At 42.2% G+C, this 71,720-nt stretch overlaps 2 protein-coding genes, 1 long non-coding RNA gene and 1 other non-coding gene across 5 annotated transcripts; 3 read left to right on the top strand and 1 right to left on the bottom strand.

Annotated features, from left to right (window-relative positions):
• Positions 1–11,752: 11,752 nt before the first annotated feature.
• On the top strand, positions 11,753–36,094 carry LOC129397510 (neurogenic locus notch homolog protein 2-like). Its single transcript, XM_063604754.1, is given in 5 exon segments — positions 11,753–11,898; positions 15,722–15,896; positions 15,898–16,385; positions 27,392–27,651; positions 35,571–36,094. Coding segments are annotated over 5 exon segments (1,593 nt in total).
• Positions 36,095–39,417: 3,323 nt separating this feature from the next.
• Positions 39,418–61,510, top strand: LOC117981372 (neuroblastoma breakpoint family member 15-like). 2 transcript variants are annotated; one of them, XM_063605973.1, is made up of 13 exons: positions 39,418–45,150; positions 46,318–47,908; positions 48,011–48,220; positions 50,006–50,111; positions 50,947–51,161; positions 52,212–52,284; positions 52,748–52,953; positions 54,243–54,294; positions 56,582–56,754; positions 57,464–57,515; positions 58,148–58,320; positions 59,035–59,143; positions 59,754–61,510. In XM_063605973.1, the coding sequence occupies exons 3-13, from the start codon at positions 48,088–48,090 to the stop codon at positions 59,995–59,997; spliced, it is 1,536 nt and encodes a 511-aa protein (XP_063462043.1). In that variant the 5' UTR covers positions 39,418–45,150; positions 46,318–47,908; positions 48,011–48,087; the 3' UTR covers positions 59,998–61,510. The 2 variants fall into 2 exon arrangements, with proteins under 2 accessions (XP_063462043.1, XP_054958123.2); XM_055102148.2 differs by lacking the exon at positions 46,318–47,908.
• A 1,642-nt stretch (positions 61,511–63,152) lies between these two features.
• On the top strand, positions 63,153–64,896 carry LOC134730755 (uncharacterized). The gene is made up of 2 exons (XR_010112704.1): positions 63,153–63,870; positions 64,636–64,896. It is a non-coding gene; the product is annotated as an uncharacterized LOC134730755 (long non-coding RNA).
• TRNAN-GUU (transfer RNA asparagine (anticodon GUU)) lies at positions 63,667–63,740 on the bottom strand. Its single transcript has one exon. It is a non-coding gene; the product is annotated as a tRNA-Asn (tRNA).
• Positions 64,897–71,720: the final 6,824 nt, after the last annotated feature.

Raw genomic sequence — 71,720 nt, 5'->3', positions numbered from 1 at the left:
GGAATAAAGGGAAATGAGGAGTCAAAAATGATCCCAAGTGTTTATCTTGAATGTTTAAGCAGATGGCGTTGTCCTGATATGGAATGCAGAAAAATAACATCGAGTTGAGTTTGTGATGCTTTCCAGATACTTAAATGAAAATGTTGAGAAAGCAGTTGAAATTACGTGTCTCATACTCAGGAAAGAGTTGAGGGCATGAGTCTCTCTAGGTAATAACTGATTCCATAGGAGAGGATGAGAGCATCTGAGAGCATGTGAGGGCGAGAGAAGGTCTAGAATGAGGCCCTCGGTTAAGGAGGAGAGAGAGGAGAATGAGACAACAAAGAAATCCAATGTGGAGTCATGAGAGCCATAGAAAAAGAGTTTATTCACAGGGAAGAAAGAGTTTGTAGTGTTAAAAATCAAAGAAAGGATATAGATTGAAAAAAAGGTCCTGAAAGAACTGTAATATAAGGCTACAAACATACTCATTGGGGGCTGGAGGAAGTCCAACATAAGCCAGCCCCAGAGTTGAGCCAGTGAATCGGAGACAAAAGGCTCCTTCTCTTTTTCAGTCCCAGCCAGTTCATAAGCCTGAGGTTGAATTGCAACTATGATTTATGCTAAATAGCTTTATCTAATTAGGGCTGGTAAAATTGAAGTGGTTGGAATACCTCTGGCAAGAACTTGATAAAAATTTGAGAGTCTTTCACGTTAATTTTAATCTTCGTTTGCATGAAATGGGATGGTTAAGGAGAAGTAAAAGAAAAACATGAAAAGGAAGGCACAATAAGAAGCATTCATTCTTTAAAGGAAAATGGTGTACCAAAGAGTAGTCCCAGAGCTCTTCCTTCTCCTGCCTCCACATAGTCTAAGGTCTGTTTACAGGAAAAACATAAGCTAGCATGGCCAATATAGGTTTTAATGGGTGAGCCAAAAAAAAAAAAATGCTTTCATGGCAAAAATACCAAAAGCAATTTCAATAAAAGCAAAAATTGACAAATGGGATCTAATTAAACTAATGAGCTTCCGCACAGCAAATGAAACTATCATCAGAGTGAACAGACAATTTACAGAATGGAAGAATATTTTTGCAATCTATTCATCTGACAAAGGTCTAATATCCAGAGTTTACAAGGAACTTAAACAAATTTACAAGAAAAAAAAACCCATTAAAAGATGGGCAAAGGACATGAACAGACACTTCTCAAAAGAAGTCATACATGTGGCCAAAAACATATGATAAAAAGCTCAAAATCACTGATCATTAGAGAAATGCAAATCAAAACCACAATGAGATACCATCTCATGCCAGTCAGAATGGCTATTACTAAAAAGTCAAAAAACAACAGATGCTGGCGAGGTTGTGGAGAAAAAGGAATGCTTTTATGCTGTTGGTTGGAGTGTAAATTAGTTCAACCATTGTGGAAGACAGTGTGGCAATTCCTCAAAGAGCTAGAGGCTGAAATAACATTTGACCTAGTAATCCAACTATTGAGTATATACCCAAAGGAATATAAATCATTATATTATAAAGATACATGCATGTTTATGTTCATTGCAGCACATTCACGATAGCAAAGACATGGAATCAACCTAAATTTCCATCAATGACAGATTGGATAAAGAAAATGTACATACATACCATGGAATACCACGCAGCCATAAAAAGGAATAAGATCATATCTTTTGCAGGGACATGGATGGAGCTGGAGGCCATTATCCTCAGCAAACTAACGCAGGGAGAGAGAACCAAACACTGCATGTTCTCACTTATAAGTGGGAGATGAATGATGAGAACACATGGACACATAGGGGGAACAACACATGATGGGGTCAGTCAGAGGGGGGTGTGAGGGGAAGGAGTGTTGGGAAGAATAGCTAATGGATACTGGGCTTAATAAGCAGGTGATGGGATGAATTGTACAGCAAATCACCATGGCACACATTTACCTATGTAAGAAACCCCCACATCCTGCACATATACCCCTGAACTTAAAAGTTGAAGGAGAAAAAAAAAGTAAAAAAATGCCATCATGATACAATTAGGCACTTACAAAAAATGTGTTCCAAATCCCTCAAAAGTGTTTTAGTAAGGGGCTTACTAAGTATGGAGATTTCAAATGTGGTATGTGGATGGTGCTAAAATTGAGAGTAAGCATTTAGAAATTTTTAGAGCAAATCGAGAATGCTGTAACATACAAGCACATTGTCAGTGGACTCATGTCAATGAGCAGGGTATGGACTGGTCTGGGTGTTGTGGAATTCTCATAGTGAGTCACAGGTGGCATGACCTGTGCACTAGTCATACGCAGGAAGACACTTAGACCACAAGCTTGGAAATTAAAAAAAAATTAACCACACAGATAGTTTGAAAATCACTGCTTTAGATCACAACCCATTTGTAAGTTAAGAGGCCCTACAGCTCGTTTGGTGCACGGAAGTTGACAGAGAGCTTGAGCATACACCAAAAAATTTAGATATAAAGTGACGGGAAATTTGAAGCCATTGTAGAAGATACGAATTGGAGATGGAACCACCCAAAATTACCTTCTATAAGGATCTTCTAGATTAAATGCAAGCTAACTTATTCTTAAAATTGTTTAGTTCATTATGGTATGAACAGAGTCTATATCAGAACCTGGAACATGGCAGGCACTAAATAAATATTTTATGAATATTGAATTAGTTGTTCTAACAACATCGTGGAGAATAGCTTGAGAAGGGTAAAGGCTAGAATCAGAAAAAGTGGCTAGGAAGACTTTAAAGACTGTCTAGACATAGGTTGATGGGTGGATTAGCCTAGTGGATACAGAGATTCAGAAAATATGAATCTAAGAAATATTGGGAGGAACTTCCAGTTTTTCCCATGTCAGTAAGCACATGGACATTCATCAAAGTCCAAATCAGAAATGTGGGGTCATCCTTGACTCTTCTCTTTCTCCTTGCTCCTCATATTTGGTCTCTCTGAATCCTAAATATCGCTACCCTGCCTTCTCCTGCTGTTCACACTGCTTTAGTTCAAGCCCCACCACGTCCCTCCAGGACTTTGTTATAGCTTCCTTAAATGGTCTCCCTGCCCTGGGTTCTTCCCCATTAAGCTTTTCTTCCAAAATTGAAAATTCAGTGTTTTTCCTTTTTTGTGTGAAACCATGACATGGCTCCTGATTTACCTTCTAAGCTTCAGCATACCTAAGCTCCATGGTAGGGCTGCTCCTTACCAGGCCTTGTGTCATCTGGCACTTGCTTTGCATGCCAGTGCATTCTTCTGCTCCTTGCTTGGTGGTTCTTAAACCAGACCAACACTAAACAACTGGTAACCCCTGCCCCAAGGGTTTGCCATGCTATTTCATGCCTCTGTGCCTTTGCTTATGCTATTCCTTCTGCCTGAAATGCTCTCACTCCCAACACCCTGGCTGCTTTTCCATCTGTATTCATTTCCTGTTGCTGCTGTAACAAACTATCACAAACTTACTCTTTTTGAGGTCAGAAGTCTGAAATGAGGCTATTTCATGAGGCTAAAATTAAAGCATTGGCAGACCTTCATACCTCCTGGAGCTGGAGGAGAGACACTGTTCTTTGCCTCTTCCAGCTTCTAACCACAGTTTTTGGTTTTTTTGTTTGTTTTTGGTTTTGGCTGATGGTCCCTCATTGTCACATCTCTTTCTCTGACACTCCTGCCTCCTTTTTCTATAAGGACCCCTGTGATTACATCAGGTTCGTCTGAATAATCTAATCTTCCCATCTTCCTTAAACGTAGTCATATCTGCAAAGTCCTCATTGACATGTACGGTAACATTTACAAGTTTGGGATGTGGATATCTCTGAGAAGCCATTATTCTGCTTACTGCACCACCCAACCCCAGTTAATCTCTTAAAGCTCTGCTATCACTTTTTCTCTGAAACATGTTCTGCTCAGAGCTAATCACTCTCTATTTTGTGTCATATACATACTACCTTCACTGCATGGGTTGGCTTGTATTGCACATAATAACTTTTAAAATACATCTACCTCTCTATTATATTTTGATTTCTTGAGGGGACAGCTTATTTATCTTTGTATTACCAGCAGTAAGCATGTTACATGGTATATAGCAAGTAGTAGGAGCTAAATTATACTTTTAAAAAATGAATGTCCCAGGCAGTGCAATGATCCATTTGAATGTTAACTAGACATGTAGGTTTAAATGGTGACTACAGTTGCGGTGCATTCCTAACTTTGCAGGGTCGTTGCCTACCACTCTCCCTGCCCACGCTTGTCTGCTTCCCCTCCAGTCACATGGCCTTTCTAATCTTCCTTGGTCATGCTGTTCCTGTCCCATCCTCATCTCTCTGTCTGTAATGCCCTTCCTCCAACTTTTCTTTTCATAAATCCCTAATTCATTCTCAAAGCACAAATCAAAACTTTTTCCTTCTGCAATGCCTTTTATTTTTCTCAAGACAGAATTCATCACTTCCTCTTTTGAGTTGCTAAGACATTTTGTACAGATCTGTATTACATATTTCACATTGTGTTTTGCTTGGTTTTATATATATATCTGTTCCATCACAAGAATGCACAAAAGCCATATCTTGTTTATATCAGTACTAGGCATATAGCAAGCACTCAATAATGTTTATGACCTTAAAGCAAACATATAAGCAGATGAGAATGGAGGGGCAACAGAAAGGAACCAAAAGATTAAAAGAGTGCCTTTGATAAAAGATAAAGAGGAAGGAAGAGACTGAGAAGACCCTCAAAGACAGCATTCAGAAGACCCTAGAGGCAGAGTGTGATGAAGGCTGGAGTTAGAGTTGCTGACCTCTAATTAAAGAGGAGAATGTGAGAGGCAGCACCACATGCAGTGAGCTGCAGGCCTGAGAAAGAGAAAGGCTGTTGGATGTGACCACGAAGAGATCCTAATGGTTTTAGGAAGCATAATGAGAATGCCCAGTCAGGACCCTGGGTCTGCTCCTGTTTTTAGGTTAGGAGAGATTAGGTTAGGTTAGGATCTCCAGAGGATAAATGACTTGAGGAAAAGGAATATCACACCTCATATCCGATCAACCTGCTTGAATGCTTGAGGCCATGAACACCTCAGCACAGCTCCAAGTCAGTTTGGAAGGCTTGGTTCTTTCATCTGATACCACGACTTCAAAGTACTAGGAGATGTAGATGGTTCTCAGGGAATACAGAAGCCAACATAATGTATTCCCCTATAATAATCAGAGATTTTCATCAATAGGGCACAGTTGGCTGGGTGGTCCAGGCTCCTGAGGAACAAAGGCAAAATGTCTAAATCTGGCTTCAGAACTGAGAATAATTTCTTTCACGGAACTTTTCTGGATGATGAGATTTCTCTATATAAAGCATTCTCTGACCCAGTGGACAAATATTTCTCACATCTCTGCCTGCCTTGAACCTTGCCCTCCTATCTTCCATCAACACTGCTGTCAGCTGTATTCTCCAACCTGTGTCTTGTTTGGCTAACCTGTATGGCCAACTGTCTGTCTTTACCTTTACAAAGCCTGATCTAGACAAACTTCTATGCCGGACATCTGCACTGATTTTTGCCCAAATCAATTGTCTAGCATCTATTTCTGTGATCTGCTTCTGCTGTGTCCTGAATCAGTCTGCTGTGGTCTGATAGGTTGCACATTCTCAATGGGAGTGAGAATTGATCTTGGGGGATAAAAAACAACTTAATTTTTTAAATGTACAAAGTGCAGATATACATACAATGCATAAACTGATATCACAATATATCTGCGTGTATTAGGGCTCTCCAGAGAAACAGAACTGATAGCATATATTATATATAGATACACAGAAATAGATTTATTACGAGAGATTGGCTCATGCAATTATGGAACCTGTGAAGTCCCATGATCAGCTGTCTGCAAATTGGAAGCCCAGGAAAGTCAGTGGTGTATTATAACTCCAGTCCAAGCCAGAAGGCCTGAGAACCAGGAGAGCCAGTCCTGTAAGTCCCAGTCCAAGTCCAAAGGCCCCAAAACCAGAAACACTACTGATATCCAAGGGCAGGAGGAGATGGATGTCCCAGCTCCAGAAGAGAGAGTGAACTTGTGCTTCCTCCACCTCTCTGTTTTATTCAGGCCTTCAAGGGATTGCATGATGGTCACTCACACTGCCAAGGGTGATCTTTTACTTACTCTACCAATTCAAATGCTAACCTTTTCCAAGAACACCCTCCCAGACACACCCACAAATAATGTTTTACCAGTGATCTCAGCAATCCGTAGCCCGCTAAAGTTGACACACAAAATTAACCATCACACTATGGTACCAAAATTTGATAGAGGAGAGCAATTTTTAAAAACATCTGAAAAGCCTCCTTAGGAAGGCAATAATGAAAAGAAAAGGGTTGAGAAATATTGTGATAGGTGATGAGGCTGCAATTCCTGTAACAGAAGGAACATAAGGAGACTGGATTGTGAGGAAATGGAGGTAGTCACAGTTGATTATTTGACTGAGAAGTAGACTACAGAGAGAATTCCGATGAAGCAAACAAATTATGAGCACTTATTATGTGCCATGAACTGTGTGAAACCCTTTCACATTTGTTAGCAAAGAGCTTCTCCTTTAGTAGTAATGTACATATTCCTTGCAGAAAAAACAGCGACATTTTCCATTGAGACAGTAGCGCACCTATCTCTCCTCTGCTTCAGCAGCCTTTATGCTAATTACTGTTTTGGAAGTAACTCCTCATTCACTTTTTGCAACATAAGATAATGAGAAACACAGCCCAGATTTTGTTTGTAGAAGCTCCTTTCATGGCAGCCTTTCAACAGTTTGGGTAATTTAAAAGATGCAGCTGTAATCGTGACTAACTCATTAAGATGCTTGATGAGCATCTTAATGAGTTAAAAAACCTGGACATTTTTAACGCACTTTTGGAAAGAGGCAAGAAAAATATAAGAGTGGGAATAATCCAAGGAAAACATTTCAAGTCTTTGAACAATAGACCCTAGAATTTCCTTAGCTTGAGATAGGTTAGGACAAGAAAACAGAATGTTGCTTAAAAGAAGCCCAGTGATCATTTGTGTCTACTTGCACTTCTGGAATATGACTTTTGTTTGTTAGTTGGTTCATTTTGACTTAAAAAGTGTTTTTCGGCCAGGTGCGGTGGCTCACACCTGTAATACCAGCACTTTGGGAGGCCGAGGTGGGCAGATCACAAGGTCAGGAGATCGAGACTATCCTGGCTAAAATGGTGAAACCCCGCCTCTACTAAAAATACAAAAAATTAGCCAGGTGTGTTGACGGGTGCCTGTAGTCCCAGCTACTCGGGAGGCTGAGGCAGGAGAATGGCATGAACCTGGGAGGCGGAGCTTGCAGTGAGCCGAGATCGCTCCACTGCACTCCAACCTGGGCGACAGGGGGAGACTCTGTCTCAAAAAACAACAACAACAACAACAACAAAACCCACATTTTTCTTTGTTCTCTCTCAGTACTCATTAAGAATTTACTACTGCGTCTTTAAATTTTATCTCAGGCAGATCAATGCTATGTATTTGTCCCCTGTACTTGATCCCTGTGCTTTCCTTCTCTCCTACTTTCCTACTCTTGTCATGAGTGCTGAGGCAGGGATGATGTTGGGGTGGAAAGCTGAAGGGCGAAGATGAATGAGCCACAGTGTCCACTTAGAATCTACAGCCAACTCTTGGCAGCTTATCCGTGGTAATTCTTGTTTCAGCTTCTTGTTGACTTTATCACCCACTCAATGTGCTTAACTCTATGATGGATGTTATCACCAGCTCTGTTTATTCACAATGCCAAGAACACCAGTGGAACAGGGAAATATTCAGGAAAACCCACTTTATGGTGTCAACTTGACCAGAAAACAAAACACAACTCCATCATTGCTTTATTGAATTTGGCATCGTTCTAGAAATAAACTATCATTTATATTTTGTCAAACAAAAAGAAGAGGAGAAGAGATTTCAAAAGCACTGCTTCTGGGGAGGGTCTGGATCAAAGGTAAATGTGTGACTTTAGGTGACAGAAAAGCATCTCCACTCAGATGCATCCTACTTTGAGGGGGCACTGACTACAGGACAGTAGAGACAAGGGACACTCATGAACAAGCAGCTTTTCCAATTCTGGGTCCTTTTCAAACTGTAGTATCAACATATATTTTTAAGTTTCATAAATTCTTGGAACATTAAACATATCCATTCAAACAGTTCTTTCAATATGGTGGATATTTGTAGGCTGCCCTGGAAATCAGAACACCTTGAATTTAATTCCTGCTATGACATTGGCTGACTCTGTAACTTTCACCTTTTTTAGTTCTCCAAGATGATATAAATAATGGAAAACATATAGGACTCTAAAATGGTTGCAACATAGGTTCAAATCTGACCCCTACCACTTGTTAGCTTGTCAACATTGGATAAGTTATTTGACTTCTTTGAGCATCAGTATCTTTATTTGTTAAATGGAGATAAAGATATCTTTCTTGCAGGAATGTTGTATGGATCTAATGAGATCATGTATGCAAAACACCCAACACATAGTTGTCACTCTATAAATGGCTGTTCTAGTAGCCATTTGCACAGAGATGGGGAAAGGCTAGGTGACAAAAGGCATGGGCATTCTGAGCTCATTAGTTGATAGGGCTTCCTTAACGTCACAGCTTTATTAGAGAAGGAGGAGGATACAGCCCAGCCACATAGGAACTCAGGCCTGTTTTATTTCCGCAGGATCTGGTCACCACAACAATCAGAATGTGCAGGGGTAAGACTAAGGAAGAGAGAGAGAGGAAGAATGGATGGTGGGGGGGGGGGGCGCGGCTCTCTTCTTCCTGGCGGCAGAGAATCCCCCAGTATTCCTTCAGTTGCAGAAACTAAATGGAAGGCAAATGGCTGTCTGCTTGTGGTGCATGCACCAAGACAAACTACTAAAGTGTTTCCTGCCCAGTCCCCACAGGTGTTGCTTCTCAGCTTTGGATAAGTCCTCCAGCAAGTACTTTGTTGAAAGCGAGAAAGGCAGCTGCATAACTCTCCAGTCCACAGAGCTGACAAATCATCAAAGAAGAGGGAATCATGGGAAGAGGGTGCCTGTGGTTCACCCTCTAAGGCAGGGAGTCAGGAGGCTGTGAGGTGGCACATTTGATTCTTGCTCATTAACATAGTTTCTCTTTGTGTCCTCCTCCTCCTCTTTGCCTGCTTGCCTGTTCCACTGGGTAAGCAGCAAGTGCCTACTCAAATCATTATTTATCAAATGTGTACTATGTTCCCAACATTCATTCAATACACCTATATTGAAAGACTTTTATGAGAATAACAAAAATAACAAGATAGATTCAGAGTAAGATTCAGAGACTGAAGCAAGTCCCCATATAGTAATCACATGTTCAACTAGTTGTTAAGTGGTATATATAATACATAGAAACCAACCGTGGAGGACCTCAGGGAAAGGAGCCAGGAAGCTGAGGAAGGCTTTGGAGAGAAGATGACATTGGAGCTAGGCCTTCACCCAAAATTCCATAGGTGTTGGTCCATTTTGCATTGCTATAAAGGAATACCTGAGACTGGGTAATTTAAGGGGAAAAGGGGTTTATTTTGGCCAGGACTGGTGGCTCACATCTATTATCCCAGAACTTTGGGAGGCTGAAGCGGGTGGATCACTTGAGGTCAGGAGTTTGAGACCAGCCTCCCCAACATGGCAAGAGCCTGTCTCTACTAAACATAGAAAAATTAGCTGGGTGTGGTGGCACAAGCCTGTAATCCCACTTACCCAGGAGGCTGAGGGATGAGAATTGTTTGAACCTGGGAGGCAGAGGTTGCAGTGAGTGGAGCTTGCACCAGGGCACTCCAGACTGGGAAACAGAGCAAGAATTTGTCATGAAAGAAAAGAAAAAAAGAAAAAAAGAGGTATGTTTGGCTCACAGTTCTGCAGGCTGTAGGTGAAGCAGAGTGCTGGCATCTGCTTCTGGTGAGGGCCTTGGGAAGCTTACATTCATGCTGGAAGGCAAAGGGGAGCCAGTGTGTCATATGGCAAGAGAGGGAGCAAGAGAGCGGGGGGTGTCCGGCTCCTTGTAAACAACCAGGTCTACTGTGAACTAAAAGAGTGAGAACTTGCTTATCACCAAGGGGATGGCGCTAAGCCATCCATGAGGGATCTGCCCTCAAGATCCAACACCTCCCATTGGGCCCCACCTCCAACATTGGGGATCACATTTCAACATGAGATTTGGAGGGGACACACATCCAAACCATATATCACTATGGGTCAACTATATCACTATGGATCCAGGGGAGGATGGGATAGGGGAGGGGAGGCAGCAAGGGCATTATAGGCAAAGGGAAGTGCACATATGAAGGTGAAGAGGACATGAGCCCACAGCATGTCTGGGGACTGGCTGGTAGCTTGATGTGCCTGGAACAAAGGCTATGCAATCCTGGGCAGCAGCAGGGGGAGAGGTAAATGTGGTCGGAATGCCAACGATTTTCCATGCCAGTCTGTCCAGTTTGGGCTCTAACTGTAGAGAATGGGGAGCCATTGGTGAGTTTTAAGTATGAAGTGATGGGTTTATACTTGTATTTTGGACAATCCTGTGGGCTTCAGAGTACTGAATGGACTAAAAGAGAGGCTAAAAGCTGGGAGACAGTTAAGAGCTCACTGAAATTGCCAATGATGTCAAATGCTGCAAACTCATCAAGGAAAATGAAGACTGAGAATGAGTTCATTGCATTTGACAGTTGGAGATCTTTGGTGACATCTAAAAGTAATTTCACTATAACGACTGAAGCAGAAGCTGGATTACTAAGCCAGTGGTTCTCAAAGTGTGGTCCCTAGATCAGCAGCACTGGCATCACTTGAGAATGTTATAAATGTAAATTATCTGGCTCAACCCACACCCCTTTCAAAACTTTGGGAATGAAGCCTAGCAATTGGCATTTTTACAAGTCTTCTGGATGATTCTGATAAATGCTAAAGTTTGAGAACAACTAGCCTAAATGACTCTTCATCTCTTCCCCAGACGTTCCTTACTCTGATGACACCTGAATTATTTGATATTTCCTAAGTAATCATTAATATGGTTTCTCAGTTATCTGCATAAATTGTTCCTGTCAGTCATGTGCAATATATGTACAGTCTCTGCCTGGTAATATTGAACTCATTGTTCAAGGCCTAACTCAAATGTCACCTCCCTAGGAAGTCTCTCCAATTTCCTCCAGGCAGCCCCCCATGGATACTTGTGCACATATTTATGTCATAAAATGTATTTTATTTGTTGTGTTGATTTGGTTTACTATCTTCCCTACTAACTAGAAGCTCTTCGGGAGTAGGGACTGCTTTATCGATCTCTATTTCCATATTGTTTTTACATCTTAAGTGCTCAATAAATGTAAGAAGAGGAAGCTGTAATAAATTGCAGAAATAAAAACAGCAAGGGACAAACCACTGTTTTAAGAGGTTTGGAAGTGAAAGATGAATTTGAAATAGAAATACAATAGAAAATGTGTGTGTGTGTGTGTGTGTGTGTCTGGAAGAAAACTGTTGGCTGAGGGATTAAGCCAGTAGAGAGGGAAAGATGAATGATGAGACAGTGGGAATCAGTGGGTATTGAATGCAAAATGGTCCTGGAGAAGGCAGAAGGGAATTAAATCAATGGCCAATGCTGAAGAATTAGCATTGAAAGAAGGAAAGACTCTTTTTTTCTGAGATACAACACAAGGAAGTAAAGGTGGGTACATAAGTGATGAGTTGTGAGGTTGAGATGGGAGATGGTAGGGAGTCCTTAGATGGCCTGTCAGTGTAGAAATGGTGAGGGCTAGGGAAGGTTTTGCAGGGGAGGTGATATTTGAACTAGGAGATGTCTTTAGTGAAGTAGGAAGTGAAGCCTTTTGCTGGGAAGAAAATGGGGAACAGAAAGAAGGAAAGAGGCTACAGCAGAGAGGTGAAGACTTGTAAATGCTAGGGAGGGGATTGGAGAACAACAGCAGGGGATTCTTTTGGGCTGATCCATCTCCCTGATTCAAGACAAAGAAAGAGTCCACTTATTCATCCAATTGTGATTGGCAATAAAAGAAGTATGGAGGGATTGTCCCCAAAGACTGTCTTTGAAATAAGATGGACAACTTCTGGATACAGATCCCAATACTAATATAGAAAGTATTCTAGCTCTATATATTAATTAAGGCTGGAATATTTTGCAGACAATAACAATGCTATGTATGGCAACTATGTACAACAAAGGAAAATATTTATGGTATATGAATTGCCTAAGAAATCTGGATAAAAACTATATGTATGTCGGCCAGGTATGGTGGCTCATGCCCGTAATCCCAGCACTTTGGGAGGCCAAGGCAGGTGGATCACCTAAGGTCAGGAGTTCGAGACCAGCCTGGTCAACATGGTGAAACCCTGTCTCTACTAAAAATACAAAAATTAGCCAGGCATAGTCACGTGCGCCTGTAATCCCAGCTACTAGGGAGGCTGAGGCAGGAGAGTCACTTGAACCTGGGAGGTGGGGGTTGCAGTGCGCCGAGATCGCACCACTGCACTCCAGCCTGGGCGACAGAGCAAGACTCCATCTTAAAAAAACAAAACAAAACAAAACTATATGTATGTCTTGATTACAACTCTGTAAGAACATACATATGAAGAACAAATGAATAAAACACATGAAAATGCTATTAGTGGTGGTATTATAGGTCATTTTTCCTTTAAATTTTAAATTGATGTTTTAATGTTTATAATTAGTTGGCAATAAATAGAATTTTTTTTCCTTGCTGGCTTTAAAAAATTTACTAGGAACACTTAGAAGAGAGTATTTCAAAATAAAAAGTTGTAAGGTGAAAACAATCAGTAGAATTGTATGAACACCTCCCATATAAGGGGCAGATGCCAGGAAAAGAATTCCTTAAGTTGATCCAGAGTTGGAAGCTGACAAGCAAGAGATTGGATGCCACGATATAGAAGAGCACAAAAGAGGTATATGACCTAGCTCTTGACTCACAGTAAACTTGAGAGACTAGGCTTACAATAAATGATTCGAGGATAACTTATTCAGTTATCTAAACAACGGATGGGACTGGATCACTGAGGCAGTGACCTGTGGGCAGGCGGGACAATGCAGAGGTCAATTATGTGCCATCGGAGTTGATCAGATGGACCTGGGCTTAAATCCCTGTGCCACTGCTTAGCAGCTGTGTGATCTAAGACAACTTACTCAGGTTTCATTTTCTGCACTGTGAAGTAGAAATAATAATACCCACTCATAAGCTGTTGAAGCATTACAAACAATAAAGCAGGTAAAGTGCTTAATACAATGTTTGACACACAAAGTTGCCATTATCGTTATTAACGCTTTATTGTTGCGTCATCTATGAGCATTTATGATGGAGGAAACTGATTTAGACTAGGGGCACATTGAATTCTTTGGAGGGACTTCAGGGAGGTATCTTAAGAGCCGTGAGAGAGTCTCAGGGGGCAGTGAAGACTCCCTCACTGCTGGAACAATGCTGTGGGCTCACCCTAGGCCTTCAGGAGGGGAGAGAGATGTGCAAGGAGGAACTCCATGGTGGTTCTTCTTTTGCTAGTGTTTGTGCTACTTCCCCACTTCTAAACAGGTGCATAGTACTCCAGAGCACCCTTTCATCTTCCTTTCCCACTCTTCTGTTCTGTTTTTCTTCTCTTCAACTCTTCTTACTTCCCTTTTCTCCTCAAAACCAAGTGGTGGATGGGTAAGGAACTATACTATCTTTTGTGTGTTCTAACTTTGCCGTTTTTTTTTTGTTTTTGTTTTTGTTTTTGTTTTAATCTTAAAGGTTGTCTTCTAACTTCAGCACTCAGAGTTTACATAAGTAAGCCTGGGTTTACCCTACCCACTTCTTCCCTTATTTTTAAAATATCTATTTCCCCAACCATTGTCTTTAGTAAGTACTCTAAAATGACAGTCATCAGCAGAAAAGCAAGGATTCCAGGCCATAAGAGTTTGATCAAGAAAGGATTTTTTGAGGTAGCTATATCTTGCAAAAGAAACAGAGGTGTGAACTGTCTGCAGGGCTCTTCTCGGCAATGAGGTGTTCCTTCTGGATTCAGATATAGATCTTAATGGGGTAAACATTCTAGGTCTTACCACCATCTGTTCTTCTTTTTCTGCTTAGACTCTTAGTACCTGTTATAAGAGGAAAGGAGGCAAAAGTGTGAAAGAAAAATGGTTGGATCAGTGGTCTGAGAAAGAGGATAAAGTAGTCATGTGACATTATTCTTAACAGAGATTAGAATGATTAAAAACAAAAACAAGTTGGTATCCAGGATATTCAGGTACAACCACCCCTCACCTGCTGATTCCAATTTCACATTCCATTCCACATTGATGAATAATAATAATGATGTACTTTTAGCTTTGTCAGAAATCCTATCTGCATATTTATAAGGACATTATGTTTAGTTGTTGCTGATACCTGGTCTGAGTCCAGCAATTACCACCTCTGTCTCTTTGCACACACTGGTAGACATACACACCACTGATTTGTACTTTCCTATAAAATTACTCTTCCCCTTTTTAATTAGAGTGTTTTCAGAAGCAAACCGTATCGTTAAGGCCATGTATGCTTCCATTATAAATACCTGTTTCCAGCCATTAATTATCTCCCAATGAATTACTTACTTAGAAGGAGATTTTTAATGCATTTTTTTTTTTTTTTTTTTTTTTTTTGGAGACAGGGTCTCACTTTGTCACCCAGACTGGAGTGGTGGAGTGGTGTGATCACGGCTTACTGCAGTCTTGACTTCTCAGGCACAGGTGATTCTTCCACCTCAGACTCCTGAGTGGCTGGAACCATAGGCGTGCACCACCATGCCCAGCTAATTTTTGTATTTTTTGTAGAGTTAGGGTTTCAACATGTTGCCCAGGCTGGTCTTGAACTCCTAGCCTCAAGCGATTCTCCCGTCTTGGCCTCCCAAAGTGCTGGGATTACAGGTGTGAGTCATTGTGCCTGGCCTGTGCACACTTTTTATAATGGGATTTCTCTTCCTTACTTTTGATGTCCCCTCTCTCATACTTAGTTAACCATTTTGAATTCCACTTAGTAAGAAAAGTTTCCATTTTCTTTTTCTTCGGGGGACTTAGATATGATCTGCACCTAGATGGTAAGAAGATTTTCCATATTTTGAAGTAGAAACTTTCTGTATGCCTGAATCTTGCTGTCAAGAATGTCTTGGCTAATCATGAAGGAAGAATATAAGAATGTGAGTAAAAACAATTCAACAGTCCCTGAGAACAACGTCAATAAATATTCAAAATTGCATAACCATTTTAGTGACTAAAGCACTGAGACTCATCCAATAATACTGTGGTTTGATAATTACACAGTTGTGAATTTATGATACTGTTAAATTGGGGAGACATCGTGGTGCATGCAGGTCAACCCTTTCATACATCATTATATACAAAAAGTACACACCTACTTAGGAATTGAAGTGTAATACCTCCTAGCATAAAATGCTTAAAAGAAGATTTTAAGGGAGTGATACAGTGAGCATTCCTATATGAATTTTCCTGCTTATCTCAAGCATAGCAGAAGATTTGAAATTTCTAGGTAAGTTTTTTTTTTTTTTTTTTTTGACAGGGTCTTGCCAGTGACTCGTAGTAGATCCCTCCGCGCGGAGCTCGGGCCGGCGCTTCTTCCTGCGGGAAACCCCTGGGTGCCCAAGGCGGCGGGGCCGAGGCCGCGGCGACAGTGGGGCGGGGCTTGCGGTGGGAGGAGGCGGCTGAGGCGGAAGGACACACGAGGCTGCTTCGTTGGACACACGAGGCTGCTTCGTTGCACACACGAGGCTGCTTCGTTGCACACCCGAGAAAGTTCCAGCCAAACTTCCGGCGGCGGCTGAGGCGGCGGCCGAGGCGGCGGCCGAGGAGCGGCGGACTCGGGGCGCGGGGAGTCAAGGCATTTGCGCGTGGGCTTCGGAGCGTAGCGCCAGGGCCTGAGCCTTTGAAGCAGGAGGAGGGGAGGAGAGAGTGGGGCTCCTCTATCGGGACCACCTCCCCATGTGGATCTGCCCAGGCGGCGGCGGCGGCGGCGGCGGCGGAGGCGACCGAGAAGATGCCCGCCCTGCGCCCCGCTCTGCTGTGGGCGCTGCTGGCGCTCTGGCTGTGCTGCGCGGCCCCCGCGCATGGTGAGTATCGGGCTGAGGGGCGCTGTCCGCGGCGCCCGGGGCTGCCACCTGGGGCGACCCTTCTCCCCCTCGGTCCTTCTCTGTGTGGGAAGGCCAGGCTCGGCCAAACTCGCTGGGTTCCCAAGAGTTTGGACATCGCCGGGGGCCCCTCCCGTGGTGCCCCGCCAACCCCCGGGGTTCCCCGCCGCCTGTGCTCCCCGCGGCCCGGGACCCCTCACACGCCTCCTCGGCAGGAGGGAGGCCGGCAGCAAGTCTCAGAAACTCCTTTTTCGTAGTGCCAGGGTGCAGGGAGGTGGGCAGTTTTGCCCTTCAGGTTCCGCGTTTCCTGGGGTCGAGCGAGAGCCAACGGCGGGCCTCGGAGGGGCTGAGCGAAGGAATGCCAGATTCTGGCGTGGAGAGCGGGGGCAGGGCCGCCAAGCCAAACGGCCTGCACCTTCGCAGCCAGCCTCGCCTTTGCCAGGGGGCGGCACATGGGCCGGGTGTGTGGGCTTGGTTTGGATGGGGACGGGGTTTTGCGGCGCGCCTGAGTTTTGACACTCCAACCCCACCGAAAGTCCGGAGGAGCCGGGTGTGCTGCTCGCGTCTTTGAAAGGTGGAGGCAGGAGAAGTAGGGCAACTGGTGTGGCTGCATGCTGAGGCACATGATTTAAAAATCTCAACTGCTGTTATTCTTTCCGAGGCGCGGAGCTTTGCTGCTGTTTCAGGCTGTGTCCAGACCCAGGAATGTGGTGTGACGATCACCTATTCCTCCAACCTGGCAGCAGCATTTGCTGCTCCTTTGGCATGGCTGGGGGTGGGGCACGGGCGGGTGAGAAAAAGTGGATACGTTAATTCAAAGGGCTTCCTTAGAAAGCTTCTTTATGGTTGGATGTTTCTAACACGGTTGGACCAAGGAAAGGGAATCAAATCATATCTTCCCCATCCCACCCACACTTTTAGATTCTACATTTCTTCAGACCCTTTAGTGGAAATAACTTGGGCTTTGGAGCCCTGCTCTGTAATCCTGGATTCAAATCCAGCTCTGCTATATGAACTCACCAATAAAATGGGAATGAAATTATCCAGCTAATAGGATTAATTAAAATAATGTATATTAAACGGATGACACTCCAAAGGTGTTCAGAAAGTCCTTTCAGGGCCGAGGCTGTGTTTTACTGCTTCTGAGATTGATGCTCCCAGTGGGATGGTGTCTTGTGCATATTTGTTGAACGGAAAGCAGCCCCTTCTTTTTCTGGGCCTAATCTGAATAAAGATTTTTACCTTCACCAAAAAACTAGTACATGAACTACATCTGTTTTCAAAGAAAAGGTTAGGAAGATGATGAGCTTCAGAAAAATATGGTCTTTGTTCATTGTTAACAGTCAGTCGACATGTCAATCGCAGATGTTTAAAAAGAGAACAAGGTTATTTATCACCCGAAAATAGTACTGGGTTGTTCAGCACCAACTAGATACTTCTTGGAAAGTTCAAATTTCGTACACGTCTAGGTCACTAAGAATTTCAGAAGTGGACCAGGAGGCTTTGTAGTGATGAAGCAGAGCTGTTGTTTCTGAAGCATTTAATAAAGAGCATATATGATGGTGTTTTTGCTTTTCCTTTTTCTTTGAGTGAAAGCTTTAAGTGTAGCTTTAGGATAGAGAGGAGTATAATCAATGAGACAGTCTGAGGGTAATAATCCTTGGTCTATCATTAACTTGTTTTGGTAAATAACTTAATCTTCATGATATGTAGTCTCCTCACCTATGAAGCAGGACTAAAGGAATAACCTGCTTTAGAGAATTGTAGGGAATAATAAATATGATTGTAAAGTGATTTGAAAAATTAAGTATTAAATAATATGATGTCAGAAATGGGATTACTCTGACACATAGGGCTTCTTTTATTATAGGATCTCAGTGCATAAAACTATGCCCTCCACCTCTGCTCTGCTGAGGTGCTGCGATTATTAGCTAGCTTTTAGGTAGTCACGTTGAGTGTTAGTCAAGTTGACTCAAAGGATAGGATTTAGATATTTTGATTTTTAGACAGGTGTTCTTTAGATGCTAAACTAATGCAGTAGAAGAGATTTAGAAGCCTGTTTCTTGGTACAAATCTTAAATCTTCTTAGAGTCTACAGTGAAGGCTTCTTGAATCCTCTTAATTTATTATTGTGTTTTGCTAAGGTACCAATTACAGCACACCCTTCTAAACTTTTGAGTGTTCCTGTGTTTGGCTTGTGGCCAATTGTTAATTTAAACATCACAGAGTTTCTAAGGCAAGGAGATGTTAGCAGTATGTCTGATTGTCTAAACAGCTATCCAGGACCATCCTCTTGCTCCTTGTTTTCTTTTGCTTTGCAATGGGAAGTGACTCCCTGATTTTGCTGCCTGCTAGATAATTTCTCAGCTGAATTCTTCTCTTGCTTAAACAAAATCGGAGTAATTTTCTTTCAGATGGTGATGAAATTTAACCTAAAACTATTTTTCCTTTCACTTTCTTATTATTCCTTTTTTTTTTTTTTTGGTGTGGTGGGAGAGGAGGAGGAGAGTGATTCCTAGTCTCTCTTATTTTTCTGAATGTTTAGATTTAAAAAATATTTACCCATAACTTCTTGGGATCTCTCTGCTCCATTCCCACCCTACTGCCTCTCCTGTAGGCTTCTATGACATAGAGGAGCAACTTTTGGTTCACCTGGATTGTAGTTGCTGACTTCAGGATCTTTAGAGAATGTTTAAATTCAGTGGGATATGCTTGGATGGTTCAGAGCAGCCTTACAATACATTTTTAAAATATCACACCCACAGAAATTCTATTTTGCCCACAAAATTTGCATTGATCTAGTTCCCACTCTGTGTTGCCATTCCTAGTGATCCTCCTCCCTACCTCTCCCATTATGGTAGAAAAAAACTCTGTGTCCTGGCTACATCAAAATCTGTTGGGGTGGATCTTGGACTCAGCACCCAGGGATTCTGATAAGGTAAGTTTGAGAATCCGTATTTTTTCAAGGTTTACAGGTGATTCTGACAAGTAACTTGGTTGCAACCCACTGATTAAGTACATTTTTTTTTTACCTTCAGGTGTGTGTATGAGGTCTTTCTAAATTTAAGAAATTTCCATAACAAATGTAACCTTAGTCATTCCAGTGTTTAACGCTTCTGACTCAAGGAATTTTAAAATTGCTAACGTAAGAGATATAGAATATAATGTCATTTCTTCTGTTTATCTGGGTGCAATATGTCTGCATTGACCCTTTAGAAGGGCTTCATATATTTAGATGATATAATAAATTCTCCACCTCTCCTTTTCCCTTTTCTTCTGTTTTTTCTTCTGTTTTCTTCTCTTTTTCCTTAAATGTCATTCATACATGTTGTTTTTTGACCCTTTATCTATATACGTCTGCAATGATTTTAGAGCAAAAAACTGCAAGGCGTGATTTGAATAAGGATATAAGAAATTTTACATCATTTTCTTTATATTGTGTTCACAGTCCATAGTTACATGCTTCCTTTCTTGATGTCTCAGTTCGAATGCCTAAATTTGAACTATTAATTTTCCTTCCACCCTTTCCTGATTTTCCTGTTTTTGTTTCCCCCCCTTTCTCTGCAAATGACTTGAAACCAAAAGGTCTTCTGTTCTTTCTTTGTCAGCCTACCATATGTGTAGTATTTTGGACAGATCACTGAACTAGGAGCCAGAAGACCAGAATTCTTCTCCAGGTCTGTTATTAATTGGTTTGGTGACCTTGTAGGAGAGCCACTGTTTTGGTCCTCCATTTTCTGATGTTCATTGTTCATGGAAATAATATGGAGTGTTCGAGTTATGGATTACTAAAGAGTAAGATGGTTAGATGATTGGAATGGGACAGACAAGCAGATCAGAGATTGTAAAGAACTTGGATTTGAAAGGCTTGGTATTAATACTGTTGCTAGTTTCTGAGCAGAAGAATGACATGAAAATTATGCTTAGGAAAGATTATTCTTTTAGTCATATGCTTAGGTTCAGCAAGGAATTTCCAGACTGTCCTTAGGGAGAGGAGAGGTATGGATAGGATGCTGGTCCATTTAGGATGTTAGAGCTGATTGAATAGGTGCTAGTCTTGGGGCAAGACTTAGTCATACACTTTCAGTTAAGTACTATTTCATTGCAAGGTCTAGGTGAAGATAGGGATATATTTGTAAAACTGGGGAAATTGCTAGATTCACAGATAACCAACTTTGGGTAGATCAGTTAGCTTTGGTGTCCTTTTCAGTGCTATAGGGGTTCAGACCATTTGGTTTCTGAGATCACTGCTGAAATTCTGTGATTGTATGAGTATAATGTAAAAGTTGTCTCAATCAAGGAAACTTGGAGTAAAGACTCAATATGATGGATTTAAAAGGAATGGATGACAGTTCCAATTATGGGGTTCAAAAAACATGTGCTACAAGTATAAGATGAGAAAAATAGGGTACACTAGTAGTTCATGTGAAATAAGGCTCTGAATATTTTAGCTGAGTGTGTATTCCATAGCACATAGTAGTATTTTGTGCCTTCTAAAAAAGTACACATATCCATTGGGTATGAGTCGGAGCATTATTCTTTCTTGAACTGCACTCTCACGATGCCTCCTCAGTTTAAGAACTTACTCTGAAATAGTAAAAGCATAGTGTCCAGATCAGGAGGTCATGGTTCAGCTCTGTGCTGCACTGGTAAGAACATGTGTTAAGCCTTTTTCCATTTTGAGCCTCACTTTTTAAAGAGGTTTTTGATGAACTGGAGTCATCCAGTGATGGGGAGGCAGGATAGCCTAGTGTTGAAGCACACGCACTCTAGAGTCTACTTGGGTTTGAATCCTGCCTCTTCCATCTACTAGCTGTGAATTTTTTTTTTTTTTTTGAGAGGGAGTCTCGCTCTGTCGCCCAGGCTGGAGTGCAGTGGCGCGATCTTGGCTCACTGCAACCTCCAACTTCTGGGTTCATGCCATTCTCCTGCCTCAGCCTCCCGAGTAGCTGGGACTACAGGCGCCCGCCACCACGCCTGGCTAATTTTTTATATTTTTAGTAGAGACAGGGTTTCACTGTGTTAGCCAGGATGGTCTCGATCTCCTGACCTGGTGATCTGCCTGCCTCGGCCTCCCAAAGTGCTGAGATTACAGGTGTGAGCCTCCGCGCCCGGCCTAGCTGTAAAATCTTAATCTTTCTAAGCTTTGAGTTCCTCATATATAAAATGGAGATTATAATATAGCACTGGAGCGAGTAATACAAGAGACAATAGCTATCAAATGCTTAGCAAATATACAATACATAGTTAAGTACTTAGAAAATATGTTTTCAGTTATTTCGGGTATATACCTGGGAAGGGAGGCAGAAAATTTTGGTCATTCTGATTATTATTACTACTATTAAGCATAGAAGCACCACTAAAAAGGTGAAGAAGCCTGGAAATAACCCTATACTGAGGAATACGCCAAACCATTGAATCCTGGAAAAAAAGAAAACAAAAGGCCCACATAACTATCTTCAGATTCTTGAAGGGCTACGTGTAAGAGAAGCAGAAGGCTTGTTCTTTTTTGTTCTAGACGGTAGAGATAACCTGGAAATTGTAGAGAGACAAAGTTTGTTCTTTTCAAAGTTAAGACATAATTTATGTATCATAAAATTTACCCTTTTAAAGTGTTTAATTTAGTAGACTTTAGTATTTCCAGAGTTATGAGACCACCACCATTATCTAATTTTGAAACATTTTTATCACCCTGAAAGAAATTCTCTACTGCTTAGTAGTCACTGTCTATTTCCCTTTCTTTACAGCTCCTGGCAACACTAATCTACTTTCTATCTCTACGGATTTGCATATTCTGGACATTTCATATAAATGGAATTATATAATATGTGGCCTTTTGTGTGTGGCTTCTTTCACTTGGCATGTTTTCAAGGTTCATCCATGTTGTAGCATGTATCAGAATGTCATTCCTTTTCATGGCCACATATTTCATTTATGGATATACCACATTTTCTTTATCTGTTCATCAGCTTATAGGCATTTGGGTTGTTTCTACTTTTTAGCTATTATGAATAATGCTGCTATGAACATTTTTATTATGTGGGCATATGTTTTCAGTTATCTCGGGTATATACCTAGGAAGGGAGGCAGAATTTGAAGAATTAAGAAAGAAAGAGCTTTCTCACAGTGGGATCCACCCACATTGAAGACTGTTCTTTTGTTGAAGTAGTCAGCCAGTAATTTCAGTTAACAAATGCATAGTGTTTACTATGTGCTGGATAGTGTTCTAAGTGCTTTACCCTTATTTAAAAATCCTATGAAGTAGGCACTGTTATTACATCTCTTTTACAACAGGGAAGTTTAGTACCTGGCCCAAGATTACACATTGAGTAAATGGTGGAGTTGGGATTGAAATCCAGGTGGTCTGGTTCCAGAGTCTGTACTCTTAAGAGCAGCACAATAATAACTCCAAGCATTTATTAAATTCTCAAGATTTATCCGGCACCATGCTACATGCTTGTATTCAAGCAGAGGCTGGTGATCATCTTTTAGAAATATTTTAGAAATGATTACTTAATTGGGTAGAAATTAAATTTCTTGAATCTGAAGGTTCTGTTATTCCAAGGATGGCTGGAAATGGGGGAAAAGCCAGCAACAAGATGATGTCTGGCCTGAGGCTTTTAAGATGATCAGAATTTGTATCAAAAAGGAAACTGTGAACACGAATGATAAGTATTATAGGAATTCAGTTAACAAGTCTTGTCAGAATGTGGTAATAAATTATATACAACTTAAAGAGATGAAGTTACTTTAAATTGTGTGTGGAAGCCTTAGAAAAATTGAATAATTAAAGTTTCTTGGGAAGATGATCTCCTTTTACAAATGTTTAGTTTCAAATAGTGGCAGCACATATTAGGATAGAGAGATGACTTCTAGAAAACTGAACATATGGGACTGGAACAGTGTATTTTGGAGTCAGTTACAGGAAGGAAGTTGTTTAAAACCAAGTGAACAACAACAGTAACAAATGCATTTGAGAGAAAGAGCAGTGCAGTCCAGACTTAAACATTAGGGTGGCCATAATAGATGGGGAAGAAGGAGAAATCAGCAATCCAGACTAAGACTTCACTGGGTTTTGAGTTAGACAGAGGGAGTCATAGAAGCCAAGGTAAAATGATTACAACGGTGCACGGAGTGGTTAGCAATTCTCCCTATAGGAGAGAGAATTTCCTTATGAAGTTTCAGATGAGACCACTGAACTTGACTAGAGGAAAGTCATTGTTTTTAGAAAACAGTTTCTAAGCAATAATTAGAATTAAAGTTTTGTTGCAGAGGGATAAGTAAGAAGTAGATGGAAAAGAAAGAGAAATATCTGAAATTAGGCTACAGTCATAGAAGGTTAGCTGTGAAACAATAATTTGGAAAGGGAAATGGGACCTCATGAAAATGTGGGTTAAAAGAGACTTGTATATCTTCTAAGGTAAAAGTAAAGAACTAAGCTGATGTCCAGCCCTCTAAAACATTTTAAATAGAAATCAAACTTTATTAATACAGTAGGTCTAGTTTCACATAAAGCAAATATGTGGTTCTGTACATGGGCTTTAGGAGAGTAAGTCTGTTGTACCTCATATGTAAGTATTATCCCATTTAGAGGAAAACCCTAAGTCTTTCTTTACAGTGGCTTAAAGGCCCCAATTGATCCACATCCCAGTTACAGCTCTCATCTATTTTCTGCTGCTCCAGATATTCTTGCTGCTTCTCAAACATGCTAGGGCTGCTCTCTGTGTTATGGCCTTTGCATCTGCTGTTCCCTTTCTCATGAATGTGTTCCCTAAGATACCTGCATGATTACTCTCACCTTATTTAGGTCTCAACTTGAGTATTGTCAGTGAAGGTCTCTGATTTTCCTATTCTAAACTGAGATACTTCTCTTTGCTCACCCCACACCCTCATCCCCAGCTCCATTCCTTCCTGTTTAATTTTTTTTCACAGCACTTAACTCCATCTATTGTGCATCTTTTACTTAGTAATTTTGTTTTCGTCTTCCGCTATTAGAATGTAAACTCCAAGAGTGTAAGAATTTTTCTAGCACTGGAAAAATGCCTGGCACATAATAGGCATTTACTAATTGTTGTGTGAATGAATGATTATAAGTTTAATATTCTTTGTGGAAACTAATAAGGTTGATTTCCTATCAGAAACCGATCATTATTAATAAGCATATTGGATGGTATTTATAGAACTAGCCTTCATATGTTCTCTACTCAGAAGTTGGCAAACTTTTTCTGTAAAGTGCCAGAGAGTAATTATTTTTGCAGGCTTTGTGGTCTCATTACAGCTACTTGACTCTGTTGTTGTAGTGGAAAATCAGCCATAGACAATCTATAAATGAATGAGCATGGCTGTGTTCCAGTAAGACTGTTTATGGACACTGAAATTTGAATTTTATATAATTTTGAAATGTCAGAAAATATCCTTCTTTTGTTCTTTTTTTCTAATCATTTAAAAATGTAAAAAACTATTCACAGGCCAAACAAAAACAGGCAGTGGTCCAAATTAGACTTGCAAACTGTGCTTTGTCAATCTGGTTTTTCTGATTTCTTAAATATATCTTAGTTTAAAACTTATTTTTCCATACTTGATAGGGAGCAACAATGTGAATTAAACTGTAGAAACAAATAATTCAGAAATACATCTGTTTAGCTTTAGAAACTTCCATTTTGCTTCATTTTTGTTTTCCTGGGAACCTTATGTTTCCATTATATGTTTATGATGCTACCATTTAAATGACTTTGCATTCTCTTAGCATATGCCACATGATAGTGTTAGGGTGGTGTAATAGTTCAGGAGCAAAGCTGAGCAAAGCCCACCCACGTTTAAAAATTTGCCATTATTTAGAAGGTGCATAATTCCCATATGGGAGAATGAAGAGTCATCTAATAATGCCCAGAGGGCTGCACTGTGAGTGAGAATTGTGTTGCAGTTTTTAACATTCATAACACATTTCTTGAATAAGCTGCAAATGCTTTTAATAATATATCTCAGAGTTAATTTTAGCTATGCTACATTGGTACTTTTTGCTCCTCCACTTCAAAAAACCAACACAAGAAACTATTCTCAAATCAAGCTGTGATTTGGATGGGGCGTTGTATTTTCCTCAATAAGCACAAAGAAGAGAGAAAAGATGTTTTCACTTGGCAAAACTTTTTTTTTTTGAGATGGAATCTCACTCTGTTGCCCAGGCTGGAGTGTAGTGGCACAATCTCGTCGGCTCACTGCAACCTCCGCCTCCCAGGTTCAAGCAATTCTCATGCCTCAGCCTCCCGAGTAGCTGGGATTACAAGCGTGCACCACCACCCTGGCTAATTTTTGTATTTTTAGTAGAGCCAGGGTTTCACCATGTTGGCCGGGCTATTCTCAAACTCCTGACCTCAGATGGTCCTCACACCTCAGCCTCCCAAAGTGCTGGAATTACAGGTGTGAGCCACTGTGCCCAGCCCACTTGCAAAACTTTTTAACATTTATAAGGTTTTTTACATACTTGATTTTGTTCAGTTGTTAGAATAATCTCATGATGTAGGTGACCTTATTAACTATTTACAATGTGAGAAAATGGATAGTCAGTGAAGATAAGTAACTTGTCCAAGGTCACAGCACCAGAACTCCAAACCAGACCTTCTGACCTTCTTGATACAGACTCCTCACAGTCACCTGCATGCCATCTTTGGTTTCAGTGCTATGAACTTTCTTCACTGCCTGTTGGTCTGTAACTACACCTACTCATGAAGATGCCCAGAGCCTTATCCGCTCCTTGCTCCGCCATGCTTATCTTATGCAGCTCTGGGAGGGGTGAAGAGGCTGTGGCCAGTTACCTCACTACCACTATAGCTATTCACCACCCTGTTTTCTCCTTTAGCCATTTTAGCTACTACACAATTCTTCTGGGCATTTTCTGTCTTAGTTCCCTAGTATCTGGCCTTCCTTCTTTTCTCAGTAACTGTGACCCCTGCTAGCTAGCCTTGCCAACCAATGGTTAATGAAAGGTCTTGGATATGACTGTCAAAGACAAAAGCACTCATGACCCCAATGTTTCAGGTCACAATGATTAGGAAAATCAGGACAACAAGGCTTGGGCACAGAAGAGCTGGTTTTTGAGAGGGGGATTTAGAGTTTGGTTTCAATGTGTAATCTTTGAGGTAATGGTGGAACAGCCTACTAGATTCAGTTTTCTAGTCCCTGAAAACTAAAACAAGGAATAAGTTGAATCACATATTTGGGACACCAGCCAAATATATAGCAGCATTTATAGTTAGCATCAAAGTGTTTGTGTTTCTTAATTTAAATGCTTCTCAGAGATTCCATTTAAACAACTTCATTATGAAAATGGAGACTTACCATGCCTTTTTGATATTGTTCAGAGAAAATTGTCATAAATAATACACACAGTTTGAAATGGTTGTACATCTTATGAATCAAGGGGTGGCATGTAAAAAGGTTCCTCAGTGCCTCAATGTGGAAAATATCATAGAATGTTATTCTTCAATTGATTCCTTCCTTCACTTTGGTGTTTATATGGTATCTTAGATATTTTATGTTATTTTAATTATATTTTGTGCCTTTTTATTTGGTTAAAAATGCCTACTACTTAAATATTAACAGATTTTTAAATATCCCTTTGAACTCTTCCCCATTCCTGTACCTCCTTTCCCTTTTTCCGTTGTAATGTCAGCCACCTGAACATAACCCAGAAAACTAGGTATCAGCCAATTGATGTTTCAGTGGAAATAAGAGAAAGAAGCACTTACTACTTCTCAATGCTTAATTGAGGAAAAGCACATGATATCTTACGTATTTTAAATTGGAGGGGATAATAGGGTCAAGTTCATGCATTATATTGTGGACATCTTAATCCTATCAAATGGCTTAGTCAAAATGAGAAAGTTAATGAATTTAAGCAGACAAGTACGAACAGTGCTCTAAAAAAGGTGCTGTTACACCATCCCAACCTGTACACACATGAAAAAAAGCTGGGGTGCATTTTGCGTTTGAATAAGGGTCATGTTGACTGGCCATGGCAGACCCTGCTAGACCATACACCTGATACTCTGTCACCTGCCAGGACTCAAAAGGACATGGGAGTATGTGGTTAAGTTCTCTAAGGACTCTTCCTTCTAAAGGGAAGCAGTTTTATAGGTGGTACTTGTAGGTCTGTTGATTCACAATCTCGTGCTTTCTTGATTGGACTGTATTGTTTTACTGTAATTTTTTGGACTTACAAGAAGTCAGGTGTTTTCATGGACTCTTCTCTTTTCCATACAGATGTCCAGAAGGCTTCTTGGGGGAATATTGTCAACATCGAGACCCCTGTGAGAAGAACCACTGCCAGAATGGTGGGACTTGTGTGGCCCAGGCCATGCTGGGGAAAGCCACGTGCCGATGTGCCTCAGGGTTTACAGGAGAGGACTGCCAGTACTCGACATCTCATCCATGCTTTGTGTCTCGACCCTGCCTGAATGGCGGCACATGCCATATGCTCAGCCGGGATACCTATGAGTGCACCTGTCAAGTCGGGTTTACAGGTAACTAATGAGACCAAAGCCAGTGCCTTCCTACCTTCAGCAGATACCTTTATTTAGCATCTTTTAGATCATGGTGTCTGGCTCTTAAATGTCCCCCAGCTCTGGTGCACATTTAGCATTGTGATAAGGAACTGGGATGTTCCAGACAACTATCCCTAACTTCCTTTTAAGAGTTTCAGGGGGCAGAGAAAGAGAAAGAAAAAGGACCAAATACTTTGACTGCTTAAAGTATATATGTCAGGGCCAGGTGCGGTGGCGCACGCTTGCAATCCCAGCACTTTGGCAGGCCAAGGCAGGAGGATCACTTGAGGCTAGAGGTTTGAGACCAGCCTGGGAAACATAGCAAGACCCCATCTCTACAAAAAAACAAGAATAAAAATAAAACAAAATTAGTCATGTGTGGTGGTGTGCACCTGTAGTCCTAACTACTTGGGAGGCTGAAGTGGAAGAATTGCTTGAGCCCAGGAGTTTGAGGCTGCAGTGAGCTATGATCGCACCACTGCACTCTAGCCTGGGTGACAGAGTGAGACCCTGTCTCAAAAAAAAAAAAAAATATGTACACCAGGATGGGGAATCAGAGTTTACTTCACTAAAAGAAATAAGTACACTGTCACCAGAGGAAAAGTTGCTGATGTTATTGACTATTTGCTTTTAGAAATCTCCCTCCCTAGACATTCAGGGCACTGGCTTTTCTGGTTTTCTGAACGCTGTTCCTTTTGCTTCTTCATCACCTTGTTCTTATCCATTAAATGTCTGTGCTCCCTGGAGCACTGTTTTGCGCCCTCTTTTGAGCCACATCACAGCTCTCCCTAGGGAATTTCACTGTGTGTATTCGCCTCCACTGCCACTGTCTTCATTAGCTTGCTGATGAATCTCACCATCATTCCCTTAGCTCCACCCAACCCTGACATTCAGGCTCATGTTTCTAGCTATGCTTTGTATGTTCTCCTTGGAGATATTCTACAGGTACTTTCAGCTCACCTTGTTGACAGAAATACGTAGCAACCATGTACATCCCAAATACCCACGCTAGAAACTCCCTGTCCCTTGTTCTGACCTCATTTCAACTCAGTCACCCAAGCCAACCTCTGAGTTGCCTTTCACCTGTCTATTCCTCCCACTTCCTCTGCTACCCTGTAGTTGAGGGCCATGTTATCTCTCACCTGGACTTCTGAAGTAGTTTCTGAATACGTTTTCTTGCCTTTATTCTCTCCCCATCTCATTCACCCGTGATATGACTACATCTTTGATTATAAATGCAAATATTCTAACAATCTCACCTGCTTACAATGTCTAATATTTTTTCATCATCCGCAGAATAAACTGCAAACTCTTTTACATGACTTCCATAGCTCTCTACAGCCTAGACTTTACATCTTTTTGTAGCCTGGCCTCCCCACAAGCATCTAGGCCTAGTCACACCAAATTCTCCTTATTTCCTGACAATGTTGTACTTATTATTGCTTCCATACAGTTACACACCCTTTTTCCTGGAATGCCCTTTTCTACAATTGGTGATTGTCCAGTGTTATTTAAAACTGTGTCTTAGTGACCCTTTCATGATTCCTTTAGGCAAATGGTCTCTAGGTTTTATTATTTTTATGTATCACATTTTATTGTAATTTTTTTTTACACATATCTCACCTGAATAGATTGTGGGTTTTTCTAGGTGGGTCTGAGCTTTATTCAAAAGTGTTTATTAAATTAGATGAGAAAAGGAGGACATTCTTCATTTTTTCTCCTGCTTTAAGCACTAAACCAAGAGTTCTATAAATGCAATAAGCAAAAAAGTGAAACATGTACTCAGAAAACTATACTGGATCAGTTAGTGTAGAATACTGTTATATTAATTTTTCATTGTATTAGGGTTCTCTAGAGGGATGGAACTAATGGAATATATATGTATGTATATATATTCCAACCCAAAGTGTCTTGGTGGCAATCTTAATATATATATATTGGCAATCTTTATATATATATAAAGGAGAGTTTGTTAAGTATTAATTCACATGATCACAAGGTCCCACAATAGGCTGTCTGCAGGCTGAGGAGCAAGGAGAGCCAGTCTGAGTTCCAAAACCGAAGAACTTGGGGTTCGATATTTGAGGGCAGGAAACATCCAGCACGGGAAAAAGATGTAGGCTGGGAGGCTAGGCCAGTCTCCCTTTTTCATGTTTTTCTGCCTGCTTTATATTTGCTGACAGATGATCAAATGGTGTCCATCCAGATTAAGGGTGGGTCTGCCTTCCCCAGCCCACTGACTCAAATGTTAATCTCCTTTGGCAACACCTTCACAGACACACCCAAGATCAATACTTTGTATCCTTCAATTCAATCAAGTTGACACACTCAGTTTTAACCACCACAAATCTACCCCTTGTCAACTTGAACCCATACACATCTCCTGAGATCACACATAATCTTCAAATAAAGACAATAATTAGGTCATAATTAGACCTAATGTAGTACAACTATTCTTCGTACATCCGGAAACACACCAGTCCCCAACTGAAACACTCTTACATAAAGTTAACGATACTTAAATGCTGATGTGAAGTCAATAAATCTTATGTCACATGATAAAGGAGAAAGGAAATAAAATGAAGATATTTTCTTAGTACAAGTGTGTGCAAGCACAGACATGTTTTTAATAAAGGAAGGAGGAAATACTGAGGACAATTACAGTCCTCATTTCTGCAGCTGGTCACATGGTAGTAGCTGGTATTGATGACTACCTTCTTCTACCCATTTTGTATTCCTTTTGCCTCCAGCAAACACCTCAGCAGGTTGTGTTTTTTTTTTTTCCTGATGGAGAGGCCCAAACCTTCATTCATCCAGGCGGGACCATTTGTAGTCCCGCCTGGATTGGGCTGTTGTAGTTGCCCATTGACCTTAATCACAGGGCATGGTAATACTAAGAGACGCCCTAATGGATCTCCTGTATTCCATGAATACTCTTTCTTACCTCCGTTCTGGAGTAGTAGACTGATTTCATCTTGATAGCCTGGGTCTTGATAGCCTTGATGTCCCAGCCAACACTGTAACGCCTTTCTTAGCCTGTTTACTTAAAGGTAGGAACCCAAAGTGTCCTGGTGGCAATCTTAACTACCAGTTGAATGGAATTGTTGTTGTGTCTTCTGGTGGCAGCGTTCCTCCCTCTGGAACTAAGACCTCTAGGCCAGCAGAACTTAATGTTGCGGGAACAGGAAGCAAACATTTTGCTAGTGGATCACTAGGGGTGATGGTGAGTGGTACCACTTCCATTTCCACCCCTTGATTCCTGGATCTGTGAATCCTGGCTATGGGAGAAACAGTACTACATATTGGACGCTGATTCAGAGCATACACAGCCTTCTTGAGAACTTTGCCCCAACCCTGCAAAGTATTCTCACCTAGTTGGCATTGTAATCGTGACTGCAAAAGGCCATTCCACCGTTCTGCTTCAGGATGTTGGGGAACATGGTAAGACCAGTGAATTCCATGAGCATGAGCCCACTGCTGCACTTCTTTAGCCATAAAGTGAATGCCTTGGTCAGAGGCAATGCTGTGTGGAATACCATGACAGTGGATAAGGCATTCCATGAGTCCGCGGATGGTAGTCTTGGCAGAACCATTGCATGCAGGATAGGCAAACCCACATCCAGAGTAAGTGTCTATTCCAGTAAGGACAAACATCTGCCCTTTTCACAATGGAAGAAGTCCAACATAATCAACCTGCCACCAAGTAGCTGGCTGATCACCCTGAGGAATAGTGCCATATCAAAGGCGCAGTGTTGGTTTCTGCTGCTGGCAAATTGGGCACTCTGCAGTGGCAGTAGGCAGGTCAGCTTTCCACCGGCCCATGTTGTTTTCTGCACTGGGAAGGTGGGGCATGAGCACAAATGTTAGGACCTGAAAGGTGGTGAACTCTGCCTGGGCAGGGCAAAGCCAGAGGAAACTCTGGTGGAGGTCCATAGCAGTCCTGATGTGCAAATCGGTCATCCAACCTGGGTGTAGGGGTGAAAGACTGATTGAACCATCTAGTAGCTGGTTCCCTCCAAAGTTTCCCTCGGGATAGCTGGCACTCTCGCAAAAACCCCACTCTTGGTACCAATTTACTGTATTAGTCCATTTTCACGCTGCTGATAAAGATATCCCCGAGACCAGGAAGAAAAGAGGTTTAATTGGACTTACAGTTCCATATGGCTGGGGAGGCCTCAGAATTATGGTGGGAGGCAAAAGGCACTTCTTTCGTGGTGGTGGCAAGAGAAAATTAGGAAGAAGCAAAAGCAGAACCCCTGAGAAACCCATCAGATCTCATGAGACTTATTCACTATCATGAGAATAGCACAGGAAAGACTGGCCCCCATGATACAGTTACCCCACTGGGTCCCTCCCACAACACATGGGAATTCTGGGAGATACAATTCAAGTTGAGATTTGGGTGGGGACACTACCAAACCATATCATTCATCAAAAGGTGTTGGTGGGGTAGAGGGTAGTTAGGATGATCCATTATCTCCATCATGACGATGATGGTATTGATGATGTAAGTCACTGAAAATATTTGGTGTTATAAGAATAATTTCTTCCTGATTGTCAGTTTTGAGTTGTTTTGCTATTAGGAGGCAAAGTAGGGGGGCATATACCCACTTAAAATATTTTAATTCTGGCTAGTGGAAATGACAGTAATGCCTTCTTCATAATTAAAATGTCACTCTGAAATGGTCCCAAATTAAAACTTCTTCCTTTGTTGTTAAGAAGGATCTCTTCTTGGTGTGTTCTGCAAGATTCTGATCACCTTTTTTTTTTTTTTTTTTGAGATGGAGTATTGCTTTGTCATCCAGGCTGGAGTGCAGGGTGCAATCTGGGTTCACTGCAAGCTCCACCTCCCGGGTTCACGCCATTCTTCTGCCTCAGCCTCCTGAGTAGCTGGGACTACAGGCACCTACTGCCATGCCCGGCTAATTTTTGTATTTTTAGTAGAGATGGGCTTTCATCTTGTTAACCAGAATGGTCTGGATCGCCTGACCTCATGATCCACCCACCTCGGCCTCCCAAAGTGCTGGGATTACAGGTGTGAGCCACCACACCCGGCCGATTCTGATCATCTTTTATACATATGCTATTTTTGTCTATCACTTTAGGAATCATCACAGATCAAGGTCATCCTTTTGGTTTTTGTGATAGCACTATACCTCAGTCAGCTTACTAGCTCGTCTCCACTCAGAGATGAAGAAGCAGAGGCAGCAAGTTAGTGCCTATACATAATATATATGGAAACCAAATTCAGGGTTGATTCTTTCTTTCTCCCTTTCTTTCTTTCTTTCTTTATTTCTTTCTCTCTCTTTCTCTCTCTTTCCCTCTCTCTTTCTCTCTCTCTCTTTCCCTCTCTCTTTCTGTCTGTCTTTCTTCTCACTCTGTTGCTTAGTACAGTGGTGCAGTCTCGGCTCACTGCAACCTCCACCTCTTGGGTTCGAGTGATTCTTGTGCCTCAGCCTCCCAGGTAGCTGGGATTACAGGCATGCGCCATGAAGCCCGGCTAATTGTTGTATTTTTAGAAAAGATGGCATTTCACCATGTTGGCCAGGCTGGTCTCAAACTCCTAACCACAAGTGATCTGCCCACCTCAGCCTCCCAAAGTGCTGGGATTACAGGCATCAGCCACCACTTCCGGCCCAGGGATCTTTCTGTTTCAGTTGTGGGCATCACTCTGAAAATCACACTTGCTAGAAGTGAGCATTTATATCTCTTCTCCACTGTAAATAAGTGCCTCTTAGTGACATGAGTGGAAAGACAAGAAGAATTGCAGTTCCTTCATTTTCTGTCTTAGCTCCCTGAGATGTATATGCTGTGCCTAAATTTGTGTTATAGTTTTCTCCTTTGATTTGACATTCCTTGATAGGCAGAGAGCACTTTTCTGTGCTCATAGGTCACATCTCGCATCTTTTTCCCTTATAGAAAAACTCTTGTGTCTTCCATTTACCTTTCTATGAGGTCAGAGATTTAGATACTTTCCTAGACCATCAACTGGAGTATTAACAAATTCAAGGAGTTCTCGCCATCCCATTACTGGGTATATACCCAAAGAATTATAAATCGTGCTGCTATAAAGACGCATGCACACGTATGTTTATTGCGGCACTATTCACAATAGCAAAGACTTGGAGCCAACCCAAATGTCCATCAATGATAGACTGGATTAAGAAAATGTGGCACATATACACCATGGAATACTATTCAGCCATAAAAAAGGATGAGTTCATGTCCTTTGTAGGGACATGGATGAAGCTGGAAACCATCCTTCTCAGCAAACTATTGCAAGGACAAAAAACCAAACACCGCATGTTCTCACTCATAGGTGGGAATTGAACAATGAGAACACTTGGACACAGGAAGGGGAACATCACAAACCGGGGCCTGTCGTGGGGTGGTGGGACGGGGGAGGGATAGCATTAGGAGATATACCTAATGTAAATGACGAGTTAATGGGTGCAGCACACCAACATGGCACATATATACATATGTAACAAACCTGCATGTTGTGCACGTGTACCCTAGAACTTAAAGTATAATAATAATAATAAAAATTCAAGGAGTTCTCATCTCTGTAGTTTAGATAATAAGCGACTTAGACTAATGACAACAAAAAGCCAGCCATGTGAATACCAAATTTACTAGTTCTGTGAGGATATTTTTTTCTCTTTCTCTTTCTGCCTCAAAGAATCTGCTTTGCTTCCCCTGGCATCATGATTTAGTTTTCAACCCGTCAGAGTCTTCCTGCTAGTGCTGGTACTTTCCTACTTGAGAAAGTCCACGGAATACCTTCTAGACCTCTGTCCTCCTGATGGCTTCTATTTCATTTGTTATATAGGGACCCAGAGGTCCTTCATCATTTTCAAACACATCAACAGATATTTATAGCAAGGCCACAATTAATAAAATGTTTCCCAGAATATATGTGTGTGTTACATTTAGAGGAAACAGAAGTAGTATTGACTTGTTTCTATCACCAGAGGTCTATTTAGTAACTATATTTTGTGGAAAATATCGATATATTTTATTCATTCAACAGACATGATTTGAGAGCATACCATGGAGACCCAACCCTGCCAGTGTGGCAGGTGGTATAATAGAAGAAAATAGCAAACTCGGTGTATCTGTGTTTGCGCACATGTATGTATGTGAGGGGCACTAAGGATGACTTTACAGAGGTTGGAACTTTTGAGTAGAGTTGCCAAGATAGGTGAGAGTTCACTAGGAAAACAGAAGGGAAGTTGATTATTTTTTTTTTTTTTGAAATGGAGTCTTGCTGTGTCACCCAGGCTGGAGTGCAGTGGTACAATCTCGGCTCACTGCAACCTCCGCCTCCTGGGTTCAAGTGATTCTTCTGCCTCAGCCTTCCAAGTAGCTGGGATTACAGGTGCGTGCCACCATGCCCAGCTAATTTTTGTATTTTTAGTAGAGACAGGGTTTCACCATATTGGCCGGGCTGGTCTTGAACTCCTTACCTCATGATCTGCCTGCCTCGGCCTCCCAAAGTGCTGGAATTACAGGTGTGAGCCACTGCTCCTGGCCCGGAAGTTGATATTCAAACAGGAGCACCATATGCAAAGACAGTGAGCTCTGAGAGAGTAGATGGATCCAGACTCCTATTGCTGATAGCGTCCTGCAGGATTGGGCTTCAATGTGACTAACCTACAATTGCCTCCAGGTGCTCCACCCCACTGAGTCCTTGTGTCTCTGCTGAGGTCCTTGGAGAGTTACTGGAGAGGGCTCTGTATCAGATGACCTTGAGGAGGCTCTGATTTAGCCTTTTGTAAAATGCAAAGAGTTGAGGTCTTCTCCACGCAAGAGCTCGCTGATGTCAATGAGGTATTGAGGATGGGGCCATCTCCTATTTCTGTGGCCAGTACTGAGTTTTGTTATCCTTCCTTTAGGTAAGGAGTGCCAATGGACCGATGCCTGCCTGTCTCATCCCTGTGCAAATGGAAGTACCTGTACCACTGTGGCCAACCAGTTCTCCTGCAAATGCCTCACAGGCTTCACAGGGCAGAAGTGTGAGACTGATGTCAATGAGTGTGACATTCCAGGACACTGCCAGCATGGTGGCACCTGCCTCAACCTGCCTGGTTCCTACCAGTGCCAGTGCCCTCAGGGCTTCACAGGCCTGTACTGTGACAGCTTGTATGTGCCTTGTGCACCCTCGCCTTGTGTCAATGGAGGCACCTGTCAGCAGACTGGTGACTTCACTTTTGAGTGCAACTGCCTTCCAGGTAAGGAGCTCCCTAGTGTCCCAGGATTAGGGGACAAACCCCTAGCACAGGAGGTAGTGGGTGTGGCTCAATTGCTTTTTTTAGGAAGCGCAAGGAAAAAGGGAAGTGAGAATTTTGTGTGGGGTGGGTTGCTAGTGAGGGAGGAGTTTTATGGGCCCACTGTGGTCCATAAACTGAGCAGGGGATAATTTAGCATGTCAGGGTTTATGATGATGAGTGGCTAGAAAATTGTTTATTGTCCCTTTTGTAGAAACAGTGAGAAATAAGAGGAACAGAGCTCTGGGAAAGAGACAGGCAAGTCTGGAATGGAAAAGAACACGATGAGAATTAGACACTGGAAAATATGTATGTGTGGTTAATAAAGTGCTTTAAACTGAATTGACATTAACAGTAGGTGATCAACTTTCCTATGTGCTTGTGCTTTTGCTTTTGATGGAGTAATTCATTGTTTTCTTATCCACCTAAATGCACCCAGCTGCCCTTGATTTTCTCTGGGCTACTGGCCTTCACAACCCTCTCCCATGTACCCTCTCTGACTTTGGGGTAACCCTCCCCTAACTTAAAGCTAGAGAATTCTGAAACTGAGGAGGGGATCCTCTGTTAATCAGTGAGCACTTTTTGATGAGCTGATAGATGATATATGAGAGACTATGCGTGGCACAATACTTTGTTACACTCTTCACTGATACAAGTGTTCTAGAGTGCACACACAACCCAAAGATAGAAACAAAAAGAGGAGCAGTGTCGGGGAGCTTGGGGCCTGGTGTTCCATGGAGAGGGAGAAAGGAACAAGCCTGGCCAAGTCATTCAACTCCTTATAAAAATGATGAGGAGGCTGAAAACCAAGAATTTTGATTGGGAACAGAATACAAGCAGCTGGAGCAGATGAATTACTGAGCAACAAAGATCCTGTTTTTATACAAATATCCTTAGTACAAAAACAAAAGAAGGAAAACTGTAGGGGGGAGTAATGTGCTAAGTAAGCAGAATTGCCTCAAAAAGAAGTTGTTCTAGTTACTCTTTCAGAGTGGGAATCTTAGATTCTGGTATTGTGGATATGGTTCACATATAATGGGATTGTGTGTTTTATTTTGGAGGGATTAAAGGTCATAGGTTGGTCCTCAGTATAAAATCAACTGGTAATTTATTCATTTCATTTGGTAAAAATGTATTGACTGCCTGCTATGTTCTAGGCACCATGCTATGTATTTGGAATACAGCTATACAAAGCATTGTCACATAATTGAAATGAAAACTTTATATTATTTAAGTCACAAGAACAAGCTATTTAATTATATTACTTTTAGTTTCTGTTTTAATAAAGAATAGATAATGCTATCATTCTAGATACTAAATAAGTGTTTTCTTAACATAATATTACTATCCACTTTATCTTGTAGAAGAAATAACTAAAATACATCTGTCTTCACTCCTGTATTTGTTTGCATTTTAAGGGTTAAAGACAGAAATAGAAATGTAAACAACTTTATTTTGAAAATATTTCAACATTGCAAATATCTCTGGGTCTGATATTCTAGTAATCTAATTGGCTAGTAATTGATGTTAGTGTGATTTATTGTTGAAGGCTAAATGTGTTTTTCAGTTTCAAGAAAATTGCTTTTAATAATTGCCTAGAACAAGAGGTTGATTTGGCAGCAAGATGTTGACAGGAAGTTAGAGAAGTCAATAAAGGAAGTTTTTAGCTGAGAGAGAGTGACTATTCACTCCCATAGTCTCTGCATTGTTATCCATTAGCCACGATAAGAACCTTAGGGAATTCTGAGAGTGTGTCCAGGAAAGGATCTGTCAAACTAGAATCGTATCTCCTCCTTGAGAAAGGAAATAACCAAGGATTCCGCAGCTGAGAGGCTGCCAGGGCTAGTGAAATAGAGTAAGGAAATCTTGGCTGTCTCTTATTCTCTGGTTGTAGTTTAACACAAGACACTTATTTACTCACTGATGGTGTGTGTGTGTGTGGGAGGGGAGATTAGCATGAGGGGTGGGAATGGGGAGATTTGATGAAGAGAAAACTAACATTTTTTTGGTGACTCAGGAACTGTGCCAGGTACTTCCATGCCTATTAGCTCAATTACACAAAAATCTTGGGACCAGGTATTATTTTTCAAGTCTTCCCACATGAAGTAACTGAAGTTTGGAGATGTTAAGTGATTCACCCAAAGTTGTACAGCTAATATGTGGTTAGGCTGGGTCCTGAAACCGAGGCAGTTTATTTTCAAAGCCTTTGCTTTGTGCATCTTACTGCGCCACATTGCACTGCACATCTGCTTCCTGAAAGCACTTTGTAGGTGTGTAAAACTTTTCGTTAAATGCTTTAAGCTGTTTGGGTTAAAAATATATGTTCATGTTATAAGAAAACCAAGACACTCCTAATTATAATCAAATAGTACTTGTTACATATCAATGTGTGTGTGTGTGTGTGTGTGTGTATGTATATATATATATATATATATATATATATATATATATATATGGCGTTGTGCAGATGTTTAAAAGTAGTTACATAGACTAGTTCTTGCTTTTCAGGGTCCCATAATCTAAACCAGATGACTTCAGCTTTGGATAAATATATAGAAGGAAATTTAAAGAGAATTCAAAACAATAGATGATGCAGTGACACTGTGAATAAATGTTATTTATACAGTTTGTAAGATTTCATGCTCATTGTTCATATGTCCCAGGTGGAGTTCAGAAAATATTCACTTCATTTCCACAAAGGGAAATAGTGCCTAGAGATGGTTTTCTTTTAAAAAGTCCTTTTCATAATGCAGTGCCCTTCCTTCCATTGCCCTTCATTCCATTGCTTCCCATGCTTGTCAAGAGACTAAAATGTTACTTATAGTAATAGTCACTATCTCAATGTAAATAGCACCCTTATTTGATGAGAATTATTATTTCAGTTCTAAAAATGGGGAAACAAAGTCAGCAGGAGGCAAAGTAGCTTGTTAAAGTATTGTGCAACTTTCAAATGGTTGCTTCCACTGCATTTCACGTCTTGGCACTTCTAATTGAGGGTTACTCTAACCACCCTATTTAAAATTGTAACTGTCCCCCACCCCCTTAATTACTAACCCTGGTCTACTTTTTGTTTTCTTTTTCTGTAACTCTTATCTTCTTACTATATAATTTATACTATATAATTTACTTCATTATGTCTATTGTTTATTGTCTGTCTTTTCCAAATTCTACTGCCTCTTACCCTCTCCAGAATGAAAACTATTATCTTTGTTTTTGTTTACTGATGTAACCCAAACACCTACAAACAGTGCCCAGTATATACTAGGCCCGCAAATATATATTGGCTGACTGACTGTATGGTTTAGTATCATGTCATAGTATTGAGACTGTAACTTTGGTCTTCTCATTTTCTTCTTTGTATTGTGTGTCCTAGACTTAGTCTGGCTTCTCCTTTTGTCCTTGTATACTCTTAATACTGGATAAGAATTTTGGAGTCTTTTTCAACTCTGAGTCAGTGAATGCCTCATAACTTAGTGACTATATTTAAATGGTTAATTTACAATTCTTTCCCTGCAAAGGATACTGTAGTCACTGTGAGTATTTTAGTATTATTGTAGGACTCAAGAGGGAATTAAAACTACAAAAATGACTCGTCTTGTTTGACACAGAAAGAAATGTTTCTTCACAGAGGGAGGAGAAAAATATCTTCAAGAGAGAACTAATAGAATCAAATCAATGAACCATGTCTCATCTTTTTGGATAAGTAACTGTTAGTAATCCAGACACTTCATGAGCTTTCATTATGTAAAGTCTTTAGCAGAAGCTAAAGGAGGGACACCAACCACAGTAATTTTAATTTAAGAACAAAATGGAGCATGAAAATAAATTATTAAATCATTTACTCCCACTATTTTTGGGTTAGGGCCAATAATGCGGAGAGAAAGAGGTAGACTAGTTTTGTGTTTGTGGCTATTTTAATAGAGTAGCACAAGTAATCAAAAAACAGTAGGCTGTTTTGAATTTACTGGCTGTCCCTTATGAGTTCACAGTTAGATTGGACTGTCCTCAATGTACTTTCTTTTTTTTCTTTCTTTCCCACATCTCTTTATTTCTCTGATTTTGTTTAAACTTCATAAAGAGCTCTCTGATGTTTCCTTTCCAAACAATGAAGGTTTATCCTTTGTAAACTACCTCTGTACTCCACAGGCTGATGATATGTGATATCCCTATATCATTAAAGTAAAGCCTAAGCACATTCTGTGGCTTTTGTGTCTACTCTGTTGTTGCTGAGCTTATGAACTATTAGAAATAATTCCCTCTTGCATTTTCACACATGGGGAATGTGATGTTCTCTTGGGTATTATGCTAATCATATTTTGGCAGGTTTCTCTGGAGCAGATGCAGAAATGATCATACCACTTTCCAGGGTGTATTATTTTAGCTCCTTTGACTTGGGCCCTAAGTCTGTTTTACCTGATGTTCCTGAAAGATGTTCCTGATGTTCCTGAAAGATGTTCCTGATGTCCCTCACTGTTCTTTCATGCTGGATGTTCTTGCCTATGCTGCCTCCTCAGCTATCACCCTCTCTTCCCCTTTTTAATGTAGAACTCATTCTTAATGATTTGTCAAAGGCACCCTATTTCACTGAAATGCCTTCTATATTCCCTACCCTCCAAGTGGATTGTAGACCTTCTAAGGTCTTTTGACATCTGCATATCTCTAGCACAGCACTTATCACGGTGATTATTTATCGGTTCATCTTTCCAAGTAGACACTCTCATTTTAAATCCCTACCCTAGTCGCCAGCATCCCCAGCATAGTGCCTGTCATAAAATGGTGCCACAATGAAAATTTGAAAAATGAATGAACGTGATAAACATAGATGAGAATCCTATATTCTACATTTTTTTAAATGCACTGAAATTATTCTTTTTGAATCCCCTTATTTATTTCTGTGACTTCTTTGGTGACAAAGTTAGAAAAAAGTGGAGGTCAGTAGGGAGATATGAAGGGACGCCGGTGGGAGCAGTGAGCCTGGGCGGGTGATGGAGTGGGAGATACGTGGCACAGGGGTCAGTGAGTTAATCTGGGCTCATTCAGAGAATGGAAGGTGTGTGCCAAGAAAACTGGTTGGATAGGGATAGGTCAGGGATTCCCTCTTGCATTCTCACACTTGGGGGCATGCGTGATTTTCTTTTCTTTTCTTTTCTTTTTTTTTTTTTTTGAGACGGAGCATCGCTCTTTCTCCCAGGCTGGAGTGCAATGGTGCTATCTCGGCTCACTGCAACCTCCACCTCCCGGGTTCAAGCTATTCTCATGTCTCAGCCTTCCAAGTAGCTGGGACTACAGGTGCCTGCCACCATGCTCAGCTAATTTTTGTATTTTTAGTAGAGATGGGGTTTCACCATGTTGGTCAGGTTGGCCTCGAACTCCTGATCTCAGGTGATCCACCTGCCTCGGCTTCTCAAAGTGCTGGGATTCCAGGCATGAGCCACCATGCCTGGCCGCATGTGTCATTTTCTTGGGTGTTATACTGATCGTATATTTGCAGGTTTGCTTTTGTGACAGACTTCTTCTGGGGGAAAAAAAGTATCCTTCTATCTTTTTACTTTTGTCCAGTTCCAGGTATCCCTGTTTTTTTCTTCACTCTTCCTTCCTTGTTCATGGGAGTTTTTCTTGAGGACTTCAAGCCCAGCTTCGGAGAATCCTGGTTGTGTCATCTCATCTCCTTTCTGCTCTCTTCTCTACCTAGCCTTTCCACCCTCACACCTCCCGGGGTCTGAAAATGGAAAGATAAGGGTGTTTCCCTGAAAGTTGCTCTTCTGTGTGGGGATGACAGGTTCTAAAGACTCTTTTCTGGTCCCTGCCCTCATTGCCATGATTAATCAGTTAAGTGGCCCGAGGTTTTGTAACAGCACAGTCTTAAAATGCTTCTCCCAAGTTTAATTTCTCTCCATTTGACCTTTTAAGGATGTGAATTGGCTTTGAGCAGTAGACTCCCTTTAGTACGGCACTGTGAGCCTCTCAGTGAATCTGCTACATCCATTCCACCCACGGGTCTGGAAACTTGTCTGTTTACATTTCCCTAAAAACCTAAGATATATTTTTAAGAAGTGCCTTGTAACTTTTCATATAGCCTTTCCCCTACTTTGGGCAGACTGTTTCTTACAGAAATTTGGTAGATCTTTCCAAAGAGAATTCTGTATCTCTATTTTTAAAGCATAAATCCTGTCAACTTTGGAGGAGAAGTGATTTGGCTTGAGTTTTCTCAGACATGGGAACTTTTGACCTAAGTTTGTATTTTACATTGCTGAAAGGGAACTCCGGGATCCCAGAAAACATATGGACTGCAATTGGGTAAAGTTTCTGTTTCAGTACTTATTCCTACTTACTAGCCGTTTAATCTTGGTCAAGTCAGCCATGTGGCTCTCAACTTCCTCATCTGTAACATAAAAGGATTAGAGTAGACAATCTCTAACAAATGCTATAATACCACTGACAAATAATAATATTAGCTAATATGTGTAAGGCACTGTGTTTAGTGCTTTTTCCCTTAATACAATAGCTTTGAGATATAATTTATATACCATACAATTTACTTCTTAAAAAAGTACACAATTCAGTAATTTTAGTAGATAGGAGTAACCATCACCACAGTCAATTCTAGAATATTTTTATACATCAGAAGAAACCCTTTACCCATTATCAATTACTCTCCATTCCTCCTAACTCCCTCCCAGCCCTAGGCAACTACTAGTCTACTTTCTGTCTTTATTTGCCTCTTCTGGACATTTCATACAAATGGAAACATGCAGCATGTAGTAAGTTATGACAGCTTCTTTCACTTAGCATGAGGTTTTCAAAGTTCATTGATCTGGTAGCATTTATCAGTACTCTGTGCCTTTTTATGGCTGAATAATATTTTATCATATGGATTTACCACATTTTATCATTTTATTTATCCATCATCAGTTGATTGACATTTGAGTTGCTTCTACTTTTTGAGTATTATCAATAATTCTGTTATGAACATTCTTGTATAATTTTTTGGTAGACATTTATCTTCATATTTCTTGGATATATACCTAGGAGCAGAATTGCTGCGTCAGATGGTAATGCTGTTTAACCTTTTCAGGAACTGTCAGACTGTTCTGAAGTGGGTACATTATTTTACATTCCAACCAGCAGTGTATGAGAATTCCAGTTTCTCCACATCCTCATCAACAGTTGTTATTGTCTGTCTTTTTTATTATATTCATCTGTAATGTGAAGTGTTTATCTCATTGTGGTTTTGATTTACATTTCCCTGATGGTTGATGATTTTCAACATCTTTTCATATACTTATTAGTCATTATGTATCTTCTTTGGAGAATGTCTGTTCAGATCCTTTACCTACTTTATAGTTGGTTTATCTTTTTAATATTGAACTGTAATAGTTTTTTAAAAATATATCCTAAATACAAGTCTCTTATCAGATAATATGATTTGCAGATATTTTCTGTCATTCTATGTACTGTCTTTTCACATTCTTGATGATATACTTTTCAGCCCAAATGTTTTTAACTTGATGGAATACAATTTATTTTTTCTTTTGTTGCTTGTGCTTTCAGTCATATTTGTGAAAACTTTGCTCATCCCACATTACAAAGATTTACTATTTCTAAGTGATTTATAATTTTACCACCTACCTTTAGGTCTCTGATCCATTTTGAGTTAATTTTTATATGCGAGGAGGGAGTCTAACTTGATTCTTTTACATGTGGATATTTAGTTGTCCCAGGACCATTTGTTGAATTAAGTGCCCAGAACAAGTACATCTATATATAGAGAAAGTAGATTAGTGGTTGTCAGAGACTGCAAGAAGGGGGGAATTGGAGAGTGAGTGCCCATAGGTACAGGCATGCTTTTTGGCATTATGAAAATATTCTGGAATTAGGTAGTGGTGATGGTTGCAGAACTTTTGGAATATGGTAAAAGACACTGAAATATATGCTTTAAAATGGTGATTTTTGTGATATATGAATTATACTATAGAAATAATAATAACAGTAATAAAGCAAGGTGTCTTTCCATATCTCCATGCCTTGTATTTTCATTAAAAAAAAAAAAAAAGAATTTCAGGGCCAGGCTCAGTGGTTTACTCCTGTAATCCCAGCACTTTTGGAGGCCTAGGTGGGAGGATCGCTTGAGGCCAGAAGTTCAAAACCAGCCTGAGCAACATAGCAAGACGTTGTCTCCATGAAAAATAAAAAATTAGCCAGAAATGGTGATGTGTGCCTAGAGTTCCAACTACTTGGAAAGCTGAGGCAGGAGGATCGCTTGAGCCTAGGAGTTCAAGGTTGCAGTGATCTATCATCACCACTGCACTCCAGCCTGGGTGACAGAACAAGACCCTGTCTCAAAAAAAAAAAAAAAAAAAAAAAGGCATCTCACTTTAATAGTAAGAGGCCAGCATATGATGCTGGCAGCATGTTGTGAGGAAATGTATTAGATGAAAGAAGTTAAATTCCAGTTCTCCTTTTTTCAGAAATGAGGTATAGGGGAGAGAAACACGTACTTGGAAAGAATTGACCCAGCTGAATTGGAAAATGTGGGAAGGGGATGGGGAAGAGGCTGCTCCACCTGAGATCTGGCTCCAGGACTTACAGCAAGGGGAACTTGGGCAAGTTACAGACTCTCTATGCCTCAGTTTCTTTATCAGCAAAACAGAATCATCCCATAAACTATAAGGTCGATGGTATCAGCGGGTTCCCAAACTGACTGCACATCTGAGTCATGTTAACAAACACATTCCAGGCCCCACCTGAGCCCTCTGAATCAGAATCCCTGTAAGGAGGACGATGAACTTGAATTTGCACTGACTTTCCCAGCTGTTTCTTACTCTGATCAACTTGGGGGTAGGACCCATTGAGCTGCATCACATCATTCCAAAGCCAAAACACAACAGCAGGACAAGAATATTTTCAAGGCAGTCTCTAAAGCAGAGGAGAAACTGTTGAGGGAACCTAGAAGTAAAGGAGATCTGGCTTGCTGGGCTCCATTTGAACTTTGAGTACAACAGAGACATGAGCCCTTCGGGACACATGCCTGAGGTAGTGACAGTTCAACTTTGGAAGAGTGGAAGCCCTAGTTTCAAATTCAAGCATGCTTTGAGTAGAAATTAAGTTTACCTCTTTTTGCACAGCAACATGGCCAATCTTTCCTAAGCTGCTCAGCTTACAAGAAAAGGAATCATACTGCTAAGAATTCAAACTTCAGCAGTCATAGGTAAGTAAGGAAGTCTTATAAACCTATTCTAGCCACCTAACCAGAAACTCGAAATTTAGCAGGTTCTTTCAGTTTCAGGACAGTTGTGTTCACTAGATCAGAGGCATTGAGACATGAAGAACAGACCCTTAAAAAGGGAAAGTGTTCCCTTCAGTTTGAGGACATCACTGGAACATTAGGGAAGTGGGAACACAGCTGCTCACTCTACAGTGTGGGTTGCCTTTGTGTCTGGAATGTGTCTGATGTCCTGATCCCTGTGCACATTTCAGGGAGCCTTGGGAGGACCCCAAATCACTGATGGAATTGGGCAGTGCATGGAGATGGCTCAGCAGGATGAGGGTAAATGCAGGGGCAAGTCCAGGTCATACTGACAGACAATGAGTGGCGCTGATGAGGACAAAGATAAAATCAAAAGTTTGTGCTTCATCTTCAAAAACTCAAGCTGATAACAAACTTGGCCTGATGAGAAATAATAAGTATTTTTCTATTTACATGAGAATTTAATCTCAAAACAGAAATCAGAAAAATATGAAGTCCAGGGCATAAAACCTAAAACTATTGCTCATATTTATTGTTTCTAAATAGAGCAAAGTGTAAAATCTTCTCCATAAGACATACATTGTGGTTATAAACAGGCAAAAGTCTTAGTGAGAATCATTGGTATTCCATAGAAGAGTGAATTAAACACAGCCAAGGGAAGACCCACGTCTCATACTTCTCTTGTATATTCCAAAGTTCCAGGGAAATTCCAGGTGATAGAGGTTATTTCCCATACTGTTAAAGCAAGGTTTCAGACACTTCTGAATTTTGGTCCCAGTACTCTAGAAGGGCACACCTCTGTCCTGGAAAATAATACAGGAATGAATACTCTTCCCGTGACCCATTCTGGTCATTCTTCCAGCATCACAAAAACCAAAAACTGGAAATATGGCCAAATACGTGATTAGCTGTCCCTCATCTTCAGGTTTCTTATCTGTTACTTATAGATAATAGCATTACCTTAAGGATTATGATGAAGATACAATGTCCAAATATAAACACAGTTTTGAGCAAAATGACTTGTACGAATTGGTCAATGAATAATTACTAAATATGTGAATATTTACTGGATTGTGTGGATCCTATGAATAATTACTGAATAATTATTGTGATTGCTTTTATTGGCAGTGCTGAAAACTCATCCCTTTGTGACCTCAAGTAACCCATGACACTTTGTGAACCTGCAGTTTTTTCATTTAGAAACTTGACAGATTTTCATTCTGACACAGAATGTCAGGTCTCCCAGACCCTAGAAAATACATTGACTTAAAGCCTTTGATACATCTCAAAGCAGTAACCTTACAGTGTCACTGGAAGATGGTGCAGGCTGCAGAGAGGGATGCTTTCAAATGGGATTAACCAGTCCTCCTTCCTTCACTTCCACATGAATGCTGGGCAGCCCAGGGTCAACCCACTGCACCCTCAACTCAGGCAAGTCCAGCAGCCAATCTTAGGAGACCTGGGCTACAGAACAGTCTCTCAAGTTCCAGGCTCACAAAACCTAGGTGGGGATGAAAGCTGAGAAAGCGAAGAGGTGGTTCAGGGGATCACTCTTTCCTACTTGTTCCTCTCACCTCAAACTCACCTTCTACTGCACTGCAACACTGAGGATCGCCAACCAACCCTGACCATAACCTTGATCTTGCCATGTTCTGTTAGTGGAATGCAACCCAAAATCAATGGTGTTAGGTCATCTCAACAAAATATATATCAAACCATATTCCATAAGAACTGCTCGTGGCCCTGTTCTTTTCAGTATATGGGAAAACAAAATGGAAACAACAAAATAGCATCAGGTTTACAAAACTTCCCAAGATAGATGGTCACACATGTTTTCAGGAGACCTCTATATAAATGACTTTGATCACTTGATACCTTGAAAAGAGGTCTTGTGGCACTAGAATGACATCTATAAGTGACAAGTATAAAATGTAGTGCTCAGTGACATTAAAAAACAAATCAACCCACATAGAGGAAGAGCTTTGGACGTAGGGATGTCAAACTGGTCTAGAATGTAATGAAAACCCAAGAAGGTGCCCCAGTAAGAAAGAAGAAATCAGTCTAACAATGGGATGCAGCAGCAAGAATACTGAGACAGGAAAGAAAACATTTTAAAAAAATGAATTATTCATTCACTTTCTAGTGGATACAGAAAAAACTGCAGAAGACCCGGAGGATATCAGGGCAGGCTAAAAGTTTGATATCTTACACCTGTGGAAAAGCCTTAAGCTCTGTTTTAACTGAGAGCAGGTGGGGTGACTTCATGACTACCATTAAGAAAATATAACCTGTTGGGAAACTGTTTCTGCCTTGATGATGTTGTACGGACAAGAGATAAACAGTGAGGAATATGCTTAGATGTATTGGGAAAGACACGGGTCTGTGGCATTGTCATAAGGGTACACGAATACTGAGAGTGAATGCTGAAGGAATGATCCCCATTGGTGGTGACCCTCAGGTGAGACTAGGGTGCCTGTGTTTCAGCAAAGCCTGGGCAATTCGAATGCAGGGCTCCTAAGAATCCATGACAACCCCACCTTCTAATTGTGTTATGGCAACTGCAGATGGTTACCTGGCACGCTGGCCACATTCTACCTCACTCTTATCAGAGTCTGAGGTACTGGCAGTGCTTTCAGCTGTGTGTTCAGGCACCTCGAACCTTGTTTTTGCGGTGAAGGATCCTAAAGTGTTGTGGGGAGTGATCACATTTTTCACAACAGTAAGTTAAGAATTTCAGTTACTGACATCCCTCAGTCCTGATTAAACCTATTTGATTTCACCAGTTTTTAACCCATCATGTGTTTGCCTTTCTTCTCCCCAGTCCCTGGCCCCACCTCTTCTGCCACAAACGTCAGCATGGTGGTATCAGCCGGCCCTTTGTCCAGCGAGTAGGCAGAGATGAACATTATAGAAATCAACCAGAAATTGCGCCCCCACCTGGCAGAGAAGAAACAGCAGTTCAGAAGCCTCCAAGAGAAATGTTTTGTAACTCAACTGGCCGGCTTCCTGGCCAACGGACAGAAGAAATACAGTAAGATCTATAGGCTCACCATCATGAAAGTGATGAATGATGTCCTGTCTTCTCTCTGAGACACTAAATGCTCTCTCCATCAAAAATAATTTCATCCTTCCTGTACTTCTAGGAAAACAGAAATGGGTATTTTAACATTTTGTCAAAGTTGGAAGACAGAGGTACCAAAGTATTTAGCAACTTTCCATGTTTGCAATCAGGTGGGGGTGGGACTAGAGTTAAACTGCCATTTATTGATTTCTGACACAGGCACAGAATGACCTGTTTTCTCCAAGAGGCTCAATCGTGTTTTCAAGAATCCTCTCTGTACCATATAAGATCCTGCAGACAAATAACATCTAGTCTGTTGTTCTAAATGTCTGAGACTAGTGAACTTTTATTCAGTTCAAGTTTCTGTTGAGGCCCAACAGGCAAAGCTCTGTTCTAGTGACTCTGAGGGAAACTTGGTGATAGTAGCCAGTACCTGCTCTGAGGGGCTTCAAGAGGAGTCTACTCCTAATAGAACCTGTGCTGTCTATAAGTGACAGCATCAAGAGCAGGGAGTAGGGGCCGTGCATGGTGGCTCACTCCTGTAATCCCAGCACTTTGGGAGGCTGAGGCGGGCAGATCATGAGGTCAGGAGTTTGAGACCAGCCTGGGCAACATGGAGAACCCCCATCTCCACTAAAAATACAAAAAGTAGATGGGCGTGGTGGCAGGTGACTGTAATCACCCCTGCTCAGGAGGCTGAGGCAGGAGAATCCTTTGAACCCAGGAGGCTGAGGTTGCAGTGAGCCAAGATTTTGCCATTGCACTCCAGCCTGGGCGACAGGGCAAGACTGGTAAAAATAATAATAATAATAATAATAATGATAAATAAAAATAAGAATAAAAAGCAGAGAGTAGCTTGGTGAGACTGAAGTCCTGCTTCCTGGGGCACAGAGTCTTGTTGCTAAAGAGGAAGAAAGATCGCACCCGAGAATGTGTGGAGACAGCAGTGCAGTGTACAGAGCAGGGACCGTGGGCCTGTCTCCTGGGCTCCATCCAAGTTGCTTGTCGTGTCTGTCCCTCAGTTACCTCACCTGTTCAGAGGGTACTACAATAATACCTACCTCTGTAAAGTGCTGCAGTGAATTACATGAGCTATTTCTTGTCAATCTCCTAGAGCATTTATTGGCACACAGTAAACACTATCTATTAGTTCTTCATTCTGCTGTTTCTAAATTAACACAAACTTTATTAGCATTTGGGCATATTTCCTTCATGGCCTTATGGTGTTATGTGTCACACTTTATGCTTCAGATATGATTCTTAAAATCATAACTGAAGATATGATTTAAAAATCAAAGATTTTAAAAATCTTTCGCATACTTGTCCTTGAAATTCCCAGTAAAAGGGAAACCATCAGTCCCATAGTCCTAGGGGCCTTCCCGACTGTACAAGAAATCACTACTCATGCCCCAGTGCAGTGTTTTAGAGGAGAGGCTGCAAGGCTTGGGAAAGTGGCCCCGCATTCAGAGTCAGACCTCAGGGACTGTGAATTCTGACTCCACTTCGTTGTGGTTGAATCATCTTGTCAGCTTCCTTGATGTGCCCTTGAGGTTCTCTTTCCTCATCTCTAAATTTTGGAGGATCAGATGCCAGAAAGTCAGGAGACTGAAGAGTAAAGATGTGGAAATCCCTGTCTAGACCCTGGTACTGGGGAGAGTTTTGTCCTTGGGATGGACCTGGCTCCTGCCCTGTAGGCAATGACCACAGCAGCATGTCCAGCCTTCCACTGAGGCAGGCCTGTCTGTCTTTTCTCAGAATATGAAGAGTGCGAAGACCTCATAAAATCTATGCTGAGGAATGAGCAACGACAGTTCAAGGAGGAGAAGCTTGCGGAGCAGCTCAAGCAAGCTGAGGAGCTCAGGTGAGGGGACCCCATGGGGGCAGGCAGGGGGGCAGGTGTGTACATCTCTGAAGTACAACAGCTCGGTGGGGAGAAATAAGAACGAAGCTGGGCCAGGGGAAGGGCAGGAATTGCCATGGCAGGCTCGCAACACACAAGTATTTATCAAGCAGAGAAGAAGTATAATAAAAATGTATGGGTTGCAGTTGTTTGTCAGGGCCTTGTTTTCTCTTTTTCGAGCAAGTAATTGTTGATGTGAAATTTACATAACACAAAATTAACCAAAGGAGTGTGAACCACACAGCTGCATTCAGTATACTCAAAATGGTGTGCCGTCACCACCCCACTTACCCTGAGTGAGAATCACCTCCTGACTGACTGCGGCTTCTCATTCTTTCACTCAATCAATGTTGCCTTCTCGACCCTGTCATTCTTTTCTTCTTTCGTCTTTTCAATTCGCCCCATCTGCATCTGGCCTCATTTCTGTACATGGCTTTGTATCTAGTGGCCGCAAGATGCACTATGTGTATTTTCACATGGAAATGTCCATGGCCAGAGTGAGGAACTGAAAGGATGTCTTTTTGAAACGGAATGAGGAAGACACCTACTTTTGTTTACAGAAGGGAAAGATGAATGGAACATCATCGAGGATCTTGCAGGAGCCCTCTCTGATACAGAGGAAGCCTGTAAACCATTTTCTATTCTTTCTCTTGGCCACAGACATTCCTTTCAACATGTGCTGACCTTCTGCTTGAAGGTCTCCTTGAGGACATTGTCTCAGAAGTCTCTGTTGCAATATTTGAACGGATCACTCAACCCTTTCTACTCTTAAATTTTCTCTACCGTCTGACCTTAGGCAATATAAAGTCCTGGTTCACTCTCAGGAACGAGAGCTGACCCAGTTAAAGGAGAAGTTACAGGAAGGGAGAGATGCCGCCTGCTCATTGAATGAGCATCTCCAGGCCCTCCTCACTCCGGATGAGCCGGACAAGTCCCAGGGGCAGGACCTCCAAGAACAGCTGGCTGAGGAGTGTAGACTGGCACAGCAACTTGTCCAAAAGCTCAGCCCAGGTAAGGTGGCCATAGGCCCTGATGACCCAAAACCCCAGGCTTATGAGAGGCTCCAGACCTCCATACTTTCACAATGACAGTTGTATCAGTGGGATTTTTTTCTGCTACACCTATGTGGCCATGACATGACCAGGACTTCCTGGGTAAGAACAGAGATGGGAAACCCATGGGTTTGGAGGTCACAGTATTGCAAGTGTCCCTCCTTCCTTGATGGAAGGTGGTCTTTGGAGCAAGAGGCAGCATCTGTCTAGTTTTAAAGGACAGGAAGGAGGCTGTGATGGGAGGGCGCTTGTTGGAGTGAAAAGAGCTCTGGGCTAAGAATGAAGGTTCCCAGGCTGTCTTTTGGGCAATGTTCTTAGTAAGTGTCGGTGAGTGAGTGATTTATCTTTCCAGAGTTTCTCTCTCTCCATGTGCAAAGGCAGACAAATTGTCTTTTGCAAGGGTCTTAAGCATCCAAATATGGGAACACTTACGAATGCTTTTCAAAATGAGATGAAGCCCCTCTCCATGTGGTGTTGGAGAAGGCACTTGATGTGGGGGCATTTGGTGGTAGGAAGTGCTTCAGACTGGAGCACTCCCCATGGATAGAATGTCCCTGAATAACACAGCAGAAGCCACATGGAGGGCCTGTGCAGTCTCATGACGCGTAGAGGACTGTGGGACAAGTTTGTCCTCTCCTAAGAGAAAGAATGAGGTTTGAAATGCGAGCTGTGACAGGACACCAAGCCTGTTCCTGGGAATCAGATCTGTGGCAGGATGGGGGAGACAGCTGCCAAAGTCCAGAGAGAGGCTGCACAAGCCTCCAGTGATATGGGAGCAAAAGGTCTTTTCAGTATTTGGCCACATCTTGATGGTGGCCCTCCACATCAGAAATGCATTGCCCGATGGATCAAGAAACCATGCCAGGGCATTTTGTGAAAGATAAAACATGAGAGTTTTCAGTACAATGCTGAACCATACGTAGATGTTCATGTCTCTGTGCACGTTGGGCTGACTGTGCTTGCGGAATGTGAAGTGGGAAATATCTGAACGAACATTTTGTATTTATAGAAAATGACGAAGATGAGGATGAAGATGTTCAAGTTGAGGAGGCTGAGAAAGTGCAGAAATCATCTCCCCCCAGGTAACACTGAATACTCAGGAGCAAGTAATGGGTGGTAACACATGAAAATGTCTAGGAGACACAGCCTCTCTGGCATCTATGGTGGGCCAAAAGCCCGCATCCCCTTGGCCACAGTATGTGAAATTGAACCCAGCTTAGACACAGGGTGCGGCAGCTGTCGTGTTTCTCTATGTGTGCCAAGTGTCATGTCTGTACCATACAGGGATAGCTGAGTCTTCATCCTCCTCAGCTCCTATCTGTCCAGTGCACTGAACACCAGCTGCTCTCTTCCTCTCTGGCTCCCATGGCAGCCATGCTCTGTTGCAGAGAGAAGAGGATTGCCTGTTCCCTCTTTAAGGGAACCTCCATTTTGCTTTCTGGGACCACTCTCTTAATGCCGCCTGTCAAAACCAGCTAGGACTCCCTGGGGTCCAATCCCTCTGTGTTTAATCTTCTGTCATCTCTGTCCCACCTGGCTCATCAGGGAGATGTGGAAGGCTGAAGAAAAGGAAGTCCCTGAGGACTCACTGGAGGAATGTGCCATGACTTGTTCAAATAGCCATGGCCCTTATGACTCCAACCAGCCACATGGGAAAACCAAATTCACATTTGAGGAAGACAAAGTCGACTCAACTCTCATTGGCTCATCCTCTCATGTTGAATGGGAGGATGCTGTACACATTATTCCAGGTAGCCTCTGTTTTCCTTGTGTCTCATACCTCTCTCTAGGCTGAGGAAGATAAACTCTGAAGACAGGCTCTATAAACACAAATTCATTTGAATAAAAAACTATGATGGGTTTCTAAACAGATATCAGGGAGTTTTTTTGTCCTTCTCAGCTAATGTCATGCCTTTGTCTTCCAGTCCCCAGTATCAAGTTACTCAACCCCAGGCAAGTGTGACAATCTCATAGTCACCTGAGTGCAGGAGGTGCACAGGCAGTATCTGTCAGGCCTCCTAGCTTCAATTCAGTATCTCTTGTCATCTGTGATTAAGTCATCTATCCCTGAACAATGTCCATGGAGTTTCTATGCCTGTTTAAGGAAGCTGACAGCCTTGCCTTTGTATTTGGAAATATTGTTCCCCAGGCTTCACTGCTCTCAGCTTTCATCTGGATCTCCTTTAAGTCAGCTTGCTTAGCTGCACAGTCACCCTGAAATCAGGACGGAAACTTTTCTTCTTTACTTTGCTGATATATTTCCATAAAGGAAGGCTGGACCCTGGTTTTCCACCCTGTCAATGCAATGGCTGATCCAATGTTTCTTTGTAGCATCGTGGATTTTTTTTTTTTTTTTTTTTTTTTGCGATGGAGTCTTGCTCTGTCACCCAGGCTGGAGTGCAGTGGCACCATCTTGGCTTGGTGCAACCTCTGCCTCCCAGGTTCAAGTGATTCTCCTGCCTCAGCCTCCTGAGTTGCTGGGACCACAGGTGCACAACATCACATCTGGCTAATTTTTGTATTTTTAGTAGAGACAGGGTTTCCCCATATTGGCCAGGGTAGTCCTGAACTCATGACCTCAAATGATTCACCTGTCTTGGCCTCCCAAATCACAGATTCTTTTTAAAGCAAGAGTTGTTCAAATTTATCTATCAGTCGTGTTTCATGTATAGATGCCTCTAAACATTTAATGTCCGTGTTACCTGGTAATATAAGTCCGTATTGCAGCAACACTCTTAGAAAATTGTTTGACCAATTTTTGGAGATTTTTTTGGGGAGAAAATTTTGTTTAACTTTGACTCAGGTAGGGAATATGGCATTATGGTCTACACGTAGAGGGAGATTTTGGCCTGTGGATCTGGAAAGCAGGGTCATCTAATTCTCACCAAAGTTAATCTAGGACACCCTAGAATATTCCTGTCAGAATCCTTATTCTTGCACTGAGAATAGTTATGTCCTTGTGCTATGACTGGACAGTGATTTGTTCATATGTGAAGTATGAATTGCTTAATGTGACCTGCTTCTCTGAATTTATTTACAGAAAATGAAAGTGATGATGAGGAAGAGGAAGAAAAAGGGCCAGTGTCTCCCAGGTAATGTTGTGGAATTGTTGGCTGTTAATTCAGTAGTGACATCTGGAGATGGTAGATTTAGGGAAAATGAGGAAGTGATGAATAGAACTATTTCTTCCATTCACCCAGCTACAAATTGTGCTGATTTACAATGTTGTATGTTATTTGTGGCACTTGTATTGGTTTTAATTTCATAGTCCTCTCAAGATAGGAACTTGCCATCAGATGAGCCAGGTGAACTAGCCAAACAGGGTTTTCTTGTTGATCTTTTCAAAAAACCAGCCCTGGATTCATTGATTTTTTGAAGGGTTTTTTGTGTCTCTATCTCCTTTAGTTCTGCTCTGATCTTAGTTACTTCTTGTCTTCTGCTAGCTTTTGAATTTGTTTGCTTTGCTTCTCTAGTTATTTTAATTGTGATGTTAGGGTGTCAATTTTAGATCTTTTCTGCTTTCTCTTGTGGGCATTTAGTGCTATAATTTTCCCTCTACACATTGCTTTAAATGTGTCCCAGAGATTCTGGTATGTTGTGTCTTTGTTCTCATTGGTTTCAAAGAACATCTTTATCTCTGCCTTCATTTTGTTATTTTCCCAGTAGTCATTCAGGAGCAGGTTGTTCAGTTTCCATGTAGTTGTGCGGTTTTGAGTGAGTTTCTTAATCCTGAGTTCTAATTTGATTGCACTGTGGTCTGACAGTTTGTTGTGATTTCCATTCTTTTACATTTGCTGATGAGTGCTTTACCTCCAACTATGTGGTCAATTTTGGAATAAATGTGATGTGGTGCTGAGAAGAATGTATATTCTGTTGATTTGGGGTGGAGAGTTCTGTAGATGTCTTTTAGGTCTGCTTGGTGGAGAGCTGAGTTCAAGTCCTGGATATCCTTGTTAAGCTTCTGTCTCATTGATCTGTCTAATATTGACAGTGGGGTGTTAAAGTCACCCATGATGATTGTGTGGAGTCTAAATCTCTTTGTAGGTCTCTCAGGACTTGCTTTATGAATCTGGGTGCTCCTGTATAGGGTGCATATATATTTAGGATAGTTAACTCTTCTTGTTGAATTGATCCCTTTACCATTATGTAGTAGCCTTCTTTGTCTCTTTTGATCTTTGTTGGTTTAAAGTCTGTTTTATCAGAGACTAGGATTGCAACCCCTGCCTTTTTTTGTTTTCCATTTGCTTGGTAGATCTTCCTCCATCCCTTTATTTTGAGCCTATGTGTGTCTCTGCATGTGAGATGGGTTTCCTGAGTACAGCACACTGATGGGTCTTGACTCTTTATCCAATTTGCCATTCTGTGTTTTTTTAACTGGGGCATTTAGCCCATTTACATTTAAGGTTAATATTGTTATGTGTGAATTTGATCCTGTTGTTATGATGTTAGCTGGTTATTTCACCCGTTAGTTGATGTAGTTTCTTCCTAGCGTCAATGGTCTTTACAGTTTGGCATGTTTTTGCAGTGGCTGGTACCGGTTGTTCCTTTCCATGTTTAGTGCTTCCTTTAGGAGCTCTTGTAAGGCAGGCCTGGTGGTGACAAAATCTCTCAGCATTTGCTTCTCTGTAAAGGATTTATTTCTCCTTCACTTATGAAGCTTTGTTTGGCTGGATATGAAATTCTGGGTTGAAAATTCTTTTCTTTAAGAATGTTGAAGACGCTGGAGAGGATGTGGAGAAATAGGAACACTTTTACACTGTTGGTGGGACTGTAAACTAGTTCAACGATTGTGGAAGGCAGTGTGGCAATTCCTCAGGGATCTAGAAGTAGAAATACCATTTGACCCAGCCATCCCATTACTGGGTGTATACCCAAAGGATTATAAATCATGATGCTGTAAAGACACATGCACACATATGTTTATTGTGGCACTATTCACAATAGCAAAGACTTGGAACCAAGCCAAATATCCAGCAATGAGAGACTGGATTGGTTGACCATACCTCAAAAGCTGTATTCTCATGGTAACTGCAGGGAAACTTGAGCACATTTTTTGCAAAATTATTGAGGACATGCTTTTCATGATCACTGTTCACTGTGTGTCCTGAGAGCACAAATACAGAGTGTCCTTTGACTCCCTCATCAGTGTGTCACCTGACGAATTCACTGAGCTCACTCTGTGTGTGTGTGTCTATCTCTTTTGTTGTTTTCTACCTGGCCCTGTTCTATCCCAACATAAAGGCAATAATTTGTTACCTCATTAATGGATCTGTCCTTTTTCTTTTCAAACTCTTCCTTACGTTAGCCATGAAATCTAGCTGGGGCTGTGTGGTTTCTGATTCCCCCTGGCTTATTCTTTACTTTTTCCCACTTTTCCAGGCTCAGCAGGGAGCTGCTGGATGACAAAGGGCCTGAAGTCTTGCAGGACTCACTGGATAGATGTTATTCGACTCCTTCAGGTTATCTTGAACTGCCTGACTTAGGCCAGCCCTACAGCAGTGCTGTTTACTCATTGGAGGAACAGTACCTTGGCTTGGCTCTTGACGTGGACAGTGAGTACCTTACTATGAAGGTGATAAGCCTCCACCTGGTCTTCCAGATAGGGGTGATATTCCTGTTCCAAGTGGCCCTTACTGACCCGAGAGATGTCATTGCCGCAGGCAGGACCTATGGGCGCATATAGGTTGTAATGAAACTGTAGTCTCAGTTGGAAGCCTAGACATGAAATGGGTCAGTGAGCAAGGCTCTATTCCTAGTCTCCAGCCATGCCTGTGGCAACCTGAGCCCACTCTCAGCACATTGGACCCAGGCAGATGTAAAAAATTCACAGAACTATGATTTGGACTCAAGGGTTTGTAGATTTGCTCCTTCATTCTAATTTCAGTGTCTAAAATTCTTGCATCCATGAACGAACTGGGCATTTGATGAGACAGGGCTGAATACTGCAGTTTTCCTCCTAGAAATCATCTGGGGCATTTTCTTTGAACTGATGGGAAGAGTAAGGCATAACTGTTTGCACAAACTTGGGATAAATGATTTTGGGATAACGATCTACCAGAATGGGGATATTTCACCCTTGGTTCTGAGATGCAAACCAAAGAATATCATGACCAGCTTTCAGGCCTCCTGAAGTATATCTCTCACATTGTCCTGTTCTCATGCTGAGGAGCCTGAGATCCCTGTGTGGGGGTTAGACAGTGGACTGTTATGGGTGTAGGTGAATTGGCTTATTTTGTCTGTCCCTGTCTGAATGTATTGCAGGAATTAAAAAGGACCAAGAAGAGGAAGAAGACCAAGGCCCACCATGCCCCAGGTAACTGAGCAATTGTGAACAGCTACTTCTGTGTTGACATCTGGAGACTCCTGGTTCAGGGAAAATAGAGCGGGCTGACATTATCGATTACATCTTTTCAACCAAGCCTGAATTATTCCTAGTAACATTGCTGTTGGTTTTCATTGCAGTAGATATTTAGGTTTCCATTTCTTCCTCCCCTTATCATTTACTAACCTACTGTAGGTGGACCAGACTTCAGAAACTGTGTTCTCATGGTGACTGCATGGAAACTTGAGCACATTTTATGGAAAATTATTGAGTGCAGTCTTTTCATGATCACTGTATGCTGTGTGTCCTGAGGGCACTAACTCAGAGTGTCCTGTTACTCCCTCATCAGTGTGTCACCTGGACAATTCACTGAGCTCGTTCTCTCTCTGTGTGTGTGTGTGTGTGTGTCTGTGTGTGTGTGTGTGTCTATCTGTCTTTCTCTTTCATTCTTTTCCATTTGGCCCTGTTCTGTCCCAACATGAAGGCAATAATTTGTTACCTCATTAATGGATCTATCCTTTTACTTTTTTAACCACTTCCTTATGCTACCCATGAAACCTAGTTGGGGCTCTGTTGTGTCTGATTTCCCCTGGCTTATTCTTCACTTTTTCCTCCTTTTCCAGGCTCAGCAGGGAGCTGCTGGAGGTAGTAGAGCCTGAAGTCTTGCAGGACTCACTGGATAGATGTTATTCAACTCCTTCCAGTTGTCTTGAACAGCCTGACTCCTGCCAGGCCTATGGAAGTTCATTTTATGCATTGGAGGAAAAACATGTTGGCTTTTCTCTTGACGTGGGAGGTGAGTACCTTTCTATGAAGGTGATAAGGATCCACTGAGTCTTCCATATAAAGATCATATTCCTGCTCCAAGTGGCCATTACTGAGCTGAGAGATGTCATTGCTGCAGTGAGGACCTATAGGCACATGTAGGTTGAATGAAACTCTAGTTCTACCTGGAAGCCCAGACATGGGATGGGTCAGTGAACATGGCTCTCTTCCTAGTTTCAGGCCATACCTGTGGCACTCTGATTCTACTCTCATGACATTGGACCTGGGCAGATGTGACAAATTCAGAGAACTATGATTTTGACTCAAGGGTTTGTAGATTTCCTTTTTCACTCTAATTTCAGTGTCTAAAGTCCTCACAACCATGAACAATCTGAGTATTTGATGAGACAGGGCTAAATATTGCAGTTTTTCTCCTAGAAATCATTTGAGGGTATTTGCTTTAAATTGATTGGAAAAATATGGTATAACTGTTTGCACAAACTTGGGACAAATGATATTGGGATAACGATCTACTAGAATAGGGACATTTTACCCACAGTTTCTGGGAGAAAAACTGAGGAATTTCTATCATGACCAGCCTTCAGGCCTCCTGAAATATATCTCTCACAGTGTCCTATTCTTATGCTGAGGAGCCTGAGGTCCCTGTGTGAGGATTAGACAGTGGATTGTTATGTGTGTAGGGGAATCAGCTTAATGTATCTGTCCATGTCTGAATGTATTGCAGAAATTGAAAAGAAGGGGAAGGGGAAGAAAAGAAGGGGAAGAAGATCCAAGAAGAAAAGAAGAAGGGGAAGAAAAGAAGGGGAAGAAGATCAAAACCCACCATGCCCCAGGTAACTTTCAGCAATTGTGGATGCTTAATTCTGTGTTAACACCTGGAGGCAACAGATTCAGGGAAACCAGAGTGTGTTTGATGTCACGTTTTCAACGAAGGCTGAATTACTCCTACTGTCATTGCTGTTGGTTTTCATTGCAGTAGATGTTTAGGTTTCCATTTCTTCCTCCCCTTATCATTTACTAACGTACCATAGGTTGACCATACTTCAAAAGCTGTACTCTCATGGCCACTGCATCGAATTTTGAGCATATTTTATGGAAAACTATTGAGCTCACTCTTTTCATGATCACAGTTTGCTGTGTGTCATGAGGGCACTAACTCAGAGTGTCCTTTTACTCCCTTACCAGTATGCCACCTGGCCAGTTCACTAGCTCACTTTCTCTCTGTCTCTGTCTCTCTCTCTCTGTCTTTCTCTTTCATTGTTTTCTACCTGGCCCTGTTCTATCCCAACATAAAGGCAATAAATTTTTTTTTTTTTTTACCTCATTAATGGATCTATCCTTTTTCTTTTCTAACCACTTCCTTATGTTACTTCTGAAATCTAGTGGGGCTCTGTGGTGTCTGATTTTCCCTGGCTGCTTCTTTAGTTTTGTCTCCTTTTCCAGGCTCAACGGCATGCTGATGGAAGTGGAAGAGCCTGAAGTCTTACAGGACTCACTGGATAGATGTTATTCGACTCCGTCAATGTACTTTGAACTACCTGACTCATTCCAGCACTACAGAAGTGTGTTTTACTCATTTGAGGAACAGCACATCAGCTTCGCCCTTTACGTGGACAATAGGTTTTTTACTTTGACGGTGACAAGTCTCCACCTGGTGTTCCAGATGGAAGTCATATTCCCACAATAAACAGCCCTTACTAAGCCGAGAGATGTCATTCCTGCAGGCAGGACCTATAGGCACGTGAAGATTTGAATGAAACCCTAGTTCCATTTGGAAGCCCAGACATAGGATGGGTCAGTGGGCATGGCTCTATTCCTATTCTCAAACCATGCCAGTGGCAACCTGTGCTCAGTCTGAAGACAATGGACCCACGTTAGGTGTGACACATTCACATAACTGTGCAGCACATGCCGGGAGTGATCAGTCAGACATTTTAATTTGAACCACGTATCTCTGGGTAGCTACAAAATTCCTCAGGGATTTCATTTTGCAGGCATGTCTCTGAGCTTCTATACCTGCTCAATGTCAGTGTCATCTTTGTGTTTAGCTCATCCAAAATTGTTACCCTGGTTTCAATGAACCTAACCTCATTCTTTGTGTCTTCAGTGTTGGCTTGTTTTAGCTGATCCATCTGTAACACAGGAGGGATCCTTGGCTGAGGATTGTATTTCAGAACCACCAACTGCTCTTGACAATTGTTAACCCGCTAGGCTCCTTTGGTTAGAGAAGCCACAGTCCTTCAGCCTCCAATTGGTGTCAGTACTTAGGAAGACCACAGCTAGATGGACAAACAGCATTGGGAGGCCTTAGCCCTGCTCCTCTCAATTCCATCCTGTAGAGAACAGGAGTCAGGAGCCGCTGGCAGGAGACAGCATGTCACCCAGGACTCTGCCGGTGCAGAATATGAACAATGCCATGTTCTTGCAGAAAACGCTTAGCCTGAGTTTCATAGGAGGTAATCACCAGACAACTGCAGAATGTAGAACACTGAGCAGGACAACTGACCTGTCTCCTTCACATAGTCCATATCACCACAAATCACACAACAAAAAGAAGAAGAGATATTTTGGGTTCGAAAAAAGTAAAAAGATAATGTAGCTGCATTTCTTTAGTTATTTTGAACCCCAAATATTTCCTCATCTTTTTGTTGTCTCATGGATGGTGGTGACATGGACTTGTTTATAGAGGACAGGTCAGCTGTCTGGCTCAATGATCTACATTCTGAAGTTGTCTGAAAATGTCTTCATGATTAAATTCAGCCTAAACGTTTTGCCGGGAACACTGCAGAGACAATGCTGTGAGTTCCCAACCTCAGCCCATCTGCGGGCAGAGAAGGTCTAGTTTGTCCAGCACCATTATGATATCAGGACTGGTTACTTGGTTAAGGAGGGGTCTAGGAGATCTGTCCCTTTTAGAGACACCTTACTTATAATGAAGTACTTGGGAAAGCGGTTTTCAAGAGTATAAATATCCTGTATTCTAATGATCATCCTCTAAACATTTTATCATTTATTAATCCTCCCTGTGTCTATTATTATATTCATATCTCTACACTGCAAATTTTGGGTCTCAATTTTTACTGTGTCTTTGTTTTTACTAGTGTCTGCTGTTGCAAAAGGAAGAAAACATTCTCTGCCTGAGTTTTAATTTTTGTCCAAAGTTAATTTTAATCTATACAATTAAAACCTTTTGCCTATCACTCTGGACTTTTGGATTGTTTTTTACATTCAGTGTTATAATATTTGATTATGCTGATTGGTTTTAGTGGGTACTGATGCGAATTAATAAAAACATTTCATTTCTATGTTTATTTTCTAATCTCTTCCACATTGTAGGCTATGTTTACCATACGTAGCAGAATGTATTTACATTTCTTGGTTCTAGTCATTTGTATTCTTCGTGAGTGTGATTGTATGTGTGTGTGTGTCTGTGTCTGTGTCTGTGTGTGTGTCTGTGTGTGCCTTTGGCATTTAGGAAGGGTTGTATAGCTCATGTTAAATATTGCACTAAAAATGTTTTTGATGGTTTTCCTCCCTTTGAACTAGACACACTTCTAATATTTGGTTTATAGTTTTAAATTATAACTTTCAGCATCAAATATTTCCATACAACAGTCAATTACATGATGTGTTTTCTTTTTCCTACCTCCTTTACCTGCCACTTCTCATAATAGTATTTGAACCTAAACATATACCGGTGACATTCTGTGATTATCATCTTGCCCCTACCTTGGTTTTGGTTTTTGGTGCAGTTCCACGCTCTTGGTGTCTTTGTTTGGGACACCAAGAGCCTGGAACTGCAGGGCACCAGCTGGTAAGAATTAGGCTTTTTTGGCCGGGCGCGGTGGCTTATGCCTGTAATCCCAGCACTTTGCGAGGCCAAGGCGGGCGGATCACGAGGTCAGGAAATCGAGACCATCCTGGCTAACACGGTAAAACCCTATCTCTACTAAAAATAAAAAAAATTAGCCGGGCGTGGTGGCAGGCGCCTGTAGTCCCAGCTACTCGGGAGGCTGAGGCAGGAGAATGGCCTGAACCCGGGAGGCGGAGCTTGCAGTGAGCCGAGATCGCGCCACTGCACTCCAGCCTGGGCGACAGAGAGAGACTCCGTCTCAAAAAAAAAAAAAAAAAAAGGCTTTTTTTTTCCCCTAAGGGTTAACAACAAACCAGCCCTTTGGAAAAACTTGCTTCACCACTGTTATCAACCAACGGCCTGATGCTTTCCCTCAGTTTTGTGATTTTGACAAAACAAGCAAGCAGCATTCCCTCCGGATAAGAGACCACCGACCTAGGAATGATTCTGGCCAGACTAGAGAAGATGCACAGTGAGGGTTTTCATGTCCTCTGCTTCAGCTTTTGATGTCAGAGGGCCACAAACTCCACTCTCAGATAATTGCTAATGCCACCATTTTATGAACATGGGCCCCATGGAGAGGCACGAAGCTCAATTGCACTTCTGCACATTTTTCCTCCTATAAATATTGCTATTAGAATATTATTTGGTACGGCTCCTGTGAAAGATACATTTGCAGAATGTACTCAAATTAGAAGCATCATGTAAACCCTATAATGTAGCAATAGTGCATCAACTTCCCTACACTATAGAAATATCTGCGGTGTAGACATTTCCACAATGACCAAAGATATGTGTACAAGAAAGGTGGCTGCAGCATTCTTTGTAATCCTAAAACAATGAAACCTACCTCATCTCAAAAACTTTATTTTATTTTATTTTATTTTTTTTGAGATGGAGTCTCGCTCTGTTGCCCAGGCGGGAGTGTAGCGGTGCAGCCTCCACTGCAGCCTCCACCTCCCAGGTTCAAATGATTCTCCTGCCTCAGAATCCCAAGTACCTGGGATTACAGGCACTTGCCACCATGCCTGGCTAACAAAAACATTTTGAAAAGGGTTAAATAAATCATGCACAAAGTGAGGAAAAATACTCTTTTCAAAAATGATGGAGAGGATCACTATGATGATGAATGATTCCACTGGTCACATTATTGATAGAGCAATCAGTAAATCCAGGCACATCCTCGGGATATTACTGACCTCCTATTATTAAAATATGAAAAAATGGAGGCATGTAAATTACTCGTTTAAGCGTATAACGGACTGAATTAGAATTTTATCACACCAGAAGTGGGTTCCTAGGTCTCTGTTTCAGGATTCCTGAGTTACACACGTATAAACCCAGGATTTCAAGAGATACCCGGTTAAGAATCCGGTCGGGGAGGTGGGCTGGCCCTTGACATGGATAAGTCACAAATTAGTGGCTTAGGACTCCAGGAAGATAAAATCTTCCCCATTTATCTAGTGATTGACAATGCATGAATACTTTAAAAGCTTGAACAAGCGTCCCTGGGTGGGCTCGAACCACCAACCTTTCGGTTAACAGCCGAACGCGCTAACCAATTGCGCCACAGAGACAGGTACTGTCAGTTCTACTGGGCGCTATAGGAAGGGCGCACGCACGAAACTTCCTCCGTCCCTTGCATCCTCAGGGCCCGCCCGGCAGGACGACTGAGCAAGGCCTTGGAAGACCGGAGAGATTGGAGCGGTAAGTCGCGCTGGTCACGTTGGACACCTGCACGTTGGGAGATTCTGGAGCCAGAAGGATAGCCGAATGGCCTTCGCCCGCCCTGCCCCTCGCCTGCTTCAGAAACCCCCGGAAACGCCCCGGTTGAGACCCCGGCCCGAGCCGCCTGGGGGCCCTAGGGAGGCTGAACGCCCGGTGGCTCCCGGGATGGCTCTTCCCGTTCTTTGCGCCGCCTTCACCCAGTGAGGGAGCCTGTGCCCTCCCTGCCCAGTCGCTTTTGGGGCCGCTGCGGAGCTTCCGCTGCCATCTTCGGATCCTGTGTTCCGCACGGGGGCTCCACCAGGGCAGGGATCGTGGTGAGGGTGGCTCGTGGGTCCCCCTCGCGGGGAGCAGGGTCTGGCACTCACCAGGGCGCAGGACTAGGACTTGTCGAATGAATCCATCCTTTTAGCTTTTAGTCCTTTGAAGAGCCTTGAGAATGGAAATCATGAGACATTTTTCCATGGGGAAGTTCCTTTTACAAAGCATTTATTTACGTTGACTTCTTGGCACCCCGCGGGGCGGCAACGGGCAGGGCCTCCAGTGCACCTTTTGCGCGGTGGAGCCGCGGGGGCTCAGCTGGGCGGTGGTCGGGTCCTGAGGCCGGAGGGCGGGAGCAGGGGAGGGGAAAAGCAAAAGCGGGGAAAGAAGCCGGGGAGCGGTGGACCAGACGTCCAGACCTCCTGAAAGGCTGGCGGGGAGGCACAGGCGGGATCTTCCGGAGGTGAGAATTTTTTTTTATTATAGCAGAATGGGGAGGAATTGAGGGGAAAATGGAGATAGAACCTGAAAGAGCCCCAAACGCCAGAACCTGTAGCTCCCCAAGAATAAGATCTTCCAGAAGAACTAGACCCAAAACTAGCCGTTGGGGAACACCGAAATCCTTGGAGGAGCAACATCCGCATGACCCTCTGTGTTCCTTTAGGCAAAAGGACTTGCTTCCATTGTTTGTTCAATTGTTTGTGTTTGTTAAATAAATAAAACGATTTTCATGTATCTTTGAAATTACTTCGACGCTACTATTTTATGATTACAAATAATGCGGCAGTGATCATTCTTGTACACTTCTCATTGGCCATTTGTGTATTTCTATAGGGTAGAGGCCTGGAGAGCAGTTGCTCCAGCATAGGGATTACACAGTTTTTGTTTGTTTGTTTGTTTATTTATTTATTTATTTATTTTTGAGACAGAGTCTCGCTCTGTCACCCAGGCTGGAGTGCACTGGCGCCATCTCAGCTCTCACTGCAACCTCCGCCTCCCGGGTTCAAGCGAATCTCCTGCTTCAGCCTCCCAAGTAGGTGAGATTACAGGTCCGTGCGAGCCACCACATCGGGCTAATTTTTGTATTTTTAGTAGAGACGGGGTTTCACCGTTTTGGCCAGGCCGGTCTCAAACTCCTGACCTCAAGTGATCTGCCTGCCTTGGCCTCTCAAAGTGCTGGGATTACAGGCATGAGCCACCGCACCCAGCGATTACATGTTTTTTTTTTTTTTAATATCATTCTATTTTCTTTCCTTATTTGGCTTATTAGCTGTAACTCTTTCTTTTGTTATGTCAGTGATGGCTTTAGGGTCCCTAGAATACATCTTTATCCATCTGCCATCAAGTGACATTATACCTCCCCTTCTGGCCTTTATGCTAGTGTCATCAGGGAATTTGATTTTGGACATGTTATAAACCCCAACATCCAAGTACGTACATAGCAATTTTCAGTCTTCTCCGTTTCTTTGTGTAGGTTCAGATTTCTGTTTGGTATCCTTATCCTTAGGCCTGGAGGACTCCTTTAATATTTCTTGTAGTGTGGTTCGGTGAATTCTGTCATTTTTTTGTATGTCTTTAAATGTCCTGATTTCAGTCACATTTTTGAAAGATATTTCAATTTGGCATAGAATTCTAGAATAACTTTTTTTCTCTCAGTACTTTAGGATGTTGCCACTTTGACGCTTTGTCATGGACATATCTTTCCTGTTTTTGTAAACTTGGCATAAAGTGGGTTTCCTGTACTTGTTATATGATTTTTGGATTGTGTATTCAAATTAAAAGTATTAAATTAAAATTAAAATGGCCTGGGCGAGGTGGCTCACACCTGTAATCCCAGCACTTTGGGAAGGGGAGGCAGAGGATCGCTTGAGACCCAGAGTTGGAGACCACCCTGGGCAAGATAGCAAGACCCTGTGTGTGTGTGTGTGTGTGTGTGTGTGTGTGTGTGTATGTGTGTGTATATATATACACATAAATATGTATATATATTATATGTATGTATGTATATATAAGTCCTACAGTCACCTTAAGTTCCACCAACAGTGCGCTTAAAGTAAAATGTGCCCAACCTGAGGCTCAAACCTACCTGCTGGCACGCAATTTGTGTTTGTGAGACAATCTCAACAGCATTTGTTTTTTCTAGCATAGTGGTTTTCCTGTTTTCCTCACATGTGAAAGTCTTCAGTGCAAAACCTGTCAGAATTCATTTCCTTTGCTAAAATGTTTTAAAATAACTCTTACTTCAAGTAAGTGCATTAAAAATAAACTTCTCAGTTGCATCCCTGGAATCCATGGAAAGTCCAGGAGAGACAATCAAGTGCTACAGGATCAAGCCCAAACAGAACAGGACTAGGCATGGCTTCCTCACTAGGAGCCAGGCCAAAGTCATCTCCTTTGGTCTCCAATGGAGGCCAGAACTCGGTTCACCTGCAACGGGAGGACCTGGCCCAGAAGAGGTGGCCTTCATCTTCATGGTGCCTTCAGACAGGAAATCTAGGATTTCTTTTCTTCTCTTTGATCTACTTCCAACTCTCCCTTTCTATTTATTTATTTATTTGTTTGTTTGTTTATTTGTTTGAGACAGAGTCTTGCTGTGTTGCCCAGGCTAGAGTGCAGCGGGGCAGTCTCAGCTCACTGCAACCTCCACCTCCTGGGTTCTAGAGATTCTCCTGCCTCAGCCTCCTGAGTAGCTGGGATTACAGGCGCCCGTCACCGCGCCCGGCTACTTGTTGTATTTTTAGTAGAGACAGGGTTTCACCATCTTGGCCAGGCTGGTCTCGAACTCGTGACCTCGTGATCCACCCACCTCGGCCTCCCAAAGTGCTGGGATTACAGGCGTAAGCCACCGCATCTGGCCCTCCCTTTCTATTTCTTCAAGACCTTTTTCGGATCCCTCCTGCACAGGACCTAAACGGGCGGTGCCCTTACCCACTGGTCCCTCCCTGCCTGGTGTCTTCGGAGCCCTAGCTCACCTGGAACGTTACTGCCCGCCGGTGACAGCGAGAGGACCAAAGAGGGCAGCGGGTGCGGTGGGAACCACAGAGTCACCGCGCACCTGCGCCTCGCGGGCTCCTCGCAAATTGAATAAACGCCCCCTGAAGTTTCTCTTCAAGTCACAGGGAAGGGGAAGGTGGCTGCCGACCCGGCGGGAGAAGCCGGCCCTGCCCCTGGTCCTTGAAGACAGGTTTGGCCAGGCTGATTTTGACTGGTAGGCCCAAAGAAAAGCCTCAAGGGCAGAACAAACTCCGATAGGCTCCGAGATTAAGGCTTTCAAACGTCTGATCGTTTTCAGCTTGGTCAGTAAAAATCGATCCCGCCTTTATCAGGAGATTACTTTGCCAAAGTTCAGAGACCTGGGGTTCCTGCTGCTTGCCACACAGAAAACCAATCACTGAGACGGTTATTACCAAGGAAGAGGCTTTAATAGGGTGCTGCAGCGGAGGAGATGAGAACTCAGTCTCAAATCCATCTCCCTGACCAACCAAAACTAGAGGCTTAGATGGCAGGGAAAAAATGTGACAATGTGTAAGAAAACAGGAACTAGACCAGGCGCGGTGGCTCACGCCTGTAATCCCAGCACTTTGGGAGGCCGAGGCGGGCGGATCACGAGGCCAGGAGATCGAGACCATCCTGGCTAACACGGTGAAACCCCGTCTCTACTAGAAATACGAAAAGAAATTAGCCGGGCATGGTGGCGGGCGCCTGTAGTCCCAGCTACTCGGGAGGCTGAGGCAGGAGAATGGCGTGAACCCGGGAGGCGGAGCTTGCAGTGAGCCAAGATAGCGCCACTGCACTCCAGCCTGGGAGGCAGAGGGAGACTCTGTTTCAAAAAGAAAAAAAAAAAAAAGAAAAGAAAGACCACACAGATAGGCTCTTACTAAAAAGGAACTTAAGGTTAAGTTCTGTTTTAGGTGTGTGAGGTTGAGTGTTTTGACTTTTGGAGAAGCACAAAATCATCATCAGTTGCAGGTCTGGGGGAAAGCAGTGCATCATGTCGGCAGGAGCGTTACCTTTTGGGCCCCGCTCCTGCACGTGCACCAGCTTTCTCACCCCTTTTCCAGACCTCAGTCACTTGTCTCACCTGCCAAATGTGTACCATTTCCCGAAGTGCCCCGGAGTGCAAAAGACTATAAAACCCAGGGAGGAGAGGAGAAGTTTGAAAACTACCTCATGTCTTCCTCTGTTGAAAGCTGCAGTATTTTTGCGTTTGGGCAGCCTTTATTTAGAGAAGGCCCTAAGACTTTTCTTAGTTCAGTGAAGGGATTTTGTAAAGATAAATCCCAATTTACAGAAATGACTGTTCATTTTGACCAGTAGTCCTTTCTTGTGTCTAATTTAAGTTCTATCTGATGTAAGACCTGTTAGTGAAATGGTTACTGAGGCTGGTGGAAGAATTGAAGAACAGCATTTCTTCTGCAGCTCTTGAATGCAGGGGTGTGGCTTTTAGAAGGTCTTTGGCTACAGAAACAAACCTGTTCTGTTTTCTTTCTCTCCCCATTAAGCCAGAACGTTTCCTTTCTCATTGCTCTTCCTACCTTTCTTCCAACCCCCAATAAAAGAGTTTGGGCAAAAGAACTAGAAACTAAACTCCCAAGTCTCCAGTTTGCCATCCATGGTGGGAGTTCCATGGCTAGGCAGGGGCTGCCAATTTACTGCAGAGACAGCTGGCTACATATATGAGGATTCCTTGCGGTAAGCCAAAGTCCTTGGGCCCTGCATTTACTATATGGTTTTTAAAAGTGAGTGATTCAGAGCACTGCCTTTGACGGTGAACAGAGCTGGACTCCAGTCCTACCCCCACCTCTTAACCAGTTGTGGGAGTTTAAGCCAGTTTCTTAGAAGTGTTGTGCCTCGGTCCCATTATCTGTAAAATGGAAATAGTCATGCTTACCTTATATGTTTGTTGAGATAATTAGATAAGCTGATGCATATAAAGTAATAAGCACAGTGCCCAGCACAGTGCTCAACACATTTTGGCTGCTATTAGCTATTGTTATGGGCACTCAGAATGGAGCACCCTCTTCCCACTCCTTTCTCTATCTGGGACAATTCAAGATGGGGCATGGGGAATGTTAGTAGCGAGAAGTAACCCCAGTGAGCTATTTTAGGGCTAGCCCTAGAGACTGGGATTCCTAGTTGGATTTTGCTTAGAAACAACATACAATGTTCTGAAACTATGATGAAATGAAAAGTGCAGGCCAGGCATGGTGGCTTATGCCTGTAATCCCAGCACTTTGGGAGGCCAAGGCGGGTAGATCACCTCAGGTCAGGAGTTCAAGACCAGCCTGACCAACTTGGTGAAACCCCGTCTCTACTAAAAATACAAAAATTAGCCAGGCATGGTGGTTTGTGCCTGTAGTCCCAGCTACTCGGGGGGCTGAGACAGAAGAATCACTTGAACCCAGGAGGCAGAGGTTGCAGTGAGCCAAGATCACACCACTGCACTCCAGCCTGGGCAACAGAGCAAGACTCCGTCTCAAAAAAAATAAAAAATAAAGAAAGAAAACTTCATTCAGCTAGAGTCTATTGGACTTGGATTCTGAGCAGTTCTGCCCCTCACTGACTGTGTGATCCTGGGAAGTCTTGATGTCACCTGATGTCTCCCCATCACTGTCCCCATTGTGTCTTTGTTTCTTCCAATTGGTTTATGGTGGTTCTTTTTAACTTTCCCAGGAGAGGACTCCCTTTACCTGGAGAACAATAATGACAAAGTCTTGTAGGAGATTTTATAGGGGACAAAGAGCCTGTCTGGCTTAAATGAAGAGAATGAAGTAGGAAACAGTCAAGAGAAACCTTTTTGTTTGATTGAGAAGTTTTGACCCTCCCAGAAAGTATATAGTGTTAACTGACCAACAATGAGCATCATTCCTGAATGAGGGTTGTCCTTGGTCCACTGATTCCACCTATAGTGTAGTTCCAGTGGTTGTGTAGGAATTCATGCAACAATCTATGGCAAACTGAATTACTTCTCAGAAAATTTTCTTTAGGACTTAGTATGTTGGCTTCATGCCAAGGGGAATGGCGGTATTGGGAAAACTGCAGATGTTCTGGAAGCAGAGCACTGGAGTTCAAATCCTGACTACTCCTCTTACAGGCAAATTACTAAATTTCTTTTAGCCTCTGTTTCCTTCTCTGCACGACAGCAATGATAGTACTTACTTCACAAGATTACTGTGAGCACCAAGTGGAATCATTTCTGCTGGAGAGAAGGAAACACTTCAGTTTTTAGAAGTCTAACTTATTTGGGTGGATGGGTAAAGGAAATGGCAATTTCATTTCCTCTGGGCCCTTTGGCCGATCAATGGACTGAACTTTATCCTTGGGGAACAGCTGTGGCTTTTTCATAAATTCAAACATCAGTCTAATTTTCCCAAGGTTCCTCCAGGTTTACTCTAAAGGGAGCCCCTTCTTTGAATTGTTGTTGGTCTGAAGAGGGACCAGCAGCTGCTTGCCTGCAAAAATGTATTGCAGCCTCTGTGGGCATTCCCTGGACACTGCACACACTGCTATCCCCAAGCAGTCACAAACTAGGATGCTTTGACAATGAGAGTTTGAATATTTTATGTATCTTGTTTTCCAATTATACTTAAGAATTCAATAAGCTGAGTAGTGGGAAGCTGAATTACTAGACTGGCAAAGGAATGAACAGAAAAACCTAAAAAATTTAAAAAGAGGATTAAGAAAACTGTCCTTGCTCAGTTTGGGAGCCTGGCTTACTTTTCTTAGTACTCTGCTGTTCCTGATACTGTTCAAGCTGGGGCACTGAAGATCTGGAACCATGTAGCTTGGATTTTCTTCAGACCAAAATACCTCGATGCTCATTTTTTTTTTCTTTTTTTTTTTTTTTTGAGACAGAGTCTCACTCTGATGCCCAGGCTGGAGTGCAGTGGTGCGATCTCGGTTCACTGTAGCCTCTGCCTCCCGGGTTCAAGTGATTCTCGTGCCTCAGCTTCCCAAGTAGCTGGGATTACAGGCACCTGTCACCACAACTGGCTAATTTTTGTATTTTTAGTAGACAGACGGAGTTTTGCCATGTTGGCCAGGCTAGTTTTGAGCTCCTGACCTCAGGTGATCTGCCCGCTTTGGCCTGCCAAAGTGCTGGGATTACAGGCGTTGAGCCACCATGCCCGGCCTTGATGCTCATTTTGAACTATCAACTTACCTTCGATGCCTTTGTAGACTCATCCAACTACTTCTCAATAAATGGTCCAGGATTAATGGGTATTTATGTTCAGTGTAGGGCAGCTAATTCCAGAAATGTAAGCCAAATCAGCAAACTCTCCTAAAAAGGACATCCTATCTTCTGCTGAGCTGTCTTCCCAAGCTAGCCAATGTGTCTGAATTTGGGCATGAAAGAAGAGGAGCAGATGGGCTGGGGTCTGACATGCAGGGCAAACTGGAGGGTTTTCTTGGCATATTTGTTCTTCAAATCTAGACTTTAGAATATGTGAGAAACAGTGACATTCTCACATTGGTCCCAAGCCATGGAGGAAATCCTGCCCCATTGAGAAGTGGAGACATTTCAGCCCTTGCATATCTCATCAGCAAACCAGAGGGTTGGTGAAGGGACT

Source organism: Pan paniscus, chromosome 1, assembly GCF_029289425.2.
Source record: "Pan paniscus chromosome 1, NHGRI_mPanPan1-v2.0_pri, whole genome shotgun sequence".
Lineage (NCBI taxonomy): Eukaryota > Metazoa > Chordata > Mammalia > Primates > Hominidae > Pan > Pan paniscus.
This window is presented reverse-complemented; position numbering and strand designations above follow the sequence as displayed.

Coding starts and splice junctions, on each gene's coding strand:
- LOC117981372 (XM_055102148.2), top strand. CDS start 48,088: ATGAACATTATAGAAATCAACCAGAAATTGCGCCCCCACCTGGCAGAG. Junction 54,295..56,581: donor AAAGGGCCAGTGTCTCCCAG/GTAATGTTGTGG, acceptor CCACTTTTCCAG/GCTCAGCAGGGAGCTGCTGG. Junction 56,755..57,463: donor CTTGGCTCTTGACGTGGACA/GTGAGTACCTTA, acceptor AATGTATTGCAG/GAATTAAAAAGGACCAAGAA.